This window comes from Erpetoichthys calabaricus, chromosome 15 (assembly GCF_900747795.2).
Source record: "Erpetoichthys calabaricus chromosome 15, fErpCal1.3, whole genome shotgun sequence".
Taxonomy (NCBI): domain Eukaryota; kingdom Metazoa; phylum Chordata; class Cladistia; order Polypteriformes; family Polypteridae; genus Erpetoichthys; species Erpetoichthys calabaricus.
In genome coordinates this window covers 49,829,458-49,901,546 of record NC_041408.2, presented here as the reverse complement: position 1 = coordinate 49,901,546, position 72,089 = coordinate 49,829,458, and the positions used below count along the sequence as shown (strand labels likewise).

The 72,089-nt window shown below is 40.4% G+C and overlaps 1 protein-coding gene across 1 annotated transcript; it reads right to left on the bottom strand.

Moving 5' to 3' along the window:
• Nucleotides 1-18,667: 18,667 nt before the first annotated feature.
• Nucleotides 18,668-51,043, bottom strand: perp (p53 apoptosis effector related to pmp22). Its single transcript, XM_028820923.2, has 3 exons — nt 50,641-51,043; nt 24,402-24,539; nt 18,668-21,048 (listed from the first exon to the last, which is right to left on the bottom strand). The coding sequence occupies exons 1-3, from the start codon at nt 50,834-50,836 to the stop codon at nt 20,840-20,842; spliced, it is 543 nt and encodes a 180-aa protein (XP_028676756.1). The 5' UTR covers nt 50,837-51,043; the 3' UTR covers nt 18,668-20,839.
• Nucleotides 51,044-72,089: the final 21,046 nt, after the last annotated feature.

The following is a 72,089-nucleotide window of genomic DNA, read 5'->3' as shown; positions in this document are numbered from 1 at the left end:
CCTTCTGCATGTCATGGAAGCTTCCTGAAAGCTGATACAAAACAGCTACTCAGAGAGGAGCTTGTTTTAGATCCACTGTCATTCCACTTGGACGCCATGTCAGGGCGCTCGACTTAGGTTCTTTCTCCTTTAAGTTAGCATAGGAGCTTGAAACAAGCAGGGCCATTCAAGAAAAACACTGAGGTGAGAAAGCATTACCACTTTACTTACTGAAGGTACTAAACTCCACATTTAGTACCCCAGGTGCTGTGCAATGTTAATGTAGTACCACTCAGCCACTGATTATCAGCACCCAGTGTACTTCTACCCACAAATGCAGATCCAGGTGCTAACTGCATTTAATGAGATCATTAGGTGAAACCTAATAATGAATGACAGACAATGAGGACAGGTGGAAGGACACTCGTGGACGTCAAGGAAGTGTTGGGGTGCCAGCAGAGTCACCTCTTTACATGGAGCAGAAGGCAATAAAACTAAACAAAAAACGTCATCTTCATGACATTCTCTAGTATTAGCAGCTCAATAGAGCAGGCCTCCTTGGGAGCTTCAATCTGGTGGCAGTACGGGTCCGGCTTGAGACACCCTTCTCTGGGGCATCTGCTCTTTTAAAGGGCTCTGGCTGGAAGGGGTGGAGTCATTTGCACTCGATGGGTGTCTTCTCACCCCTGTGGGTGAAAAAGAGATGACAGTGCTAGCGACAGGGTGTTATAACTCTGCTATAAAACAGACAAATTTTTTAAGTTATCAACAGAAGTTGGGACACCTGTGCAAATTGTTTGCTTTAACTTGCGAGATTTATTTTACGTTAATTGCTGCAGAAAGGTAGGTTGTAATCTATTAATTGTTCCCCGAAATTTCCTTTTTTCAGTTTTTGCTAACCTAAACTTAAAATTTAAACCTCTAGCAGATTACTGCTTTCCTTTTCACCATTTTAGGTCTTTCACTGCATTTTAACTGATTAAATTTGAAGAAAAACTGGAAAACCTGAGATGTTCTAAAACTTTTGTAGTGTGTATATACGTATATTGTGATTGATGGCTGGGGTTCTTACCTGGCCAGGATGCCTTGCTGATGGAAGGACCGGGGGAGAAGTTCAGCCTTGTTGTGGTCCCTTTATTGCAGCACTTCTCCCACACCCAGAAGTGCTGCCGGAAGGAAATCATGGGACACTTGGAGAACTTCCAGGTGCTCTATAAAAGAAGCCATCTCTCTCCTTTCAGGGAGCTAGAGTCGGGAGGCAGAAGGACAGAAAGAAGAAGAAGAAGAAGTAGTGCTGTATTCTTTGTTGTGCTGTGCTTTTGATACTGTATGTTGGTGGAGTACACAGGAAAAGTGTCTCCTCTTGTTAAAAAACATATGTTGTGTTGGACTTGTGCTTGCTTCTGTCTGTGTCGGGTGTTGGGGAGCATATACATATATATATATATATATATATATATATATATATATATATATATATATATATATATATATATATGTATATATATATGTATATACAGTGGTGTGAAAAACTATTTGCCCCCTTCCTGATTTCTTATTCTTTTGCATGTTTGTCACACAAAATGTTTCTGATCATCAAACACATTTAACCATTAGTCAAATATAACACAAGTAAACACAAAATGCAATTTGTAAATGGTGGTTTTTATTATTTAGGGAGAAAAAAAAATCCAAACCTACATGGCCCTGTGTGAAAAAGTAATTGCCCCCTGAACCTAATAACCGGTTGGGCCACCCTTAGCAGCAATAACTGCAATCAAGCGTTTGCGATAACTTGCAATGAGTCTTTTACAGCGCTCTGGAGGAATTTTCGCCCACTCATCTTTGCAAAATTGTTGTAATTCAGCTTTATTTGAGGGTTTTCTAGCATGAACCGCCTTTTTAAGGTCATGCCATAGCATCTCAATTGGATTCAGGTCAGGACTTTGACTAGGCCACTCCAAAGTCTTCATTTTGTTTTTCTTCAGCCATTCAGAGGTGGATTTGCTGGTGTGTTTTGGGTCATTGTCCTGTTGCAGCACCCAAGATCGCTTCAGCTTGAGTTGACGAACAGATGGCCGGACATTCTCCTTCAGGATTTTTTGGTAGACAGTAGAATTCATGGTTCCATCTATCACAGCAAGCCTTCCAGGTCCTGAAGCAGCAAAACAACCCCAGACCATCACACTACCACCACCATATTTTACTGTTGGTATGATGTTCTTTTTCTGAAATGCTGTGTTCCTTTTACGCCAGATGTAACGGGACATTTGCCTTCCAAAAAGTTCAACTTTTGTCTCATCAATCCACAAGGTATTTTCCCAAAAGTCTTGGCAATCATTGAGATGTTTCTTAGCAAAATTGAGACGAGCCCTAATGTTCTTTTTGCTTAACAGTGGTTTGCGTCTTGGACATCTGCCATGCAGGCCGTTTTTGCCCAGTCTCTTTCTTATGGTGGAGTCGTGAACACTGACCTTAATTGAGGCAAGTGAGGCCTGCAGTTCTTTAGACGTTGTCCTGGGGTCTTTTGTGACCTCTCGGATGAGTCGTCTCTGCGCTCTTGGGGTAATTTTGGTCGGCCGGCCACTCCTGGGAAGGTTCACCACTGTTCCATGTTTTTGCCATTTGTGGATAATGGCTCTCACTGTGGTTCGCTGGAGTCCCAAAGCTTTAGAAATGGCTTTATAACCTTTACCAGACTGATAGATCTCAATTACTTCTGTTCTCATTTGTTCCTGAATTTCTTTGGATCTTGGCATGATGTCTAGCTTTTGAGGTGCTTTTGGTCTACTTCTCTGTGTCAGGCAGCTCCTATTTAAGTGATTTCTTGATTGAAACAGGTGTGGCAGTAATCAGGCCTGGGGGTGGCTACGGAAATTGAACTCAGGTGTGATACACCACAGTTAGGTTATTTTTTAACAAGGGGGCAATTACTTTTTCACACAGGGCCATGTAGGTTTGGATTTTTTTTCTCCCTAAATAATAAAAACCATCATTTAAAAACTGCATTTTGTGTTTACTTGTGTTATATTTGACTAATGGTTAAATGTGTTTGATGATCAGAAACATTTTGTGTGACAAACATGCAAAAGAATAAGAAATCAGGAAGGGGGCAAATAGTTTTTCACACCACTGTATGTATATATATATATATATATATATATATATATATATATATATATATATATATATATATATATATATATATATAGAAAGAGAGAGAGAGAGTAAACATCAGAGGGTGGCTCAAACACAAGTAAAAAACAGAAAGTCTTTTATTGTGGGAAACTCTTCCCCAGGTATTTCCCACCACAGCCATATGTAAAAGTATGCACAAGCACAATACAGCACACTTTTCTTCTATTCTTTCTCTGCCTTTCACTGCCTCCTCCTCCACTACTTCTCACAAGCTTCATCCACCTTCCACCTGATTCTGGCTCATACTGTGAGGCAGGCGGCTCCTTTTGTCTGGTGTTCAGTAGACGTGGCCCGAAATCACTTCAGGGTGAGGCAGAAGCCCCATGAAGTAGGGCTCCCCAGTCCCTGCAGCACCCCCTAGTGGCACCCACAGAACCCAACAGGGCAGAGATGAAGAGTCTCATGTCCCAACCTACCCTGTGGGAATCTGAGGCACCGCTTCAACCCAGGTGGGGTGCCGTCTAGTGCTCTGGTGAAGATCACACCCTCTGTACACTTTCTCCCCCGGTCTTTCCATCCCAAGGATGGCCCTCACAATATATATATATATATATGTGTAATATTGTAATATACTATATGTGTGTGTATGAATAAATAAATATATATGGTCCCTTTAATGCTCTACTGCTGGAGCTGTTGATTCTTTAATGACCCCCTGGTCTTTGCTAAAGAAATACATCAGTGATTCATCTTTTTCCATAATGCCATGTTTGAAAGTTGCCCTCTGCCTCACCTTTTTTGCTTTATTTCCAATGAAAATCTGGCAATTTCATGGAATCCCTTGGGTGTCACTTTCAGGCTTGTTTCTGCTTGTACACATGGTCGACATAAATCAGCATAGTTTGCATTTATTGAAGGGTATTATTTACTTCACGCAGTATCCTAGATAAACGGTTAGCATGGTGTGTGGATGGACCCTGCCTAAGGCTTATTCTGACTATTATGAATCCTTCTCCAACTCATGCTTTTCTTGCTTTTTTCCTTGTGTTTAATTATTTTTTCACGTGTATGTTTTATTTTTAAAATTATTGTTTGTCATTCTGGCTAGGAGATGAAATGTTTCTTATACCAAAATTTTAGTTGAAGCTGTAAAGACCAAACCCTAAACATCAAAGCCTAATCGGAAACCAGAAATCCAAATCATAGAGAATGAGTAGAACCAACACCAACAGGTTGAGAAACAATACATATTTCGTTTGGTGGAGTTTTTATTCCAATCACAGATACTGAATGAATCTTTGCAGCAGATTTAAAGGGTCAAGCTGGTGACAGAAGTTGTAGTGTCGTGCCTTGTAACTTCCATGGCAACTGGGCGCTGCTTGCTGGTAAAGGGAATAAAAACCTGATGGCACCCAGTTTATAAACAAAATAATCTCACAGCACTGTGAATAAATAAATGCTACACTCAGGAAACATGTAACTGGGAAGAACCCACAAGTTGCTAGAGAAATTCCCATACAATATATTGTTTTAAAAACATTCTAAGAGAGAAGCAAAAAATTCTCAAAAAGCACAATTCATAGTATTTGTTAATTTTGTTCATTTTGACTCTCCATTACTTTGTGATGCAGCAGCCATCTCAAATATGTGGTTGCCACAGAGAGCAGACATTTTGTGAAATATGAAATATCTTAAAGATCAGCACAACTGGACTGCAATCCATTGTAATCCATTACATGCAAACTTGTGCACATTTTTTTCTAAGAAATACATTCAAAAGATCCCTAGTTTCTGACTTTTGCTTTACGTTCCTCATAAAAGAGAAAGATGGCGCACCCATCACAAATGGCAGCTGTTGTGACTTTGAGTTATGTATTCTCCGTAAGTAATTTATGTAATTTTTTTATCATTATTAAGATGATCATCTGAGTGCTGCCTTGGATTTTTTGTTTAAGGGGACTGTTATTTTGATTTTATTTGGTCATAGTGTTTATGTTGATAATGCCTGTTGCCATCACATGATTTGCCAGCATCAAGACAATTCCTTTAATTAGTGAAAAGAAAGTCAAACAGATCAGAGAATTGGTTTTCCATTCATGGATTTTTACAACTTTTTGTTAGTGTAGCATAACCTTAAAGGAGAGAACCAAGAATGTCCTAGAGTGGTAATTGTCATACCACTCTCCTTAATAGATCATCTTTGATTGGAATTACCAACACTCCACTTGATTGGTTCAGATCCTACCTCTCAGGCCACACTCAGGTCATTCAGCTTAAAACTTTCACATCCCAACCCACTGCTGTTACTTCAGGTGTGCCCCAGAGCTCTGTCCTGGGCCCTCTTCTTTTTATTATTTACCTTCTTCCCCTTGGAAATATCTTTCGTAAATATAACATTAATTTTCACTGTTAGGCTGATGACACTCAGCTCTACCTTGCTAGTAAACCCACCTCTTCTTTTCCACCATCTTCGCTTATTGACTGCATTGCTGTTAGTAAATCCTGGTTTTCTTCAAATTTTCTTAAATTAAACAGTGACAAAACTGAGGTTCTCCTCATTGGTACAAGATCATCATTATCTAAAGCCAATAATCTTTCACTTGCTATTGATAACTCCTTTGTTTCCCCATCACCTCAGGTCAAGAGTCTGGGTGTCATCCTCGACAGTACTCTATCTTTCCAATCTCACATTAATAACATCACCCAGTCTGCTTACTTCCACCTATATAATATTAATCGCATTCGCCCCTCCCTCACTCCTCATACCACTGCCAATCTTGTTCACAGTCTTGTCACTTCTTGTGTGGCCTATTGCAATTCACTCCTCTTTGGTCTCTCTAATAAATCTCTCCATAAGCTTCAGCTAGTCCAGAATTCTGCTGCTTGCATCATTACTCGAACCCCATCTATTCACCATATTATTACGGTTTTGCAGCAGCTTCATTGGCTTCCGATTAGGTTTCGAATTGATTTTAAAATTCTGCTGTTAAAATTTAAGGTCATTCATAACCTCGCCCCTCCATATCTGTCCAACCTTCTTCATGTTGCTATTCATCCATCCATCTCATCGTCCCTCTCGCCCATCTAACCACCATGGGGAGCACAGCATTCAGCCATTCTGCTCCGAAGCTCTGGAACTCACTAGCTACTGAGCTTAAAAATATTGAATCATTCTCAACCTTCAAATGGCTTTTTCTCTATGATTACATTGGCTTTATTTGGCTTTAATTTTTATATTTTTTCTGTATTTTCTGATGTTTTAAGTTGTTTAAAATGTGTTTTTTTTATTTATTGTTTGTTTAGTGTCCTCGAGTTCTTAGAAAGGCACTTTGTATAAATAAAATGTATTATTATTATTATTATTATTATTATTATTATTATTATTATTATTATTATTATTATTATTATTAGGAGCTCCTCATCTGTTTTTCTGACTTTGTGTTTGGTGTAGGATTCACCTTTACATGTACGGTTCCCTCAATCCCTATCAATATCAGACCCCAGGCTTGTCTTCATACTGTGACTCATTTCTACTCCCACCTCCTATCAACAAGAACATGTGGACACAGTTGAAAATTTGGTAAGGATAAATTCTGCAGAAATCTTACAAAACTTTTCTTAATTCAGTGAACCACAGACACTTTAAATAAATTAGTAGTGTGGAAGTCTGGCAGAGCCAGATGTATAAATATATATGTCTGGAGACAACCATGAGTGAATTTTGCTCTTTGAGAGCTAATTATTATTTTTCTTTTGTTTTTGGCGCAGGGCTGAATATTTTTTCCAATAAACAAAATACACAAAAGCAATAGTTTCACACATAAATCAACCTAAAGTAGTTATTTATGACAAATCTCACTCTGTTTTATGTTACATGAGCCTTTATAGTATATGAATTCACATACCTATTACATACCTGTTTGTTTCATCACTCAGAAGCTGAAAGGCACTCTCTTGAATAAACAGCTTGAAGTAGCCGAGTGGCTGGTAATCCGTAGTGTCCACTAGCGCGCCACGTCGTTTGGGGAAGTCCAGAAGCCAGTTTGTCTCTCACAGTTTTATGTCTGGGCAGTCCTCCCAGGTGAATGTTGTCATAGGCACGTCAGCTACATGAGCACCCACTACAATCAGCTATGGACTGATTGGCTGGGGACCAATCAGCTGTTGCAGGTACAGTGGAACCTCGGGTCACGACCATAATTCGTTCCAAAACTCTGGTCACAACCCGATTTGGTTGTGACCTGAACTAATTTCCCCCATAGGAATGTATGTAAATACAATTAATCCGTTCCAGGCCATACGAATTGTATGTAAATATATATTTTTTAAAGATTTTTAAGCACAAAAATAGTTAATTATACCTAGGGAATCCATTCTCGGACGAGTTTATCCATTCCCGGGAATTTGGGAATCCCGCATTTCATTCCCGGGAATCCTGGGCTCCCGGGAATGACACAGTGCATGGGCATCTCACATGTGAATGGTTTTAGAACGAGCAACACTTATTTTTTATGAAACTACTGCAATATGTTGACACGAATAAAAGACTAACCTTAACTACAAGCAGTTCATGCTGTCATATAAGTACATGTATCTAGTTAGTTGCAGTAATAAGAGCATAGAAAGCACAACGTGTCGAGCGTGCGGTCGTCCAGGCGGGAGCACAACTTTGTGCAGAGTACGCCCACTGCTGAGGAAGCACGCTCTGCCTCCACTGAAGTAGACAGCATAGTCATCAGATACTGATACACTTGTTCTAAACAACGCCCGCACTTGCCATTGCTCTGAAACACCGCCATTTCAGTTTTTACTGATGCATCCAGTTTCTTGTCATTATTCTGTGATGGCAAGTTTCTTTGCCCAGATAATGCGGATGCAACAGACTGACGCATTGCAATTTCAAGTTGCTGTTCAAAGCTGTCAACAGCACAGACGTCAACTGAACTCTGCCTCGTCCCGGCATTCGTGAGCTGCAGAGTGCAGACACGTCCCAGTCCACTGTGCTCAGCTGCTGGTCTGTTGTTGACTGAATTAATCGGCAACACACTACACTGTGGGCCAAAAAAACATGCCACTTAATTATTTTCAACTATAACTCTGTTATTTCTTGATCGATTTTTACATTTTTACACGCTATATATGCAAGCTTGGCCATTCCCGTTTTCCCAGGAATTACAGCAGTTTCATGCCCGGGAATGCGGGAATGAAAAATGTCCGGGAATCCTTAATTATACCATAGAATGCACAGTGTAATAGTAAACTAAATGTAAAAACATTGAATAACACTGGGAAAACCTTGAACAGAGAAAACTAACATAGCAAGAGTTCACGCTACAGCCTTATGAACCGCTCGCTGTAAACTATTTTTTTAATGAGGTTTAAACACAGGGAAAAAAAATTTAAATTTGAAAAATCCTTAATTTATACAAAAACTAACAATAAACAACCAAGAAAGCTAACATTGCAAGAGTTCACGCTACAGTCTTACGAACCGCTGTAAAAAACCTTGAACAACAGAGAAAACTAACATGGCAAGAGTTCATGCTACAGCCTTACGAACCGCTCGCTGTAAACACTTTTTTTTTATGAGTTTTAAGCACAGGGAAAAAAAAGAAAATTTGAAAAATCCTTAATTTATACAAAAACTAACCATAAACAACCAAGAAAACTAACCTTGCATGAGTCGAGTTCTGGCATGAAGGAAGTGAGGAGGAAGCTGGGTGGAGAGGAGGTTACAGTTTTGAGGGAGAGTCCCTCTGTGCCATGGAGGGATGTTCTCCTTCAGGTGTTTTCTCTCTTGTGATTTCTTGGATTTCTGGTATTTTAAGCTGTTTAGCTGGTGGATCAGACTTCGCAAAATAGCAGTCTAATGTGATTTGCCTTTTCCTACGCATTAAAATTTTCAGAAATGCGAGACGACATGGTCATTCATCATGTTTATCACTCTGTTCGCAACCACTTTGTCAGGGTGGTTCTTCTCGAAAAAATTCTGGCACTCGTAGATTTTGACTTCTTGTACTCGGCGGCAAGATCAGTAACACGAACCCAACACTCATACTTTTCAATAACTTCATTGTTTAATTCACTTTCAGTTTTCTTCGAACCTTTCTTCTCACCAACACTACCACTCTTCACTTGCTTAGAGGCTATGGTTAATTGCAAAATTAATGCAAAAGCACTCGAAATAGAGCACAAAGAGTTCACAGCGAATGCACGCACATCTGACCGAGAACAATGTATAGGGAGAGACTGAACATGTGCAGAAATCATTGGCGCGTACAAACCAGAAGGGAAACTGGCTTGTTCGTCACCCGAGTGTGTAATCGTGAACAGATGCAAAAGTTTGGCAAACTTTTTGGTCGTAACCCGATTTGTACGTGTTCCGAGACGTTTGTGACCCGAGGTTCCACTGTACCTCACTTTCATTTTCAATTTCCAGATCACTTGCATCCAAGTCATTGTCTGATAAGTCAGTCTGAAATAATAAGCAAATATTGCTTTTCACATTCGCATCGCTCTCTTGCCAGATGCTGATGTCATTTTAAACGTTGTTTGCTCTACGCTACTCACGCATGTGCATGGATTTGTGGTCAAATCAACGAAGCTAACTTTTCTTCTTGCAAAGAGAGTCAACCTGTAAGTGAGTTTTCTTGACGTTTACAGCTGATTACCATCCTCACCTCTAGATGTTGACATTAATTGACATCTGCCTTCACCAGTATGTGTCAACATAAGTACAGTCAGACGGCTCACTGAGTACCACATCTCTAAACCAATCCAATGCCCCATGAAGGCATCGCTCAAAGTAGGGGCAGGGATTTTGAACTACGAAGTGCTTTCATTAACCTGGCCCGACAGAGAGCAAGCTTATCTCAAATGCCCTGTTAAGACCCCTGTTAAGCATTAAAAATGTGTTGCATGTGTGAAGAACACATCAAAAGTGTTAAAAATAAACATAACCTGTTGCAAGGGGAAAACCTTTCTTGTAACATTAGATAGCATGCTGTTGTATCGTGCTAGCCATTATGAATGCAATGAGAAGTCAACCAAAATGACACCTTTTATTGGCTAACTGAACAAATTACAATAGTCGAGGCAGCTCAGGAAGATCTTGACTATACATTGTTCTCCTCTCTTGCTAAATGAATCTTAGCCTGGAGAGGTCTATTAATTTTTTACATTTAATTTGACCCGTTTAAAGGTTTTCCAATGCTGTATCTGTCCTGGTGTCTAAATAAACACAGGGAATTGCCTGAAGAAGAGGCCTGAGCTGCCTTGAAAGCCTGCATATTGTAATCTTTTTACTTAGCCAATGAAAGGTGTCATTTTGCTTGACATCTCATTGTAACATTAGATTATACATTGAAGATATCAATGGACGCGTGGCAAACGTGAACGATATGTTGTTGCAGATGCTGTATACAATCTCTGTTGTTCATTTACAACGTAAGTGTAGAAGTCGATATAAGGTTGAATGAACTGGCAGAGGGCGGCACGGTGGCGCAGTGGGTAGCGCTGCTGCCTCGCAGTTGGGAGATCTGGGGACCTGGGTTCGATTCCCGGGTCCTCCCTGCGTGGAGTTTGTATGTTCTCCCCGTGTCTGCGTGGGTTTCCTCCGGGCGCTCCGGTTTCCTCCCACATTCCGAAGACATGCAGGTTAGGTGGATTGGCGATTCTAAATTGGCCTTAGTGTGTGCTTGGTGTGTGGGTGTGTTTGTGTGTGTCCTGCGGTGGGTTGGCACCCTGCCCAGGATTGTTTCCTGCCTTGTGCCCTGTGTTGGCTGGGATTGGCTCCAGCAGACCCCCGTGACCCTGTGTTCGGATTCAGCGGGTTGGAAAATGGATGGATGGATGGATGAACTGGCAGATATATTCATGAAAATATCGAGTACTGTAAGAGCCATTTCATAGTTATATAAGATTCATAAATATTATATTAAGATGACAATGCATAATCAATGGGAGGTTCCTAAAACCACCATAAGTAGAATTGTATTGGTATATTCTTGCCATTTCTAATAGCTCTAACTAAATATTATTCTTCAGTTAGTGACTAGCCTTGCCATGTGAAAGGCATAGAGGGCAAAAGGTTTTGAACCGTGCCCGTGTTAACGTGCCTAGGGGTCTACAGGCCTTCTGAGTGTGTGAAGTAACATGTAAGAAAATATCACTTATTTAAGTGCAGAACCGTAACTTATAGTGTATAGAAGAAGAAATTAAGAATCTTTAAGTATATAAGAAGTTAAGAATCTTTAAGAAGTAAAGAACCTTTAAGTACAGAAATAACTTAACTTTCTCAAGAAAAGCTAAGTTTAGAGAAGATACATTTTTCCTTTTTTTTTTTGCCTTTTATTCTTCGTGTGTAACTACTTTTTCTTTATTTTTGTGTGGATTATTTGCTTTTAACTTTCACTAAATATTTTTAAAACGAACATTTGGACTGAGAGATTTCTTTCGGCACGCGTTTTACCCATGCTTGATCTTGCTTTATACTTCGGCGGCTACAAGTACAAAATATGAATTTGAAGTAAACAGTGTGTCACACTCTGTCAAAAGGACTGCCACAAAGAGAGCTGATAACGAAGAGCCACAGGAGATGCAGATTTCAGTACTCAAAACACCCGAATCAACAAATCTTTCTAATCATGTGGCTGCACAAAATCCTCTGTCTGGCTAGAATATAAATGTATAAATGAAGAAAGTTAATATTACTGTCTAATTGGAAACGTAAACATGCCATGTCACAGTGTTTTAACGCATTGTACTGTATATCCACAGACCACAATGCTTATCTAAGCTCAACATGCTGTTCTTATGCCATATAGTGATGCAATAGTAACAGAAAGATGTCTTAGCAGACAGAATCAATTCTCAAGCGCATGGGGCCAAGTAACTGTAGTGATCTAAGTGTGTGTGTCTCTTTTGTCACAGCGCTAATTATGATGTACAAATTAATCATTAGGCATAAGTTACTTAATGCTGAATAGATAACAGCTATTTTAACATTTTATTTTTTTCTCAGTGTTATTCAGTTTCTTGTACTTTTTCCTTGAAACCTCGGCAGTTTAAAATGCAGGTGGAATTGGGGGCGGGTTATTAGAAAGAAATCTGTAGGCATAGCTTTTACAATGGAGGATTCCACTGCTATTCAAAACAAACATTTTAACAAATTGTCCCCTGCATCACTGTATGCAATCAGCAGAGCTTGCCATCTTCTGCAGAGTCACCTAGATGAAACATGTCTGTTCAGTAGAATTGACGTACCCTTCTATTTATCAGATAATAGGCATCCTGCTCATAGAGTTGGGTTTGAGAAACAAACTACATAATTATTGTAATGTGGCAATGCCCAAACACAGCTGTTATTGACACTCCATGATCATTTTTCTCAGGAAAAAAAATTGTCTCTGCCCAGAAAAACAATTTCACAACACACCCACGGGGTGTTTATTCTTACTTCTGGTTCACTTGAAAGTTTGTTGTCTAAAACGCAATTGGCAAAACAAGAAAAGAAATAAACGCCTGCTGGAATGGATTATTAGTGTGACAACACCTTAAGACTTTAAAGAAAAGTCTAGTCAAACTCTTTACAACGGAAGATTCCACTGCAATTCACAAGAAATATTTTAACGACTTGTCCCCTGCATCACTGTATGCAATCAGCAGAGCTTGCCATCTTCTGCAGAGTCACCTAGGTGAATCATGAGAAAACTCTCTGAAGAATTTGACATTTCCCACTTTTGATTGTTCCTGAATTAAAGTTTTGGTTTATCCTCTTCATAACAATTGCCTTGATTGTTCAGATCCAAGCCCATTTAATATTCACCAAACAGCATGAAACATGGGTTTCATATATTGACCCATGCCCCAGTACAAGGGATACTTTACCCTTTTCAGGTGATGGATATCAGGATATCCCGAATGAGGCACATTACCTGCATTGTGAGGGAGCATCAGTTACGGCACTACAGCCATGTGGCACTATTGCCTGAAGGCGATCCGGCTTGCAGTACCTTCATTGTTGAGGACCAGGCCAAGGGGACATCCACATAACACCTGGCTGTGTCAGATAGAGGGTAATTTCCAGAGGGTTGGACTGTACTGCATGTCTATCTGGGGGATTGCCAACAGGGATCCCAAGGTGTTTCATCGTGTCGAGGGTGCAGCAACACACTGTACCATTGTGTGCTCCCCAACCTAACCTGATATCTGGCAGTAGACTTTACCTCGTGTTTGTCTAAGCTGAACAGGAGTGGCATGTATTTTGGGAAAGCTGAAAGACAAAGCAAGATTCTGAGTATTTTGCATAGTTAAATGGCATAGCGTTTGATCTCCATAAGACAATAACCTTGAGATTAAGATGATGATTTTGTATGATTTTCTGTGTGTTTTGAGAAACTGTAAAATGTTGGCACTCTCTACTAATGGAGATGAAAGCATTTTGTTCATTTTGATTAAAAGTATTTTATTTACTGTAAAAGAAGGCACTTCATGGGAAAGAATTTTCTCTCAATTGCTGCTATGAACACTTCCAACACTTGCTGCTATGGACACTCTCTCTCTCTCAATAGTTTTTCCAGACACTTTTTCATAGTACTTGAAGTGAAAATAAATAATTGTCTGTACTCTCTGTTTTTGTTGACATCTTAATCCTCTTCACAATGTTTTTCAAATTTTACAAAACTTCTTAATTAGTTGCCTCGGAATTTTAAAATGTCATACGCATTGTGACGGACGAACCAGCATCCCAACCGATATGGACATGGCTGCCTTACCTGGCCAGGAGGCCTTGATAACGGAAGGTCAGGGAGGGAGAAATGATATCTCAGTTCCATGCTAGGACCAAGAGGTAGAAGGATGTTACAGTGAATGCATAGGGAGTGGCATCCTAACAGCACTGAGCGGCGCATGGCATGGACTCAGGAACAGGGAATGTCAACACAGTGGCTGACTGCCTGGTATGGCCGGAGGATCCCCTGTACACTGGGTGGCAGCATCTCTTCTGGCAAGCTCCAGTATGGACGCCTTTAGAACTACTTGGGAGTTGTGGTCCCATGGAACTGCCCTGTCGTGTTGTATGGGGGCCATCAGGGGAAGCTCTTGGAGATTGCTGATACATGCCTGACCCAGACGTGCTTCCCAGGGGCAATAGATTAAGCACCGGAGGTATTAAAAGGTTTGGAGTTAAAAGAGAGTCCACCACTAGATTCAGGGAGAGTCGGAGTCGTGTGAGGAGGAAAGAGTGAAGGTGGAAAAAAAGAAAAGGAAGAAAAAGAAGGTAAAGAGTTGTGCTGTATTTTGAACAAAAGATGCTTTGTATGAAGGTATTGTTTAAATTAAAAGCACTTTAGCTGACTTGGGACTGTTGTGGTGCAAAAGTGTCTGGGAGTTTGGGGCTCACTGGTGGCCCCCCTACAGGCCACAGTATATTATATCAAAGAGTAGGAGGTCAGAGCACACAAAGAACATAACCACTGACTGTCTGTACTCCACCGCTGAAGTGGCCAGAGGCTGGGACACCATATCGTCGTGTACTGGCCCACTTCAAGCTCTAGTTTGAAAAAGACATCAGATCAGCTGCTGGACCCTTTCATGGAGTTCTCAATCATCTGCCATGGACATATTACAAAGATTTCTCTTTTCCGGCAAGAAGCCCTTTCCTTTTCATTTTATGACTGAGGATATACATAATCCATAACTAAACAACTAGACCATTTGGAAAAGTGCCACCAATATTTTGCTATTACTAGTTGAACTATATGCTGATCTTCTTTGTGTCATTTTATTTTTGCTTGTATTGGTTTTGATGCAAGTAAATATAATTTGTAAGTGAAAGCTTTAAAGCTAATGTCTTTATCTGATTGCTACTAGTGGTCTGCAGGGTTAGATTGATCATTCCATGTCTAACTGTGGTCCATTAGGGGCATAACAGGATGCATTTGTGAAGTCTTCTACTGGATGTAAATTTGGATGAATTAAGGGTCCGAAAGTAGAGACAGTCCCAATCAGCAAGTACCCTGTCATTAGAGGTCCCAAGAACGAAACACACAGTGTGTGTGTGTGTGTGTGTGTATAGCACACAGGTTACAGGACAGTTGCAAAGCTGGATTTGAAATTTCTTCCAATCCCCAACAGAGAAAAGAACCAGAAGTGGTCAGTAGGCACTTTTCATGGTAGGTGATTTAATAATGTGATAAAACAGCCCCCTTTTGGTTCTTCAGTTTTTATGCCAACTACCCAAAGATGGCACTTCTTCTCTATTAACTTATATGGGAGTTCTCTTCAAATCTATGAACAGCTTGGCAGTGGTTCTTAAATATGCCGCTGTTATCAGTTGTCATCTTTTTACATTTTTCTTGGGCTTCCTTGAAGCTAGAAACACAATTTGGGTGCCGTTTTAGGGGTTTTTGACACTCAAGGAATCAGAATTTTAATTAGATCTTTAGTTGAGAAGTTCATTATGTTTAAACATCTTTTCTGATGCCATTTTGTTTCATAATAGGCATTGCAGTTTTGCAGGCTTTGTGCCACCTGTCTCCATAGAAATCTTTCTCATGGTGCATGTGGTTGGTGCTGTCTATGATATCATCAGGTGTGCCAATGTAAGGTAACCCAGTATTCAGAATCCAAGATTTAGCAAAATATAGCAAATTTCCTTTCCACAATTTCGATTACAGGTTTTTGGAACAAGTTCTGCTTTCTGACTTTGATTTTCAGTGTGTGATTTGGCTCTGACAATTCCCTCTTTTGACTTACAGTTTCGACCCTCATGTTCCCTTATGACTGTTCTTTCTCCTGACCCTCATTTTCTTTTTTTGAACTGACTGCTTTTCTTTTGTGCTCAGTACAGCTGCTAGGTGTCATATGCCTGCATTCTGGTTAATCAATCAATCGAGTGGCATCATACCGAGTAAACTAAGTGGGTAATTTCTGATATTTATTCTACAAAATTGCATGTGACTTGGGTACATTTTTTAATTCCTTTGTGCCAGATTTTCAAGAGACAATAATGATCATGTCTTTCAACACTGTTATGGACCAGTTTGTAAAGAGTTTGTTCCCTATGGACAGACTGTTAATCAGTGACATTACATTGAACAGCTAAGGTGTCCATGGGGAAGTATCAGGAAAAAACGTTCAGAGAAGTGGCTCACCCGTCACTGAATTTTGCACCCTGAAGACGCATCTCCATACACCACATTGTCAGTCAAAGAGTTTGTAGCAGTGCTACTTTATAAGAACTGCATCTCCCAGCAGTCCTTGCTGGGGCTGCTGGGGTCAAAGGTGGCCACAGGTAGTTAAAAGGAGGGCAGAGGGCAAAAGGAGAGGAGGAAAAATTTTGTTTTGTTTTGGTGCGGTGTGTGTTGTGGTTATCTGTCATTTCTGCCTGCTGTTATTGGAACTCTAATCTTTGTGTCCTGGACTGTATTCGTTTGTTGGGGTCTGAATCGTCTACCTGTGCACTGAGAACTGTGTTGGATTCTGTGGTTTTCCGGAAGAGTGGAGCGCTCCTGAATCAACCATCTGATTTCATCCTCATCATCAGTAACTACCTGTAGGACTGTATTTTTTCCTTCTCCCTTTCAACATACAGATCGCTGGACTTAACTTGGTCACTTTTCATCTTCATCCGGTTTGGTTTATATGGACTTTGCTGTGTGGTGTTTGTGTTTATATGAAATATCGCCAAAGGGGTCAGGGGTGGTATTACTGTTTTCATTAATTATTTTGGGTCATTATATTTGTAATTGTTTGCCTTTCCCAGTGTGCTTTATTGTCTCTGTTGTGAATGTGTGTGGGTCGATCCAAGGCTGGGGACGTTCCTGGGATTTCTTCTATTAAAATAAATAAATCACCGTCATCTTTGACGGTGTGAATCTTAGCGGCCCCTGACCGCTACAAGTTTCTGACAAAAAACAATGTGATTGTTGCTGTACACCCCTACATTCACCAGATCTCAAACCACGTGACTTCTTTTTAATCCCAAAATTAAAACTGAGACTGAAAAGATGATTTGTTACTGTGGAAGTAATCCAAGAAAAAAAATATAGAAATGCTCAAGACATGGATATAAAAGAAAATGTTTCCAGAAATGGGAGAGATGCTGGGACAAGTGTATATCACCAGTATATGACTAGTTGGGGGCACCACTGAGCTCTGAGCCCCAAACACACCAACACAAACATAAATTCCGAGTTCAAATAAAGATTTTATTTTTTCATAACTACTTGTCATTAGCCTTTCTCAAATGTCACACAAGCACAAAATAGAAACAATAAATTTCTTCCCCCCTTGGTCTTTCTTCTCCTTCATCTCCTCCCGGTGAGGTTCAACCTCCACACCCCCATCTCCGACTCCCTGAGGTGAGGCATCAAAGCCCTTTTATGCCAGGCCCGGGAGTACCTCCAGTGTTACAGCGCTACATGTTGGATGCTCCTCTGTGTCAGGTGGAAGTTCCTTAAAAGTAGGGATGGTCTGTCCCTGCAGCTCCCCCTGGCAGCACCCATGGGACCCAACAGGGCTGTCTAATGGAACTTCAATTCCCAACATGCCCTTTGGGTATGTATGCAGGCACTGCAACCCAGAGAGACTGCCACATATTGTTTCAGGGGAGTAAATAGTCCAGGCGAGTGGTCTCTCCCTGTCCTAACATTAAACTGACCTCCCGGCTGGGTAAGGAACCTTGAACCATTACAGCTGGGACGCCAGCCCATGCTTGGTGTCCATGATACATCTCAAGGAGAGTATTTTGAAAGTTTGTAATAAATATTATTTTTAATAATTTCTGGAATATTTCCCAATGCACCACCCATATGTGGCATAGCATAAACTTAATGTGAAACTTCAGACTGCCTCCTTATCTCATCTCACAGCAAAATTTGCATGTCAGCAATAAGATATTTTGGAACATCCAAAACAAATATACACGTACCAGTAACGGTGCACTGCACGAATACACTTGATTTGAGCATTCCCAGTTTTCATCCTCTTTCTTTCTCTGTACATTTAGCTTTCATTTGCTCAGAGGTTGATGCGCTTGCTGCTTCCTGATGAGCTCTTCTTTTCTCCATCATAACGGCCCACTGCTTCTCTTCCTTTGTCGTCATCTTTTCGCGTTAAAACTGATTAAGTCGGTGTTTGTGTTGCAATTACTTAGTATGTTTTTCTTAATTTTTCACTTAAGTCAATCTGCCTCAAGAATGATTTAAGATATGAAGAGGTAGGAGAAGTGACGGTGAAGGTGGTAGGGATGAGAACAGTGTCTGTACGCATGCGCCGCCCTGCTGGCCACTGGCGAGAGTTGATTCTACATTCAAATACAGTAAAAATAAAAAGAGGAAATAACCTTGGATGTCAATCATCACCCTGAAAGCGGACAGTAGTCGTCACGTAGTGTGTGTGTACCAAATTTCAGATCAATAGTTCAAACAGTTTGCGAGCTAAAAGTGATTTAAAATCCTGGGCAGACAAACAGGCAGCCACGGTAGCGTATTACATAAGGAGATTTACATAGAAACCAAACGTTTAATGAGGACAAACAATTTTAGAGTTCATTTTTTCCATATGTATAGTTTATTTCTAGTTAAAAAAAATAATACAAAAAAAAACAGTTAAGCAGGACAAGTTAATCAAAGGGTACATTCTGTTGTTATCATGCCAAACAGCACCAGAACAAAGAAAACAAAATCCTGAAGGAAAGGTTAGTTGCAGAAGCCTGCGATGTTCACGTACACCTGACCAACTTGTTGGCACTTTTTGTGGTCGAGTGCTACCAAAACCAACTAGGTGGCAAGCTCTTCAGCCACTAATAAAAATGAGCAGCTCGCCGAGATCCCAAGGATAATTCTTAAAACATTCTGCCTGCAGCAAAATTATAATATAAACCTTAATCTACATTTTAAAATCAAAATAAAATTGCATGAAAGAGACAGAAGAGTGTAGTAAAACATTCACCCTGGGTTCAAAGACAAAATATAATTCAAAGTTAAGTGCAAGGACAGTGTAACTACAGTGACAGGGAGGTCCCAAAGACCTACTCTCAGCTAATCTTGCTTACATGTTTTATTACCTGGACATAAGGCACTAAAATGATCTTTTTTAGATATATGTACAATTTCCTTTGACAATTACAATGATTAAAAAAAAAGAAAAAAAAAAAAAACACACAAGCGTTGCTTTTTCCATCATGGAGTCTTGGTGAGCCTGGGGTCTACCTAAAAATTTTTAGGTAGAAAATATGAAACAACCCTGGGCAAGACACTAGCCCATTCCAGGGATTGTTCATACTGAACCAATTTAGTGTTTTTTATGCAGCACTGTATTGGTTGAGCCTGGGGGTCCATTTTAGAACCTTTGGGTAGAAAACATAAATCATCCTTTGACAGGACACTAATCAATTGCACAGACCTCTATTACCAACCAATGTATGGTTACCTTAACCAGTGCTTTCTCTCTTACAGGGTCTTGGTGAGCCTGGGGGTCTACACAAGAATCTTTGGTTAGAAAACAAAGAATCAGCCCTGGACAGGACACTAATCCAATACAGGGAATGTTCATACTGAAGCATCTCAGTGTTATCAAGCCAACATCTGTTTGGGATGTGGGGGAAAAGAAACGCAAATATGGAGAGAACGTCTACATCTTGATGGGATACCGGTACACCGTATGGTACATGCAGGGGTTGATTATCCTAACCTGCGTGTCTCTCGGTTGAAATTTCTGGCAGAAATGGTTTTAAAGGATCAGGAGAAGAAAGGTTGTTGAAAGTCAAGCATATTCATTAACCAAAACTCAAAGTCAATTTGTCATTAGAACTACAAATAGGTCCTAATGTCGAAGTCAAAAGGGTCCAAACACATGGTTTTAACTCCTAACAGATAAACTGGTGTTCCCTGGTGCCCAAAGCTGATAGATAGGTTGGCTTGAATGTTAGCACTGCTATCTCAATCTCTAGTCAACCTCTTTATTTTGAAGAGGTGCTTATATTCCACAGTCACCTTACGTCTAGGAATATTTTTAGATGCCTCACTTATACATCTTTACTTCATTTGGTCGCACAAAATTAAACTATAACGTGTAATTATAGGGGATATATAGGCAGGCAGTGGGGTTTATCTGGAATAAAAATTTGGACCCAGTTTTACACACATATTTAACTTCTGCTGCAGTACTCAGGTGGTCCACAACAGGGCACATTTAAAGTGTTAAGAGAACCTTGGTGTCCGTGTGCAGAATGGCGAGGCCACCACTATTTGTGAGCTTGCATGGAGTGACAAAAAACAAAATAGATGCGGTAGGTGGAACCTCGTCACAAATCTTTATAACCAAATACATCGCAGCACTGAAAAACTGCTGATCTTAATAGGCAGAGATATTCTCCGCTTTCCATTTAGAGATGATGCAGCTGCAGACATCTTGTGTGCCACTGCTAGACAGGGTTGCAGATGCACCAGTGGAATAATACAAAAAAAGGGAGCACTTTGGGTAGAGTCCATTCAGCCCCGATCTTAATTTAGACCACATACCGCATGTAAGCCATGAAATTCAAGGTCCCTCTTTTAATATACAATGTTATTTGCTGGCAAAAAGGAAAATAGGAAAAAAAAATCAAATATGTTGGGCTCCCTTTGAATGGTGATGTTAACATTTTAGTGTCTCTTTGATGGTGAGATGTCACTATTAGAAGAGAGCCAAGAAACACTTGGAGGTGGGCTTTGGACCATTACCATGATGTGTAGAAGTATTTGGTTTTTTTATCGCTAAGGTAATCTTCATATCTTGGCAAGCAGCAGTAAAGAAAGATGCAGCCAATCGCGAGGATTGTAGCACCCCAGCCAAAGCCATATGCCCAGGTGAAGTCATAACGGCCTTCGTAGATCAGCTGTTTGAAGCTGACAGCGTAGACAATCAGCCCGATGAACTGGAGAATGACTGGGAAGAGAGAAGAAAAAAGAGCACAATTGAAATGAAACTCTGAAAAGATTAATAATAATAATACATTTTGATATAGCACCTTTACCATGCTCAAGGCACGTTATACTTGTTTCAGTCATTTATTTTTTTCCAAACACACTTTTACCATTACAGTTGTAATGTCAGTAGACTGACAAGATTTGAGAAATGACTGGGAAAACAGATGAGTAATGGAAATGGACCAAAGCAGGGTGCTCAAAGCTAAAAACAAGAGACAAAAATCGTAGTGAAAAACACAGGCTGAAGAAAGTCAGAACCAGGAAAAGATACCAAAAACGTTTAGAAAGAGTGATTCGAAAAACGGGTTTTGAACCCACATTTAAGATAAGGCATTCAATTATCCTGTTGCATCATTATCTGAAGGACACAAACTCCAAGGACGTGCCCCGAGCAATGTGTGAGATGGTCCCGACGACAGAAATCAAAAAAGGAGAAATCATGAGAAATACAAAATAGAGTAAAAAATGATCCACAAAATTAGATAAGCAATTGGAATTTCCAAAAATACAAAAATCATACTCAGGAGCCTCAAAAAACTCCAAAAACATGTGTTTGGTCTCAGAAATCCAAGTGAAAAATCGTATGAAAAATAAACATAGAAACCAAAACCCTAATAAAAGTATTGTAGGGAGCCAGAGTTCATCCAAAAACGTTTAGGAAGAACAATCAGCCTTGGACAAGACACTAATCTAACACAGGGAGTGTTCATACTGAACCATCTCAGTGTTACCAAGCCAACGTCTGTTTGGGATGAGGGGGGAAAGATACGCAAATACACAGAGGACTTCTACTTCTAAATCTCGATAGGATACCAGTACACAATATGGTACATGTAGGGGTTGGTTATCCTAACCTACATGTCTCTGGGTTAAACTTTCTGGCAGAAACGGATTTAAAGGATCAGGAGAAGAAGTGTTGTTGAAAGTCAAGCAAAGTTCATTAACCAAAACTAAAAGTTAATTTGTCATTAGAACTAGAAGTAGGTCCTAAAATCGAAGTCAAAAGGGTCCAAACGCAGGGTTTTGAATGGGAAAAACGATAAACAAAAATGCACTTGTAATCATCAAGATTTTCTATCTGCAATCTTGAACAATCAGGGAGTCATCGAGCTAACCTATATACCCTCTAACCTGTGACATCATGAGTCACGACCAATGATCGTCCTGCATAGCAAAAAACCGAGCAACAGTACATAGCCAAATGTAAAGTGGCAGCGCCCACGGTATTATGTGAAAGATGTTAAAAGTACTTGTCCATTTGTTGTTCGTCACTTAATATTTATACATCTTTACTAGTTGGCCCACTCCGCCACAAATCTTTGTTGGTCTAGCACTTCAGTCTTACTGCAGACATGTCCTCTAATTGAAACAGATTCAATGGAGCCCAACTGCAGTCCGCAATACCTACGACATCACTCACAACACGCTCACTCAAGGGTGTCGTTGGCGACAAGCCATTCTAAGGTGTTCATCACATTACTGAAAATAAATAAAAAAGTTAGTCTCCATTCCAATGGATGGCATGTGTAAATACCCCATTTACCATCACACAGAGGGAAGCAAGTGATGGACTACCAATCACAAATAAGATAAAAGGAGTTTCTGCTGCTAATTAACAGATCACTAATTAAGAAAAAGGTTAGAATGAAAGCCTGCAGCCACCACGGTCCTCTGGGATCGGACTTGGACAACCCTGCACTAGAATATTTGACAGACGTAAATGAGATTAGTGCTCCATCTACAATTCCTTTTTATTTCCTATTAAAAATTTACTTGAAGTTATAGTGTCATTTGTTTGTCTGTTGTCTCAGTTATAGGATTCTCCACGTCAATGCTCCATCTGTTGGAATTGAAAATAATATTGCACTTTATTACTACATGCATTACAAAATAGATGGACCGTCACAAATGTCAACTCTGAATACACTCAGAGTGTAACTTCCGGAAGGACACAAATTTCAGCTTTTTACAGTCTTTTTCAGACAAGACACTCATAATTCAAGCTTTACTGGATTGCTCTAACAAATTGGGTAACAGATGGAATTAAAGAGTAGGATCACAGTGTTATTATATTTCTGGAATCGGCAAATTTTATTGCTCAGTTCATTCATTATTTATTTAATTATTATACCTGTTCCGCACAGTGGTTAGCCTCATGGTCTATGTGGAGTTGTTCAAGTTATGGCCATGTTACATTATGTGACTTTTCTAGCAGTTTTCAGTACCCTTTATTTGCATAATCATAGCGAGTTGGAGGCAGTTGGTCAGTGTGCTCCAGTGAAGCCGGTCTCGTAAAGTGTGGTGCCCGTCAATTCACACCAAGTAGTCTACAACTTGTCCGATAAAAATCAAACAGGTTTAATTTTGTCTTTAGTCATGGAGTTGGGGTCTGTGTGCATGAGAGCTGTCAATGACTGAATGCTCAGCTGGAAGTACAATTCATAGAATGCAGCGACGAGGAATAAGGAACATGGGGGCTTTGGACCTCACAAACAGAATTGATGCTCATCTGTCTTATGCCTTGTGTTTTACACGCCATGACAGAAAAGAAGAAAGAAAAAACAAAAAGGGCAGAGATTGCAGGTGATCTCGCCGTAACCTGTTAATCCTTCATACACCGGGGGCTTCATTAAGCAGAATGCTATTGACCGTCAGAAAAAAAGGGGCGAGCTACAACCATGCCGGAAGGTCATCAAACTATCGCTAACTGCCACTAATTTTTAAGTTGTTTAAAGTGAAACGGTCTGATGCCAAGATCAGCAACTGCAGTCGGCAAATCTGACGCACTCCATGACTAGAAGTCGCAAAATGTGACATTGGCTTTAGGCTGACGTGATTAAATGTGCCATTTGAGTCTTACACCCAATGATGACAAGATAAGCTTTCGCTTCCCAGAACACTGGAGTTGAATGAAAGTTGAGCTGTTACAAATGTTGCTAGCATTAAATTATCTGTACAAAGTCATGAGGAACCAGACGTTTTCTCAGCGAGAATCAACTCTGAGCAGGAAAAAGAGGCAACAAGGAGGAGCAAGAGACTGTAAAGCTGTGATCTTATTACAGTCCCTGTTTTTATTGCTCTCAGTCTTATAAGACTGTTAGCACAAATCACAAACTTGGCCATTACGTCTAGACAGGTGACCTTTGTTCAATGTTTTTCAGCAACAGAAGATGCAAGCTGTAAAAGACACAGCCGATTATGAAGTCCCAGGTCTTGCATCTTCTTGCAATGTGTGAGATTTTAGTTCTGAATCTCTTCAGAAACTGACATTTTCCATCCCATATACCAAAAAAGGTCATAGTTCACACTTACCTACAACAACCAGCAGGAAGCCAATAAGTTGTGAGCAGCTATAATTTCCATAACAGAAGGTGAAGATGGACAAGAGGAAGCAAACGATGAGTACGATTAGGCCAATGATCATCAAGGCTGCAGTTGCTTGGGCCCACCCTAAAGGAAAAAACACAACAGACAGATTATAGGCAAGTCCTTTCTTCCTATTACTTAGGCATTGCACCCTACCAAATGGCACACCATAAGTCAACTGTGACCACTTTAACAGAAACAACCATCTCGAAGAGGCCCATAATAAAGGCTGCTGGGGCAGCTCAGATGCACAGTTGTTAACTCTGCTGCTTCTCAGCACCAGAGTTCTTGACTTCAAAGTTAAAAATCTTCTCTCCATGTTTAAGTAGAGTTTATTTCTCAAGGTATTCTGGTGACCCTCCACATTCATTGCAATGTGGTGTGCATGGTAGATAAATTGGCAACTCCACTCACCTGTTGTCAGTGACTTTGTGCAGTGTAACTTGGCCAGAATTTTTCCCACTTTGCCAAGATGACTACTGTCTTTCCAAACAATTTTCAAGAAAATGGATGAATGTATGGATCAACGTGCCACTTGTGGATTCAAAAAGTAGAAGAATGGAATGATGGATTGATGTAAACAAATTTGGATTTTGAAAATAAAAACGATTTTATTCCTTTTAACACCAAATCTCAAACAACAAACTACATACATATAATATATATATACACACACATATTTATATACACACACACACATACATATACATATATATACATATATATACATATATATATATATATATATATATATATACATATATACACACACATACATATACAGTACATACACATACATATATATACATATACATATGGAAGCGAAGGTCTGTGATACGGGTTGCATATTAGCAGCTGGAGATCCACAAAGGGAAAACAAATGAATCACGTATCATAAAGTAGTTTTTATTCCTGAGCTTTCAGCCCCTACTAGGAACCTTCATCAGAGGATAATGCTTAAGACATACAAGAATCAAAGGCAATATATAGCAAAATTAGGTGGGGTGGGGGGAGCTGGGTCGGGGGGGTCTTTCTATTGGAACACCACTACAGATGTCACTTTATGTGAACAATATAATGGTGCCCAGTGGCAGGATAAGTAACACACATCATAGCTTAAGGCCCGTCTATACTTGATGCTTCTGAATCACTGAAAGGGTCCATTAGGGTGTGTATGACGTTACATCCTGGCATGTGGGCCCTTGTGTTGGTGACTGCATGCCTCCAAAATTTTGTTTATGCACAGCCCTATGTGCGTCAACTGTTCATGTGCTGGACAAGAAAACTTACGCTCATTGGCGGAAGAAGGGGAATGAAGTGTCTTTACCCACACCTACACAATCCAACATTAAAAGCGACAGCCAAATGTCCATAGATTCATTACAGACCCTGAGCTCAAATGAAAGCTTGTGCAGACAGAAATGGAAATCTCATGGATCAACATGTAAAAGCAAAGAAAAAATTTGGGGGGGAAAAGCCAGAGGATTCTGCAACCTTGTCTGGTTTAAGACCCACAGGAAATTTTATGCACCCCACCATCGAAATTCCAGAAGCAGAACAGACACAATGCCCATTAATTGCAGTGACTTGGCATTGATATTCTGCATTTTTTTTATATTTGTGGTCTATAAAGTGAAACAGTTTTAGATTCCGTATTATACCGATACACCTTCCACTCCTATATTATATTTACAACTTCAAAGGGAGACATTCGTCAAAAGTCTAAAAGTTAGCTGCAAGCTTATTCTTCTGTGTTTCCTAAACCTGTCATCTGATTCAAGGCCCACAATGGTATCTAAGTCCCTGCTGTTGGAATTCCACAAGCAGATGAGACATACTGCAAAGAGGCCACAGTGACTAAGCATAGCTGTGCTCCATCTTTGAATTATGACATTTAAAGAAAAACTGTGTTACCTTGAGCTCAACTATAATGATTTTTTTCCCCAAAGAGCAAGCACCGGACCCTCACGCCACTATATCTTCTAAATTATACATTTGGACATACTGGAATTAGTGCAAATGCAACACAATTTTCTTTTTAACATTTTCTTCCTTTTCAGTCGTTTCGGTGTGTGTTCCAACCATAGTGTGTGTGTGTGTGTACATATATTTATAGGGATGCACCGATACCACTTTTTTGGAAAACGAGTACGAGTACGAGTGCTTGCATTTCAGTACTCGCCGATACCGAGTACTTGCCGATACCGAGTACTTAATAAAAACATGATTTAAATTTACAGGTAACAGCTTTAGTCATATAACTTAACAAAAAAAAACAAGAAACTCTCGTCTATCCACTGGGAGGTTAGGCTAATTAGCGACACGGAGCTAACACTGCTTGTCCAAATATCCGTGGTGAAACTAAACGCAGAGGAGGCTTGCAGTAGGCTGTGGATATGTTTTTTCACGGAGTCGTGTAGTTTAGGCAGCTCCGTGTCAGTCATGTAGCGGTGGCTTGGGACATCATATCTGGGCACCAGAACATGGAGGAGACGCAGGAATCCCACATTTTCTACCTCCGAGAGTGGCTGGTCACTCAATGCAATGTACTCGATAATTGCCTGTGTTATTTTCACAGCACGTGGATTGTCTTTGGACATTTCCTCTCGTCTTGCAAGAGTTTGCTGCAGCGTGGGTTGTGTTGGTTTAGAAGCGTGGGTAAACTCTTTGTACTCGTTGTCGTGTTGGGATTTTGGGTGCTTGATTAAATTACTTGTGTTAAATGCGCTACCTTTGAGTCTCCTCTGGACAATTTCGCTGAGCACAATTTGCAGTCCGCCTTTGTTTTGTCGTCTTCATTCACTTTGAAATAGTTCCACACGGCTGACATCTCTCGCCTCGCCTTCTCCCCGCTCTGAGCTGCAGCCGGGGCCTGGGGGCGGGCACTCGGCGCCTGTGATTAACCCCTTACACGCCGCTCAAACATAGACATTTCTCAGACCATGGTATCGGTCCCCGGTATTGGGGGACTTTTAACGAGTACGAGTACTTTAGAAAATGTGGTATCGAGGCCGATACCAGATACCCGTTTCGGTATCGGTGCATCCCTATATATTTATGTATTTGTGTATGTATTTTGTCCACACATGTGCATCCGGGAGATATCCTCAGGGCTTATTTAATAGCTGCTACACTCCCAAGCCAAAGAGTGGCGCTGTTGTCTAACGTCGCTTCTCTTTTCCTTCTGCAGAAAGAATGATTGACAGCTCTCCCATCTCTGACATTGCTTCCGGTTTCCATCCTCCCGTACTTGCCCCTTCTGGCTTGCAGACGTCATAACTGCCTCTAACACCATCGTGGGGCAGTCTGAAGAAGACTTGCACCTGAACAAGACAACTTTGATTACTGCAATCTTTTTTTCTGTTTTGGCCATTACAATATACAGAGATCGCTATAGTACCCTTACTACAGTACTCTTTTTGATGTTTCTTGTGTCTTCTTATAATTTATCTATCTAAAGAGCTTGTGTAAATAGCCATATTTCCCCCTGGGGTCAAATAAAGTTCTGTCTATAATCCATCTATCTATCTATGCAAAGAAGCTACACTAATAATAAATAGCCTAGTGTCACGCATGAGACACGCTGAGACGAGAGGGGGGGCTACCGCCGACTTTGTCCTATTTTACTTCTTCCCTCACAGCTCCAAGAAACCAACCAGTAAGGGCACTTAGCTCTGCAACTTCCGGAAGTTTCTCCATAAAAGATGCGCAGACTAAAAGAATGGCGTATTTTACTGGAAGACCAGAATAAGCCACGCGGCAGAGCATGAGATTAAATGAAATTCCAAAGAAGGAGGAAACCCTGACCAGGAAGCAGCTCATTGGTTTGTTTTTTCTTTTTGTTTATTTCATCGAGCAGTGAATAAAAGGGACAGCCCAGTCGGCATCCCAAAATTTTGCCAGTCTGTCCTTCCACCGCCCGACCACACTAGTCATATACATTGTTTAATTAATATAAAAAGGAAGCTACTGTAACTTTGGAAAAGGCAAACCAAGAAATGAGATATAAAGCAGAGAGACAAGTGACAAATCAGGGGACAGCTGTTTCCAGTACGTGACCCTCTACAGGCACAGTGCCTTTTGTTAACACTCCTGAAATGGCTGAAGGTGCCCTTTACTCTGAAGCTGGGCTAATCTTCCGTCAGTGTGTTGTTAGCTAGCAGCTCTCCTCAAAAAAAAAAAAAAAAAAGGATTCCAGCACTGTCTGAAGATAAAACTGCCAAAATGGCAACTGGAATGTTACACCTCCATGTGCTTAGGGTGGGGGAAGATTTCCTTTATGCCAGCCATTCCCCAGCTGTTGACCTAACCTCTCGCAGCCTGCGCTGTAAACCGAAACCGAGGCTACTGATCGGCATCGCAGTATAAAGGAAAACCATGAAATGGTAGATAGCAACAGGAGTAAAGGCGTATTTATTGTATGGTTAGAAAAAAGCAAAAAATATAATTCCGAGCATGAAACACTGCAAGTGAATGTATCAAATAAATCTTAAAAAAATCTGATGTATCCAAAGCATGACTTCACCTACATGACATATGTCATGTCAATATACTGTTAACTGGAATGAAATGCCACATCATGTCATTTTCTAACCCTCTTAAACCAGACCAGTGTTGCAGGTTGGGAGGGGGGGGGGGGGTTGTGTGTGTGGGGGGGGGGGGGGTCTTTGGAGCCTATCACCGCCAGTGTAGGGTGCAAGGCAAGAACTTAATTAACTAAGTGGGAGATCAGGGTGTTGTGTGTAGATGGGGGCAGAATTAGCTCAGACACAGGAAGCAGAGGGTCATGGTGTCAGGAACTTCATCAGTATTCGCGATGTTAAGAGAGTGGTGTTCCACAGTGGTCAGTGCTAGGGCTGCTGCAATTTCTAATTTTATAGATATTATATATAAATAAAGAAATGGTTTGGATAGGAATAGAAGTCACAAGCTGGTTAAGTCTGCAAATGATACCAAAATAGGGGGGACTGGAAGATAATCGAGAATCTGTTAAATCATTACAGAAGGGACTGGACAGCATATTTATGATAGATGAAAAGTGATGTCAGTAAATGTAAAATATTACAGGTAGGACGTAAAAATGGGAGATTTGAATACACAATGGGAGGTCTGAAAATTGAAAGTTCACCTTATGAGAAGGATTTAGGAGTCGTAGTGGACTCGACACTATCAACTGACAGACAGTGTTCAGAGGCCATTAAGAAGGCTAACAGAATGTCAGGTTATATAGCACATTGATGTGTGGAGTACAAATCCAAGGAGGTTCTGCTCAAGCTTTATAACACACTGGTGAGGCCTCATCTGGAGTCCTGCATGCAGTTTTGGTCTCCAGGCTACAAAAAGGACATAGCAGTGCTGGAAAAGGTCAAGAAAAGAGCAACTAGGCTGATTCCAGGGCTACAGGGGATAGATTATGAGGAAAGATTAAAAGAGCTGAGCCTTTACAGTTTAAGCAAAAGATGATTATGAGGAGACAGGTCTGAAGTGTTTAAAATTTTGAAGGGAACTAATCCAGTGGATCAAGACTGTGACTTTAAAATTAGTTCATCAAGAACATAGTTGGAAACTTGTTAAGGGTAAATTTCGCACAAACATTAGGATTTTTCTCTTCACACAGAGAACCACAGACACATTGAATAAGTGACCAAGTAGTGTGATAGACGGAAGGACTTTAGGGACCATCAAAACTCAACTTGATGTTATTTTAGAAGAAGTAAGTGGACAGGACTGGTGAGCTTTGTTGGATTAAGCACGTCAGCCATGTGCTAAAATCATTTAAATTCACTATCTTCCCACATCAAACAACACTCGATACAACCGAATGGCAAAAGTAAAAACAGCATTTTAGAAATTTTTGCAGATTTATTAAAAATAAAATAATGGAAATAGTCCATTGACACAAGTATTCAGATGCTTTGCTGCGACACTTAATATTTCGTTTAGGTGCATCCCCCATTCTATTGATCATCAATGAGATGTTTCTTCACCTTGTTTGTAGTCCATAGATGGTCAGTTCAATTGAAGGGTCATGACTAGGATAGGCACACACATCTGTCTACAGAAGAAGCCACAGTCATGAGGTCGGAGGAATTGCCTACAAAGCTTAGTGAAAGGATTGTGTCAAGCATCAAATGTTTCCCAGAGCAAAATGGCCTCCATAATTCTTACATAGAAGTTTGGAACAACTACGACTCTTCCTAGAGATGGCTGCCTGGCCAAACTGAACAATCATGGGAGAAGGGCCATGGTAAGAAAGCTGACCAATAACCTGGTCACTCTGGCTGAGCTCCTGACAACCTATGTGGAGATGAGATGGGAGAATTTAAGGCACAGGGCAGAAAGGAACTGCCAACAAGACTCCAGTATGTCAGAAGAGAATAAATTAATAATTGATTAAAGAGAATATGTGCACAATAAAATGACAGAACATGCAAAGTTTTATTATAGAGTATCTACATTACCTGCCAAAAACAGAGAACAGAATAAATCAAAAAAATATCTGATATCTCTTGCCTTACGTATCCCCTCAATGTCCCTTCTATTGCTTCCCTCAGTCTCCTCATGTGTCTCAACCCGTATTGACCAGAGCATCCGCTTTCGACCACATTTCTGAAAACACTGCTCCTCAGACGCTCAGGCATGTCACTCTGAGGCATGTTGTTTGCATCCTGTCAGTCTTTATGACTAGCACCAGTGATTTTGGTGGCTCCTCATTATCTGCTGTGAAAATATATTTTGGATTTTTGTGAAAAATTCCCATCTTTGAATGGTTTCAGCATTTCTTCACTACCTTTCCTTGGTCACCTTATGTTTATTAAATGGTTTGAATGGGCCACCACAGCGAAACTGACCAATCAGAGCAAAGCCAAACTGTCCAATTAGATTGATCATAGGGATCAGACACACACACACACACACACACTAGCATTTTATTACATAGATAGAAATAAATAACTGACAAGAAAAAAACAACATGAACTATCAGAAACAAATGCTAATATTGACATATATTTAGAATTATTGATATCATATGGTATTAATGGATTGCACAAGGCAACAAAAATTGTTTTTGGTAATCATCAGAGACCACAACACACAGTTTTTCAAGCTGACTTCAGATCTGCTTTCAGTCTTTTCCAGTCACGTCAACATTTTCAGTTATGAGTAATGTTACTTTACAGTGTAATTGCATGTAGCTTTTACTAAAATATAAGCACTAATGAAGTAATGTTTCAATATCTTCAGTGTGAAGTCAAATGGGTACACACTGTGGCATAGATATTCTGAACAGTGTCACTGTATCTTCAAAAACACTTAAAGTAGGATTTTCTTGTGTATGCTGCGACTGGATTATCGGGGCCCAGCATCCAGCAGTAGTCAGCCATCATACTCTCATTCCATCCATCCATCCATCCATTATCCAACCCACTATATCCTAACTACAGGGTCACGGGGGTCTGCTGGAGGAAAACCTCGCCAACACAGGGCACAAGGCAGGAAATAAACCCCGGGCAGGGCGCCAGCCCACCGCAGTACTCTCATTCCAGAAACCTTGATAGCAACGCTCCATTAATTGAATGTCCTGGTGAAAACGTTCTCCTTGCCACTGATAATACCAAGATTTTCTGGACAGAACTGTAGACGTGAGTGTAAGACGTGCGACAGCTGAGTTTCTGGTGTGCAGGAGACTTATTGCGACCCAGAAAGTTTTCACAGAGCCACTTGAATGCCTCCCTGAGAGAGACTCTTTAAAACCATCATGCTGCAAAATGGACTTGATCTGTGGACCTTTAAATATCCCTTCCTACAGATGACATGTGGAGCAGAAGATTTATCCTGGTCACCAAGCGGACAGCCAAAGTACAATTTGTATATCTTCTTAAGGTTGGTGGTAATTGGGCAACGTTGTGCTTTGGTCGTGAATGAACCACACACATAACAAACTGTCTGAATGATTAATATAATTTCTAGGCATGATAACAATGGAAATCAAATGCAGTTAATGCCATCTGTAACATACAAATACAGACAACTGTAGATGTAATACACTTAGGCTAATTATAACAAACTAGTAATTTAGCCTGTTACAATAATGGGCGCTAGAACAGTAGTGCATAAACATTAGTAGGAACAGTCTATATTAAATGGCAAGGGACTTTGACCTCATTCTTTTTGTTGGTCGTATTTTTCTTTCTTTCAGCCTTTCTTTTGTTGATGTTTACTTGCTGAGCTGACCATTCTTCGTGGGCTGCCGCCGTGTATTGTGCGTCTTTAATTTTCTGTGACAGTAATACTGTCTTGTACATTCGCTGGCACGTACGTCCGTAATATACCTATAATTTTCTCTGGCGGTAATACAGGCGTGCGTTTCGGTAATATGCCTTTAATCTCCTCTGACAGTAATACTGGCTTGTATGTGGCTGTAATATGCGTCACTGTATTGTGTACCTTGTGGTGGATTGCCGGCTTCTTACTCCGGCCCTCACCCCCAGGCCGCCAGGAGGAGCTCTCCGGACAGCATAAACGTGCCCCGAGTTCCAGCAGGGCCTCATGGACTTTGTAGTTTCTACACACAGCCCTGCTAGATACCTTGGGGGCCACCAGGAGTCGCTGTAGGGGGGCTCGTGGGCTCTTATGTGCCCTATAACCCGGGAGTACGTCATGGTCACGTGACAGGAAGAAACGACGTGCTCCCGGGTTGAAGAAAAGGACTGTTTACCCTGACCCGGAAGGAATAAGGAACTGTGGACTGTTGGGCAGGAACACCTCCGGGTCAGGGTGTATAAAAGGACTGTGGGAAAGCCCAGACATTGAGCTGAGCTGGGAGGTAGGGTGGCTAAGTGTCTGGGCGAGGAGGAGAGAGTATTATTGTGAGTAATTGATAGTTGTGTGAATAGTGTGGAGTGGAGGGTGCTTTGTGCACTGTACAAGAGTAAAATAAAGAAGTCTTGTACTTTCACCTGGTGTCTGGAGTGGTACCTGAGGGTCCAAGAGGTGGACAAAAGCCATAACTGCTACAACCTTTAATTTCCTCTCGCAGTAATACTGGTTTGTATTTCCGTAAAACGCCTTTAACTTTCTCTGACAGTAATATCGCGCATCGCGCGCATCACACCGTGCCCCGCGCATGCGCACTTCACCAGAAGCCCCGCGCATGCGCACTTCACCAGAAGACACACACACACGGACACCTGGACACACAAAGGGATTTTATTAAAGAGGATATCATCCAATACATAATAGCTTCATCACAAAAACTAAACGTGCTAGAGAAAAACTAAATACAGACTTGAAATCAGCATGAAAAACACGACCAAACCTGCCTAAAACTATCTCTGATGAAAATGACCTGTTGACCTGTGCAGTTATTGATGAGAAAACTAGTCAGTCAATCTGCTGACTTCATTGGTTAGTGGTTATATTGTCCTACATTTTCATTGGCTGCCATTCTGTGCAAGATTCTTCTCATTTTATGGCCTACATTGACCCCCAACACACACACCCTTTTCAGATTTGGGTAAAACAAAACCTGCCAGAGGACTTTACACCGTGAAACTGCGAATGGCTCATTACATCAGTTATGGTCCCTTTGATTACTCCGAGTTCAATCAATGCTTTGGTGACAGATAAGGTGCTGTCATGTCAACAGGAGTGGTTTGGTTTTAATTTAAACATGGGAGGGCAAAAGGGGCATTGTAACAAAAAAATGAAATAATAAACGAATAGAAGACACAGGTATGAAAAATCAACATGACCCTATAATTAAATAAGATTGAATATGGTATCTGCCAATGGGCTTAAAATGTTCCCATTCTCAGTGGATGTGTGGGAGTAGGTGAGTGAATGTGCCCAGTGGGTGACTGAAACCCCATCTTGCCAAGCACTCACTGTTGAAGGCAAAGCCTGCAGCTCTATTAGGGATTCATTGTGTCTGAAAGTCCAGCATAGCAGCAAAATATCTGTAAGTGCATCAAAACTGAAAAGCGAAAGTGGGCACAGATGAGAGACTCGCACCTTAAGGGGCTACACACCCTGGCTCAGGAACACCACTGGGCTGCACAGACGCCCATCCCTGGGGCATGCCTGGCAAGTGTTAGAATGTTCTGAATTAGTGGCATCCTCTTCATGCCATAACAACACGGATGTGAAGTTCTTTTTGGGCACTCCTTATCTTGACATGTACTGTTAGAACATACATTGTGTGTGTTTTTAATTACTTGAGAAAAGGTTCTTAAACCACAACATCTTCACAGTTGCATTTTTTTTTATTGATTGTTCCTTCACAAAGCAACACACCCATACCTGGAATTTAGTTTCCCAAAAGTGCTGAAAATGAATTTCTTACTTAACATGTTTTTCTATTTATTAAAAATCAATCAACCAGCCTAATCTAATTTTAGAGGCTACCGGAAGGCGTTGACCTACAGATTGCTGGTCACACTCAAGTTTAAACCTGCACTCAGAAATATAAATGTAATCACGCTGACAGTACTATTTTGGGTAATAGTCGATCTAATAATCAAAAGAAAAGCTTATCTATAGCAGAATATTGATGCAAACGTGCGAGTATCCCTATAATGATATTGGACCTACTTGTACTCAACAACTGAAGGAAATTTTGAGTTACATTTATTTGCATGTCCTTTAAAATTGGAACATCACTCTGACTACTATTGCCACAGACCACCAAGTCCCCCCTGGTGCCTCTTATTGGCCTAACCTAACCCTCAAGTCTTCTGGAAGTAACCATAAAACAGACATAAAAAATCTACTTATCTTGAATCAGGAAAAAATAGTTGTACTTTGTCAGTGGTCAAATAATTAAATTCACGGCAAAAGCAGCACATCAGCACAGTGCACGTGCTTGACCATCCAGTTCTAATAGACCTTTTTTATTGGTCATTTTTGTGGGTTCCGGGGGCAAATGCCCTCCTCGCCCTTCTGCTGGCTCCAACACCGAGTCTTACACTATCAAAAAATATTCTATAAAATATGCCATGTCATTCTCCAACACGCTTAATTAATCCGGACCAGGGTTGCGTTTGTTGGAGGCTGCTGGAGCCTATCCCAGCTAGCATAGGGCACAAAGCAATAACAGACACTGGGCAGGACACCAGTCCACCCATTCTATAACATATACCTTTGCTTACATTTTCATCTGTGTTAAAATGTAGCTACAGTATTAAACACAAGTTTGGTGGTCCACTCTTATGTCCTGATTTACTGGATAGCCCAGAGCTTGTGACTCAGCCTGCTGACACACCAGATGTAAAAATATGCAGACTACTGTACTGTACACACCTGAGCATTATGGGAGGTTATTGATTTATATGGTTAATCTTGTCAAGTGTACGGAGTACAGTGAAATTCTTACATGCATGTGCACGTAACACCAAACCCACTTTCTACAGTGTAATTCAGAAGAGTGCCAGCAGCAGGCACAAACCTAATGTGCAGTGCCAGTCCAGTGTGTTTCCATTCATGGAAATTGGCAGGCCCTCCCATTTGTTTCTTTATCATAAAACAAATCCCATCAGATCTGTCCCCTGTCCTGTGCCATTCTGAAGTCCACTCTGCACCCGCTTGCCATTACAACAGACAGACAAACTGATATGTCTGTATTTACATAAAACAATGGCGGTGGCACATGGTGAAAATCTGTATTTAGATCATATCTGAGAATATTAATTTAATTTGCCTTCATTTAACATTATAATTTCTAAGAATGTAATGAATTATTATTATTATTATTAAGAAAACAATATTGTTGCAATGAGTAAAAAATATTAAAAAAATAAATTATTCCCACTTTTCCATCACCTCCTGTGCTGAACAGTGCCCCTAGCAGTTGCCTATACTGTTTAGGTTACGAGCCAATGGGCACGTATCCTGGGGGGCCGGCAGCGGCCAAGTGCAAGAAAACCAAAGCTTTAAAACAGACATCTTAGAAGAGACGCCCACCGTGTCAGCGAGTGTTATAACAAAATGTGATTTCATCACCTAATAAGAGAGGTTCACTTTGGGACAGCTGCACCTACATGTTACTTAACAAAGAAGTAACTTTAAAGACCTTAGTTTTGAATTCATTTACCAGCATGACTAACTGTATTCCACTTTAATACATGTCTTATTATTCAAAAGTTTAAACCAACAGCAGGTTTAATTTTGTTAACATTTCCTAGATTATTTTTTCTATATTTTATACATACATATGTATGCAATGATAGATAGATAGATAGATAGATAGATAGATAGATAGATAGATAGATAGATAGATAGATAGATAGATAGATAGATAGATAATGCATTATAATAATAATAATTCATTACATTTATAACAGACAACTAGACAGATAGATAATTCAAGTATACAAATACAGCAAGAACCAAGCCTGATATAGGTGCCAGTCCTTTACAGGACCCTCTAACGCCCATGCACACACAATCTAACATCAACTGTGTCTTTTGTAGGTAACAGGAAGGAAGGACAGGAACCTTCGCTGGAATAAAGGAAGGATTCATGCCTGGCCAGGAGGCCATAATGGAAGGAGCAGTTCATTCCCCCCACACAACAAATAGCAGTGTTCCTTATGGCTGTACCACTTTAGGACACCCGCAGGGTGGTATGGGATTTGGAGTCCAGAGACGCAGCCCTTATGGGGTCTTTGTGAATCGCCAGATGGCACGGATGGGAAAAGACTGACCCAGAGGTGTTTCCAAGAACTGACACAGGAAGCCAGAAGCAGTTCCTGGGTCGATTTTAAAAGAGAACCTGCTGTCTCACTTAGATTAAATCAGAGTCAGGAGGTAGCGGGCAACACTCAATTGGAGGCAGAAGGAGAGAAAAAACGTTATCATTTCTATGGTTTTTGGGCTATACTTCATTGTTTTGCTACTTGTTGGATTAAAGAATCCATTATTTGAGCCCGTGACTGTGTTGGGTATTATTGGGTCTGGGATTTGGGGCTCAGTGGTTCCCCCTACTGGTTACACTTTGCAATGTTCTTCTGTTTTGCAAATGTGACTTTCTACACAGATGTCTCATCTCTAAATTTCCCTTATTGTGGTGTTGAGCTCATATTTGGTTGTTATGTAAAACAGACTCTACATTTCAACTGTTTATTTACCAGACTTCTAAAGTTTTAGGAAATGAAATACACGCTTGATATGAATCAAGTATCTTCTTTGGTATTGTACGTGTGAATCGTAGGTTAAATACTGAACATAAATGACTGTCCTACTACAACAACTTTGGTGCAATTCCAGGAGCAGCACAGAAACTGGAGAGAAATCAGAGGGACCATTTTAAACATCACAGGAACTGACAATTTTTCCAGAAAAAGGAGTTACAGGGTACATCGTGCTTAACATCTTTGAGATTTTTTTTTCTCAAACATAAAAATGCTAAAATTAGACTACACACCATACTGCAATGATATCAGATATCTGGGCACTCTGCTCTTAAAATATTCAGCAGGATGTGTGTGAGCAAGTTAATTACGTGGCTTATCTTACTTTGAGCCTCTCAACACAGGAAAGGTGATGAAGGAGCAAAACCAGCAGCACATGTTCACAGCATCTGCACCCTCTGAGTGCACACAACCAAGCAGCCTATGTTGCATTGTTATTGGTTTACTTATTGAAAAATGCATATCGCCACGCACCTCTCTCATCACAATACCACACAGGCTTATTTTGTTTAACTGCAAGAAGCTCAACCCCGCTTTCTATAACTTGGTGGGTAAGTGACCTTCTATATGATCACAAATAAGAAAAAAAAGAAAAAGTTCTCTAAAAGCAATGTCACATTTGCTGACTTTTCCACCGATTATCACTTAGAGCCTTCATTAATATAATTCGAGCTCCAACTAGTCCAAGACTTGCTGAGACAAAGTCAAACTGGTTTGATCTGGAAGTACAATGCATGGAATGCCATGATAAGGAATGCGAATGCTGCTGTTTGGCACCTCACAAACAGAAGAGAAGCTTGTCTGCCTAAAGCCTTGTGTTTTATGTAACACAACAAAATGGAAAATGAAAGAAAAGGGCAGAAACGGTGGCTGAATTCGTCATACCTGTTAGCCCTTCTTCACACGGCACAGGCTGTGTCAGGCAGTACACAACAAAGGGGTGAGCACGACTGTGATGGAAGGTTGCCACAAAGCCAGTAAATGTCAATTAAATCCCATAGTGAGGTGAGGATATTACATCCAAGGAACTACTTCTGGGTCAAGCAGAACCTCCTCAGAATAGGGAAACACATTCTCAGCAGCTATCCAATGGGACTACAATTTCCAGGTTGCCCTGCAGGTGTGCAATGTGTAATCTAGCCAAGGGATGCCAACACCTAGTGCAACTACCACCTGATGGGCAGTCTCCCCCAAGTTCTTCCATTTCACAGTCTCAATGGAGAAATAAACTACCATCCATCTCAGTCAGGACATTCATCAAAAGGTGCCTTCTGATTACTACAGGGGTCCTCAGCCAGGCAAGAAAGCATCCACCCCAGTTCTATCCCTACCTTCCATTAATAGAGATGATTGATAGAGAAGGCACTATATATTAAACAGACAGACAGGTAGGTAGACAGATAGATACCCGTGAAAGTCACTATATTGTAGACAGACAGATATGAAAGTCACTATATAAGACAGGCATGTCAAACTCACTACCATTGGTGGGCCGCTTCGACTGCCATACGTGCGTCAGCGGGCCGCACTATAACAAATACTATTACACTATTATACAAAGTTACTGTAGCTTTCTTTCCAATACTGAAAACTTTAAAAAATGTAACACTTAAAGTTTAAAGTTTAAAGAAAAGCAATTTATTTCCATACAGTCTCCATACAACAGTGTAGAATTAAGAGTCTTAGCCTCTTAGCTAGGTCCTTATTATATTATATTCATTGCTTATATAAGAGCCTTACAGTGTGAGATTTATTTCTTTTGTCCCGACACTTGGCTTCTCATTGTATTTTGCCTTCAGAATAGAATCTGATTGCACTTCAATCAATTCCATTTGGATATTCTCAGGCGCATTCTCAACATTGTAAGAGAACAGCGCAGTGCCCTGTTTGTGTGAACTGAAATCACGAAAATGCTCACTGAATTCATTGCTCAGTAAGTCAAGTTGGAAAAGAAATCCTCCAAAAATCAAATTTTACTTTACTAAGTTTACTTCAAAGTTTATATTGTAAAATAAGCCAATATGCAAAAAGCCACCTGACCTACAATAACTTTACAAACTCAAAATCACAAAAATATGTTAATAAACAACTCACCAACTTCTCGCGTCCACTTCAGATCTTCAGCTGTAGTCTGCATTAACTGTTTGTTACAATACTAGCACAAAATTACATGAAACTAGAGCAAAAAAAACGTGAAAATATGCGGACTATTACTACTTGTGATGGTCAGTTCTGCCCAGAGGCCAGTCTCAGCAGCCCAGTCAGTAGTGTAGCCTTAGCAGGGGTGGCTATAGGCTCGTGGCGGCCTTGGGCAGAGAAAGAATCGGTGGTCCCTTTGCCTGCCAATGTCAATATGGTATCTTATGCACGGCGGATGGCCACATCCGTTGCGGACACTGCATAGCTGCCTCATGCTCATGACACGCTTCTATATGCGCATGTCCGCAACTTGAAAACCAAGTGGCGGCTCATGATATTCTCATTACAGCAGAACGTTATAATACTACATATAGCTTACTGCTCCGACTCTAGCGACATTTGTAAATACAGCGTACTAATTAACAAGAAACACAATGTTTTTCAGCCACATTGCCGTCAGCTGTGTCGTTATTTTCTCTTTCTGTTTTATATTCAATATATATTGGCTTGGCGGCACTGTGCAGGTGCACAGTTTGCACATGCCTAAGGCCGCCCTTGCTGCCTGCTGCTGCAGCCTAGCACTTCAGTTGCGACGTCGCGGCTCATTAACATTGGACAAGGCTCGTGGCTATACTAGCAGATGACGTTTCCGGTACCGTAATGCCATGGGAAAACGCGCTTTTGTCAGAAGGCAGAAGTAAGAAAAGTCAATAAGTAACACCGAAGATGCAGAATGATTCAATCACAAACGACAGTAATCATTTTGTACAAGTTCAGTGCTAACTAGGATCTGTCATGCGGGCCGTGTGTTTGACATGCCTGATGTAAGAGATAAAAGATACATAAATAGACAGATACTACATAATAGATCTATAAACAGAAATAGATATATGAAATTTACTACATAAAATGTATCCATAAATATTAAGGGCACACACAGACAGACAGACACTCAGGACTCAATCCTTGAATAGGTGCCAGTCCATTACACCGTTATAAACCTGACATGGTCCAAAGACAAGATCTGCCCACAATCAACAAGTCTGACATACCCTACAACTAGAAGTCAGATAATGGGACATCAGCTTAAGAGGATATGTCCCAAACTTTTAAAACATGGCAAGAATTCATCAATACAATTTTAGAATAAGCATGCTGGGCCTGCAGTTGGCTCTCTTATGCTATTAATTGTTCTCTTGTATTAAAAAAGGTAGTTTTTTTTCTGCTCGAGTCTTCCTTTCTTCTTTTTCTTTATCTCTTGGATAGGTAAATGAATTGTGTTTTGTTTTGTTCCTTAATTATAAGAAAATTGCTGTATCCATTACCATATGCCGGAGTGGTTAAGGCTTTGGATTTGAAACCTCGAGGTTGTGGGTTTACATCCCACTGCTGACACCATGTGATCATGAGCAAGTCACTTAACCTGCTTGTGCTCCAATTCTGAAAAGAAAATATAACCAATTGTATCTAAAATGTCCAAAGTTACCTCGGATAAAGGCATCAACTAAATAATTATTTTGTTATGTGTTTGATAGAGTAGTGTGCTGTAATAGTTCTGCTTTTTGAAAAATAAAAGTAATACAAAACTAAGCCTAGGCACTGTTTTATGCTTATCAATCAATGCACCTTTACAATTATAGTGTGATGAAGGCCATTCTCAAACGTCATACAGTGCCAAGCGCAATTTGCATGCTGCTGTGAGCACAGACTCGACTCACTGTGCCTGTGTGCTTCTCTTTGTTCCATTTTCAGATGCCTTTTTATGAAAAGGCTTATATGACCTTTGGAACAAAAAAATGGCTTACCAAGCTCAAGCTCCTCCTGTTTCATTAAAGTGTAACCCAGGGATCAATCACAAGTTTAATATTTGCAGGCCACAAAGGGACTGCTGAAGATCAATTAAAGGCCAACGGTTCTGAGTGTTCTTCCGGTGTTTGTATGGGTTTGTGCGAGTTTCCTTTGGTGGCTTGACATTACTGCAACCTTTCGAAGATATGCCATTAGGCCGATTGGCACATGTGTGATGTGTCTATGTCAGAGGATGGACTGAAGAACCCTCCAGGAGGGCTTCCTGCTTATTGCTGTCACAAGGTAGCTTCCACAAAAGGAGTTCCGGAAATGAATGGCAGCATGGAAGGTGACTCATATTACCGTTTTATGTAAATATTTACAATTTAACTGCATATTTACTCCACTCTGCTCCATACAATGAGCACTACTGTTTGAAGTTGTGATTTATTACATAATAAAGTGGTGTGACTGTCCCAAAGGAGGACATCAACGCCACTCCTTACCCAGCTAACAGCAAAGTAAAAATTCATTTCAGAATAATTTGGATTTGCATAATTTCTTTAGAATTCACTAGAAACAACCAAAAAAGCCAGAAATCACGTCCACACCTGCAAAGCTGATGGCTGCTACATGGCCATGATGTCATTTCATTTCTGAAACATTCGTCTTCCAGTGGTTTAACCTGACAGATGTTGGCAGACCAGATTGCAAATCAACATTCTGCGTGATCACAAATATTAGAATATTTTCTTCTCACAACGAACTGTAGGAACATGGAACGAGCTACCAAGCAGGATGCTAGAAAGTAGAACTTTGATGTTATGATGGATAAGTTAGGTGTATAGCACCCACAAGCTTTTGGGGCTGAACTGTCCACTCTTGGCAAAACTGGGTTACTCTCGTTAATGGCCTCTGGAGTCCCATTAAGCACACAACAGCACAACAAAGTGAAAAACATATCATGGGTGGGACGTAAGCAGTGGTCTAAGTCCATTTGAAAATTAGTACCACTTGGCTCCTTGAAGAGCCTGGATTGTGAACTGTTTGCTCTTCATCCCACTGTTAGCTTCTTTTAATCAGTAACTCTTACACAATTCACATTAAGCTGATCCACATAACAGTGCATTATCTTCATCAACAAGGAAAGGGCAAGGTTTACAAACGTATAAGAATAAGGTCAAGGATTATCATCTTCACCAGAGGCACAACTTTCATTTCATAACCAGTCATTTAAGAATTATTATGGATGCCACAATTGTTATTTTTCATATTAGTGGATTAAAGGGGGCAAAGTTAAACAAGGTAACTCAAAAAGACTGAAAAGGAACCAGCAAAGGGCATACACTACCACGTTATTCAATTATGACTGAGCCAGCTTGGCCTCACATTGCACCAACAACCTACCTAGAAGTATCAGACACTGGGCACACTCACTTATTCACGCAGAACTTTTTAAAGTACCAAGTCACTGGCAGACGGGATAGAAAAGTGGAGTATTTGGAGAAAAGCCCATGCAGACACAGGGAGAACACGCACATTAGGCACAGACAGCACCTGGGTGAGGGTTCATATCCAGCCTTCTGAAGTGATGAGGCAGTCGCGTTAAAACACTACTCTACCACACTACCTTGAGTACCTTTAATTAATTCGTTAATTTACATAAACAAGTAGTAGTAATAATAATAATAATAATAATAATAGCAACAACAACTAGAAAATACATAGACCTCCGGTCTTCAAAGGATGTTCATATAGAGGAAGCTGAACTTTTCCAAATGTATTCCATTATGGAGGCCACTGTGCTCTTGGGAGCCTACAACGCTTCAGAATATTTTTGTAGATCTGTGCCATGACACACTGCTGTCTCTGGGTTGTGCAGGCAATTCCTCCGACCTCATGACTTGGTTTTTGTTTGAGTGTGGACCTCCTACAGACAGGTGTGTGTGTGTGTCTTTCCTTGATTGGACTAATTGAATTGACCAGAGGTGAACTCCAAACAAGATGTAGAAACACCACAACGATGATCAACGGAATGAGGTGCTCCTGAGACACATTTCAAGTGTAATAGCATAGGGTGTGAATACTACTACCATCATTGGTAGACAGGTCCCCATTACTCACTCTTCTTGTGGGTTACGTCTCATTAGCATTTAGTGACCCACTTGGTAAGCTATTCAATTTGTTCTTGTTGAAATGCTCCATTTTAACTCCTTTTGGGTAAGACACTGAAATAATTTCACAATCAGGAACTGAACATCACACATCTAAAGTACTGTGTCATCATCCCTACCACTGAGCAACCCAAGTCAAACTGACCAATTGAATTGCTTGGAGGCTCTGGAAACACACACACACACAGACAGTAACATTTTACTATATAGTAGACAATTAATTTATTAGTCTTTAGTGACGTGCTCTTTTTTGCTTCTTATGTGCCAGTATCCTCCACTTTATATGAGGCACACTGTCCTGCATTGTGCAGTTTTCTCTACTGCATGGGATGCTAAATTTGGTTCAACGTCCTTACCATTATTCTGTATTTTAAAATACAAACCCAGCCAGGCTCAAACTTGGAAGGATATCATCAAGGTATCAGCTTTGTGTCTGGCACGTGCCATCGACCTTATTGATCCTTCATTGCCCTGTCCTCAGATTCTCGCTTACAAAGCTCCTACTAAATCCATCAGAGTCTCCATCTACCCTAAAGGTCCACAGACCCTAGAGTTTCTGTGATGGTGACCTTCTCAGTCCCCCAAAAGTCCATGTCACATAAGACCACTTTTCTAGCAATTTTCAGTTCTAGCCTTCACTTACATAATCTTAGCGAGTCTGAGGCAGTCAGTGGCGAGTGCCTATGAAAGCTAGTCAAATAGTCAGACATAACCAGGGACTCACTCCAACTCATCCTTGACTTTTCCCTACAAAATCAAACAACCGTAGGGGGGGGCCGTGTGTTCATGAGAGCCGACAACCAATGAATGCTAACCGGGAAACACAATGCATAGAATGCATCGACAATGAGTAACAAACACAGGTGTTTTGGACTTCACAAACAGTACAGAAACATGTCGGTCTGATGTCTCACTTTTTATGTACTATGAGAGAATTTAAAAAGGGGCAGAGATCACAACTGAACCCACGTTACCCATTAACCCTTTGTATAACACCAGCTCAATCAAGCGGCATGCTACTGGTTTTAAGAAAAGCACAACTGTGATAGAAAGCTGTCACAGACAGGCAGATAGATAATAACCATATCCCCAATGATTTTCAGTTCTGTAAATTGACATGGCCTACAAACAAGATCAACAACCACATTCAGAAAGTCTGACACACCCTACGAGTAGAAGTGACATAATGTGATGTCGGCTTAAGACTTGCTGTGTAACTCTCGACCACCTCACTGGTGGTCCCTCTGCCTCCTTCAGTCCTAACATTCATATGCAGCCAAAGGACTGCGATGCACAAGGCTGCCCATTCAATCTCTGCTTCACTGCATGACCTGAACAAGCCAAAGTTAGAAAAATACAAAGGACTGTGCTGTCCATGTACGGTGATTTTGGGGTGCTGATCACTATTGCAGGCACTATATTAGGTAAAGTTTGTTGATTTGGGATGTCTGTTGTTCTGTATATACAGTATGCATGTGGTAAGAACTCTTCCAGAACATTGCTGAAGCCTGCAAAATTCAAAAATGTAACGTCTATGCTTTGCATGTGACAAACATTTCATTTTGTATTCTTGTCATTTGCTTTTGTGACAGACCTTGTTATGGTTATTGCTATAAAAGGAGACCAGGTGAGGCAGCAAATGAATTGCGCAAGTCCACAGCTTTGAGATTTTGTGGATTTCAGCATTATTTGTCTTTTAGATTACCCAATCCACATGCTTTACTGCAGTTACAGAAACTCATTTATGATTATATAATGTATGAGGAAAGAAAGGATTTCTTTTGGATGTTGAAAATCAGCAGAGACAGAAACACTAGTAGAAATCAAGAACATTAATGGTCACAGAGAGGAGACTGCTCGGGTCCCTGTTACTCTTCATTCCAGGACAGTGGTGAAAAGCCACTTCTCCTCAGCGGTCCAACCGGTCTCATAAATCTCTAGTCTTTCTGTTTCTTTGCTAACCCTGAAGGCTAACTGTTCTTATCGGTCCACCCAGTCACGCCCTGCCAACACAGAGACAGAGCAATGAGAAATAGGGAAAGGCCTTCCTGCTAAGAATTCCTCCACCTCCCAAACACATCCAGACTCGTCTGTCTCATTGCTGAAGCCTGCAAAATTCAAAAACGTAACGTCTGTGGTTTGCAGGTTACAGCAGGAAAAAAGCTTGAATCACAAAGCTCAGATTCAGCCGTGGGAAAGACATCATCATGTCAGATAAGCTGGAGCACAGCCATGCAGCCTGTGTGCCACGTCTGAGTCACTCATCACTACGCAGCCCTCTGCCCACCTTATGTTACCAGAAAAACAGCTAAAAATGGGACCTGGGAAAATGTGGGGATGAAGGTTTAAAGAGCTAAACAATGGGCATGTAGCCTAGGGGGGCTGTCAGCGGCCAAGCGCAACAAAACCAAAGCATTACAACAGACAACTTAGAAGAGACGCCCACCGTGTCAGTGCGAGTAGTTATAAGAAAATGTCACTTCATTACCTAATTGGAGAGGGTCACATTGGGATAGCTGCACCTGCACGTAACTTAACAAAAAAGTAGCTAAAGATTTTTTGTTTTGAATCACTTACCAGTAATACTGTTTTCCACCTTAATGCACTTATCATAATTTAAGTCAACAGCAGGTTCATTTAGTGAACATTTCTTAGATTTTTTAAATATATTTTATACATATACGATAGAGAGAGAGAGATAGATAGATGGAGAGATATTTAGCAAACACTTTTATCCAAAGCAAATTACAAGAGGTTGTTGACATGTGGGTGGTGACATACTCCACATTTTGAATACCTCTGTGACTGCAAATAAATAAATAAAAACAAAATGATATGTGATCATAAATAACTACATGTGTCATCAATTATTTCTTTATACATTGTGGTGGATTGCCGGCTTTCGATTCCGGTTCTCACCCCCAGGCCGCCAGGAGGAGCTCTCCCAACAGCGTGAACGTCCCCCGAGTTCCAGCAGGGCCTCATGGACTATGTAGTTTTTATACACAGCCCTGCTGGATACCTTGGGGGCCACCAGGAGTCGCTGTAGGAGGACTCGGAGGCTCTTATGTGCCCTATAACCCGGGAGTACGTCATGGTCACGTGACAGGAAGATACGATGTGCTCCCGAGTTGAAGAAAGGACTGTTTACTCTGACCCGGAAGGGATAAGGAACTGTGGACGGATTGGACAGGAACACCTCCGGGTCAGGGTGTATAAAAGGACGATGGGAAATCCCAGACACTGAGCTGAGCTGGGAGGAAGGGTAGCAAAGTGTCTGGGAGTGTGGAGGATTATTGTTTATTGATTATTACTGTTTATTATTGAGTATTGTGGAGAGGAGGGTGCTTTGTGCACTTATTTATATTAATAAATATATTATTTGGATTTTTACCTGGTGTCTGACGTCTAGTCTGAGGGTTCAAGGGGTCACGGAGACCTTAATCTGTCACAACATTTACTAGCTGTGCTACCCATCTAACACAGGTTGTAATCGAAGTACTCAATGTAGAGCTCAGTGTTAATGTTTACACTACACCATTTATTTGAAAGTATTTCACAGTATGCATGCAGCAAAAAATGCATTGCCTTTGTCATTCCAACAGATGGCACATCACAAATATTTATACTATTAAAATGCATTACAGTACTGCAAATGTTTGTGACGCACCATCTATTGATCGCTGTTATATGCCATTTGGTATGGGATTTGTAAAAGCAGTGTTAATGTTTGATGCCCCACCTGCTGGAAAGACAAATGCAAGGCATTTTAATTACTGCAAATGTTTGTGATGCGCTGTCTGTTGGAATGACAGTGGCATTGCCACTGGACAGACACATGGATACACAGATTCTTGTCTTTTATTAAGGTGGATTTAATTATTTCTGAATTTATTTATTTCAGTGACACTACATGCAACATGAAATAAGTCTTAAAATGAAAACTGTCATTTTCACCCGTCAAAGTTGAAAGGATGGGCTCTAACTAAAAAACTTTTTTCAACTCTAAATATGGTACTTATATTTGGATTGGAGAATCGTCGGTAGAGTGGACATAAACCTACGGCCATTAGTGCCACATTTGCAGCAAATACTTCCCATGAAGAACCTCTTAAAATAAAGTAGCTGCTTGGCACAGTAATTCATGGTGACTTTTTCTTCCACTCATATCCTCCATTGACACACATGTGGACAAACCAGAAATCTTTAATCTTTAAAGGAGTTCTTACCAGGGTGTTGTGCCGTGTTAGCCATTATGAATGTAGTGAGAAGTCAAGAAAAATGACACATTTTATTGGCCAACTAAAAAGATTATGGGCTACTTAAAATTGTTAAAATGGTGAACCCATTGATATTTTACACATATACAGTATGTTGTCATTTATTCATGTCCATTATGGAACACATTACAGATATAAATAAAAAGGTCTTTCTGGAACCTTCATGTTGAGGATGGTTCTTTTGGGAACCAATAATGGATGCCCTATGGCATTTCTCTGAAGAACCCCTCTGCCAACTTTTTGTATACTCTTAAAAATAAAGGTGCCAGTGTCATTCTTCAGAGCGATGCCTTAGGGGAACCATCCTCAACATGAAGGTGCCTGAAACACCCTTTATTTATTTAGATCTGTAACAGTCTTCACACATTAAAAAACCATAAAAAGATGGGAACAGATTTGTGAAATACCAATAAGTCTTGATTTTAGAAGGACTCTCGCTGCATACAATCACACCAGCTAAGTCTAGGTATTCTTAATCTGTCAGTACCCTACTAGGTAGCCCACCATCCTTTAGATAGATAGATAGATACTTTATTAATCCCTTTAAAGATTTTCTTCTTTTTTCACATATTAGGAAGTTTTTCAAAACACAAAGAACAACCTTTGTATGTAAAGAACCCTTCCCAAATTAAATGGTGCTTGTCAAGGAATAGTTCAAGGAGGAACCCCACAACTCAGTAAAGAATCATAATGTGCTCTGAAAGAACCAGGGTTTTTAACAGTGCAGATGACTTTTCTGTTTTAAACAAACACAGAAACACTAGACACAGAACATGAATTAACTCCAAAGGTTTCTGAGTATAATAAGAGATGACTAAGTTAGATCTACTTGTAAGATCTAAGTTAGATCGATTTGTTTTAAATTAGGGCAACATAGTTAAGCACCTTAAGCATGAGAATGGCACTATTTAAATAGAATGTATTATTATTTTATTATTATTAGGTGTCATAATTTTATTCATTACATCCAAGGTGTTACTTTTTCAGCGTTTATTTATTTTATCTTTTTTCAATAAGTACATTTTACAACTATAAATTGGCATTATTTAGATATAAAAAGTAGTGCTTTTGATTGTGATACGTTGCTACGATTTTTGAGCAAGTCCCTCAAATCATTTTGTATGAAAAGCGTTATGAAATGCTAATGCCTATTGAAAGGCGCTTTGTAAATCACAGCTTGTATATATATATTTTTTATATATAAAACAAGCTGCATTCAACTTTTTTGCAATTCCACCACCGTTTATATAACATGGTCCGAATGTGTTGGACCTTAGTAATGTGATTTTATGCCTGGATTAGTGAGACCCGACTAGAAACGCCCACTTTTGGGTTACGGATCGGCAGATCCTCAAAAACGTTTCTCCCACCTCTTTATCTTTGACCTAACAGACACCGTTGGGAAATTCGCAATCCAGCTGTTCATTTTTTTTTTAACTTAATAAGAAAAAGTTGAAGGTCCCCGGTGGTCCTTTGAGGCGCATTTTTCGGTATGCCGAGGGGTCTTTGTGCTGTATGTTTCCATTATGATACCCCACGACTCTAATAAAAACTCTGCTGGCTGAAATCTTTATTTTTAAATTATGCAAAATGAACCCCGAAGTTCAAACTGGGACTAAACATGCGGGTCTTTAAAGACGGAAAATGAATTCAGCAATTCCCAACGCGGATCGCATTTAAATGTCGGTAGATATTAAGGCTAAACACAGCTCAAAGCCTCGGAGAGCTGTTACGTTGCTCAGAATTAATTCCAGCAAACATTAATTATTCTAAAACTCACCCGAGTAACACAATGCATTCAAATTTAATTGCGCCTACCGGCGAAGAAGTAATGAAATTCTTTTAAATGTGGCCCGACCTGATCTCAGTATGGGGTAGATGAAGAGATTTTGTAAAAGAAAATGTATTAGTTACGATTATTTTGGTTCAAACTTTAAGTTTTGATTCTGAGCCCCATATGGGAAACAAAAATCAGAGAGTTCTACACATGCGCACAAAGGGTGTGCGATTCGCACGGCACTCGAGGACTGTAATGGGGATTTTTCACTACACCGCATTATATATGCACACACACGATCGCTCATTTGCTCTTTTTTGACGGTATTGTGCATTTAAAGTATCATTTTAATTGCATCTAGAAAAGTTTCTCGATTATGTTTTAAAAACGAAAATAACCCGGATGAGTCCATCAAAGCTCTAGAAAACACGATCATTCCCACGGTGCGCGCACTTGTACGTGTCTACTGATCGAAGTCAGTCTCGTTATGACCTCAATAAGGAGGCTCAGATAGGAGCAGTGGTGGTACAAAAGTCTCAAGATCCGTGGAGAGTATCTGCCATGTTCAAGTACCAATGGCCAGATCTACACTATTTTCGAACTATTAACAAGTTAACTTATTTCTTAAAACACTATTCGCTTTTATCTATTGGGAATACCACTTTTCTTTCACAAACATAATAAAAACATTTTGGCCATCCAGTTCCGTAATTCTAAATGCGCAAATTCCAGGGCAAGTGGAGCCATCCTGTGCTACTTGCACTTGTGGACACACCTGTCCCGCCAGAGCTAGCAGACCACTCGTAAACCCCGGCCACGCAGCCGCTTTGAACTCACCATACTCCATAAGAGTCTTGCACTCGTATTCACCCCCCATATCTCTGCAATGCTCCCACATGGACGAGTAGTGTGCCGCCGACTCGACCCATCCGGACGTAGCGGCGATGGCGATGATGTCAAAAATGATTGCGAAAAGCAACAGCAGTGGCAAAATCCATCTGCATCTGGGGTATTTCAATCCGCAGGCGAACATGACTGAAGTTCAGGTGTTGGAAACCGTGAAAAAGACAAAAGGATCAAACTGATCGCACCAACGGCTGGAGTACGCTGTTCACTTTTCTTTCTCCTCAAAAAATATCCAGAGCGGCTCCACCCAAGAATAATGTAGGGGGAGTGAATCAGCTAAGCTAACCTGCCGCCTGCTTCACGGAGAGCGGGGGTGGGGCTCTTGTCAGTATTAGCAGCAAACTGAATCTCCCAGACCGTAAACAAAGCAGGAGCGGCTTCGGGTTTCAGCGCCTCGGGCAGAGCTGCGAGTCTCCGCTAGGCGGGGTGCGCGGCGCAGGCGTTTAGACACCTGTAGAGTTACAGAAAAACACGTTACTTGACACGCCTTCGAATTCAAGGGCACAACGCCAGGAATACGCTGCAACGATTTAGTCATTTTAACTTAATGACAACTGTCCTGAACTATAGTCTTTTTATTGTTCTAATCTATAGTGACAGTCTGAACCTTTTAAAAAACGGAAGGTTATTATTTGTATCGTTTCGAAACTCCATACAATTCGTTGTTTAGTTTGAAGTTTCTCAGACCAGCAGCAGCAGTGCTAGATAGATAGGTGGACAGATAATAAAGAAGGCAGCATATCATAGACAGATGATATGAAAGCACCATATGATAGATAAATGATATGCGGGTGCTATATAATAGACAGATAATATGAAAGCACCATATAATAGGTGACCTAAAGACACCATACAATTGATAGATAGATAGATGACATGAAAGCACCATATAATAAATAGATGGATGATTTGAGGGCACTATATAATAGACTGATAGATGATATGAAAGCATCATATAATAGATACATAGATTTGATGGCACTACATAATAAATAGATTGATCACTTTCATAATTGAACAAATCATGGCGTGAATTTATCATGAAATTTTGACATCCACATAAGGAAGCCATCCATCTAATCCTTTCTTAGCCCGATTTGGATCGCAGTGGCAGCTAGCACTGGGCACAAGACAGGAACAATTTATGGATAGCTTGCCAGTCTTTTGCAAGGTAATCCTATGCCACACAAACACACACAAGGGGCAATTTAGCATCCCCTTTACCTGCAAGTGTATGAGAGGAAATCAGAGCAGCCGAAGGGAATTACCTACATGGACTTGAAAAACCTTTGTTGTGTGCCCTGGTCTCCTCATGGTGATCATTTACTGAATAAGAGATCTATGTTCTTTTCTGCACATTTTTGTTTTTCAAAGAATTGAAATTCAGTGTTTGTTATTCTCTCCCACTCATCTGCTTTGTCTTATTCTCTAGCCACGCTACCTCCCTACTACCAAACTGAACCCTCGTTCATCTCTCATCCTGTCTCTAAGATCAAAGAGCCACTGATAAGCCAATGTCACGTTACATGACTTCTAGTCGTTGGGCATGTCAGTCTTGTTGACTGAAAGTTGCTGATCTAGTCACTGGATAATGTCAGTTACACAACTGAAAATCACAGGGCATGTCAAACTTAACAACTGGTTGATGACTTTCCAGCACAGTTTTGCTTGCCTCTTCTTGTGACAGCCAATAGTGTGCTGCCTGATGAAGCCGGTATTGTAATGGTTAACAGATACAGTAAGTTCAGCAACAATCTCTGCCTTTTTTTTCCATTCTGTTATGGTACTTAAAATATAAGACATCAGACAGACCAGCTTCCTTATTCCTTGACACCGCATTAAGTGCATTGTCCTTCTTGAGGAGCATTGATTGGTTGTCTGCTGTCAAGCACACAAAGCCCACCCCTACAACAAAAGACAGGATGAATTGTAAACTAGTAGGAGTGAATCGCTGGGAATGTCTGACACATCAAGATTATGCAAATGAAAGCAATAACTGGAAATTGTTGGAAAAGTTCTCTAAAGCCAATGTCAATTATGCAATGTTCAGTCGTAGGGAATGCCAAATATGCTGACTACAGTTGCTGATCTCATCACTGGACCATGTCAGTTTACGTGACTGAAAATTGTTGGGCATGTCAAATTCTTCTGACTGTCTGCAGACTTTCCAGCACAGTTGTGCTCGTCCCTTTTTGTGACAGCCATTAACATGCTGCCTGACGGAGCCGGTGCTGTACGAAGGGTTAAATCAGCCTTTTTTTTTCTTTTTCCATTCTGTCGTGGTACATAAAACATGAGACATCAGACAGACATGCTTCTCTTCTGTTTGTGAGGTCCCAAACACTTGCATTCCTTATTCCTTGTTGCTTCATTTTATGTATTGTACTTCCGGAGGTGCAGTGATTGGTTGCCAGCACTCATGATCACACAGCCCACCGCTACCATTAAAGACAAAATCAAACCTGCACCATTTTGTTGGAGCAAATTGTAGATTAGTAGGAGTGCATCTTTGGGTATGTCAGACTAAATGAATGCCCTTCTCGGGAGCATGCCACCGACTGCCTCCAACTTGCTAAGATTAGAACAATCACAAAAAACAGGCCATTCAGCCCAACAAACCTCAACAGTCCTATCCACGTAATTCTTCTAAAAGAACATCAAATTAAGTTTTAAAGGTCCCTAAAGTCCTACTGTCTACCAAATTACTTGAAGTGTAAATTGCTGGAAAAGTAATCTAAAACCGATATCACATTAAGCAAGCCTTTAGTCATGGGATATATCAGACTTACTGACTACAGTTACTGACCAGTTTAACATCACTGGGTATGTCAAATTTAGTGACAGTTTGTCAACTTTAGAGCATAGTTGTGTCCGCCCCTTTTTCTGCCAACCAATAGCATGCTGCCTGATGGAGCCAGTGCAGTAGGAAGGGTTAGCAGGTACAACAAGTTCAGCCACAATCTTGGCCCTTTTATTTCTTTTTTCCATTCTCTTGTGGTATGTAAAACATGAAATTTCAGACAGACAAGCTTCTGTTCTGTTTGCGAGGTCCAAAACTCAAGCGTTCCTTGTCAATTTATTCTATGCCTTGTAGTTCTGGATGACCATTCATTGGTTGTCAGCTCTCATGCACACAGAGCCCACCATTAAGATAAAATCAAACCTGATTAACTTGTCAGACCGAGTTGTGGACTAGTTGGAGTGAGTCACTGGGTATGTTACATTAGGTGACTGCATTTATGGATGCACACCATCTACTGCCTCCAACTCACTAATATTATGTAAATCGAGGCTACACTGGAAAAGTAATTAAGGAGACATGACCATTAGGAGTTCACCTTTAAATACCACCAAATTAATTGAAGAGTAAAGAAACAACCTCTGAAGTTTCGAGGCCTCACTGTTAGAGCTTCCCCTGGTGTCCTATGCCTTCCTGCATTACTTTTTTAATGGTATACCTACCCAAAAAATATTTATTTTTTGATGTTACATAACTACATGTAGTTTGTAGCGATGGCCAAGAAAAAAAAAATCTCACGTTTTCATGCTGAATGGAGATATTATGTGATAGATTTGACCTCCATGGTGACCAACACTGGGCACACTATGGTCTTGGATTTTCAAAAATGTACTGTGAAGATTCTAGCAGGGTTTTTGGTTATTTATGCACCGATTATAGTGTTTTTACACACAAGTTTACTTTTGTATTTCTTTGCACCTTAACAAAGTTTAGAAATTATTTACATTTTACTGCAACAACATTTAATGGATCCCATTGCTAAGCTGCGTCATTCCATTTGCTGGAACCGTGTTCATAGAGGTCGTCACCCTGGCCTAGTTAGGTCAAGAAGCCATGTTTCTTGGCATTTTAACAGATATACCTTGAATCGCTGCCTTAAGAGAAGCAAAAAATATTAAGACTTTTTTAATATTCCAAAACTTATGAGAATTCTGTCCATTCATGTTCCAAACTTACTTTTCCCATCACAGAGTTGTGAGCAGCAGGCTATCCTGGTTACATCAGGTGTATCTCAAGAGCCTGCTTTGGGGCCTCATTTATAAAGCTTCTAAACACTCAAAAAAGAGGATCAAAATGTGCATACACAACTTTTGACGCAACTTGGTCGAGGAATATTCAGATGGCAACTCTGACCCATGCATATGCTACATTTCATAGAAGCTGGGAAACAATGACACTCTTCATCAAACCAGCTAAATGGCGACTCTCATGTGTAATGATTCATATCAGCAAGCTGTTATTATTATAATGTGTGTTGATGCGACAAACAGATTACACCCCAAAAGTCTTGAATGTGATGTACAGACTGTATGTTAGTTCACTTTTAAGAGGGCCAATGCTGAAAATTTACACTGAGGATCTTTTTTTTTTTTTTCATTGCTACATGTTGCCACTTCTCTGGCAACTGGCCAACAGGTCAGGATTATCTCAGCAAAGCTCCATTATACTCTTTGTGCTGGAAGCCAATAACCAACTGACAAGGCACTACATCCAGTTTTTGTATTTTTGCCAACATAAAATGTCAATTTGTAGTAGTGCCCAGTTCTGCTAATGTAATCAGATCACAATACTGCACTCAGATTGCAAAAAGGGCACTTAGCACAAATGAAGCTGCTCTTGTTAACTGTAAGCTGTTACATTATATTAATGCACAAGTCATATGTGATACCAAGATGAGACTGACAAATATCATGTCTAAGTGGCCCAGGTCAACTCGTGATTCATTTATTTTGAGGCATAGAAGCTTTGGCAGATATGATGGTACTGTATGTGGTGGCTGGCTTGTTGGTAAGATGACTGGCTGAGTCCTCAGTGTTTCATATGGCCTGTATCATTCATTGTAATAGCCATCATGTCATTCATTGCATGTTCCAGGTGATAGTGTCTACCTGCTCAGATGCTGGCACCTTATGCTTTTCCCTGACCCCTAGAATGCAGAGGAGAGGCACTATAACACTGTGCAGGATGTTGAGCTTTCAGTTGTAGAGCACAGTCAGCTGCTCTTGAATGCAGTAGGTAGGATCTCAATACATCTGCTCTAATAGCCAGTAAAGTTCTTCAGCATAGCATATGCATAAAGTTTACTGTATTAGCACACTCCATACATTGCCAAATTTCTCCCCATCTATCTATCTATCTATCTATCTATCTATCTATCTATCTATCTATCTATCTATCTATCTATCTATCTATCATTTAGTGCCTTTCCCACTTTTCTCTATCTACTGAATATGGAAGTTTCAGGGTGGCGTTCAAGGTGTGTTATCAAATGCACATTTACCAGTTGATTGTAGCTTATATAAATTGTGTTGAAATATGCGTAAACCAGTTGTTGTTTTAGTCATATGCATTTTCCTGTTATTTTGGTGTAAACATATTTTCACACTGGAATAAACACAAAGTTTTATGAATGAGACCCCTGGACAGGACACAAGTCTATCGCAGGACACTCACCTGTATTCCCTTGTATTGGGCCATTTTGGAGGTGCTGATCAACTGGATCTGTAAGTCTTTGTGATTTGAAAGGAAAACCAAAAGACTGGGAGGAAAAAAAAAACATGGGAAATGGGGAAAACTTAATAGGACAACAAACAACTGGAACACAGCTGTGAGGCAGCAGTACTAACTACTGCAACACCAATATATTACTGGAAAGTCTACTTTTGAACAGTGGGAGAGGCATTAAGTCAGGAATGCAACAAGGAATATTAAATTTCCCATTGGGATTAATAAAGTTTCTATCTATCTATCTATCTATCTATCTATCTATCTATCTATCTATCTATCTATCTATCTATCTATCTATCTATCTATCTATCTATCTATCTATCTATCTATCTAAAGATAGGATTTGTAATAAAGCCAGCAGGAAATGGTTAATAGTTCTACCAATGCAGTAACCGTAAAGGGCCATTAGAGGGGACTGCTGCGTAATGTATAAGGGTGCTGCTTTGAAAATAAACTCAATCTGTGAAACTGCAGGGAGTCTCCAGTAGAGGACGCTGTTACTTAATGTAGGAGACAGCTGCTTTTGTGCAGTCGATTAGTTCATCTTGGGGAAAAATGCGAGGGAGTCAACATTCCGTACGTATCAGACAGACAGAAGGGTCTTAAGTGGATCTGCCTTAATGTCTAAAAGTATTTGTCTTTTTTTGCCTCTCAGGGGGAAAACATTGGTAGAGAACACCCTGTTTGATTAAAGATACGATGATCATAATGCTTGAGCGTAGGTCTCTCTTTAAAATGAAATAATTGATATAAAAAGATTCAATTAAATTTGTATAAAGGTGAACCTCATAACTGAGCTTTAAAGACATTTATGACTTTCACAGCACTCTCCTGTAATCTCAGTAATGTATGATAAACCTTCCAGCCGTGTAAATCAGTTCATTTGAAAAGTGTCTAATGTATTATGCACAGTTTACAGAGGAGCAAAGAAAGAAAGAAAGAAAGAAAGAAAGAAAGAAAGAAAGAAAGAAAGAAAGAAAATGAATTTAGAATGCTAGTGGAAAGCATGTAAACCTTATGAAAATCTTTGACAAATACTTTTAAACATGCCAAAATTTAACATTGATAACCTGATTGAATATATTTCAGATTTATGACTTGAATTTGTGTTTAATAGAAACATAATATACAAAGTTTTTAAATCATCACAAGACTTTTAGTCATAGGGGACTTCTAACTTAGGAACTGCATTTGCTGGAAATTGACGCATTGAGGATGTCAGACTACGTGACTAGAAATTGTGGAGGATGACAAATCACACGACTCTGTGATTACTTAACAATAATAATAATAATAATAATAATAATAATAATAATAATAATAATAATAATAATAATAATAATATTTATACAGCACCTTGCCCATGCTAAGTTTTCAACACAGTTTTCAGATTATTTTATGAAAGCCTGTGATCCAAAAGGAAGTCAAAAAAAGCTTTTCCTATGTAAAGATACAATTTGAGCAGAAAAATATTTCCTGTGGTATAAGAAAATAAAAGATATTTGTTACTGGAAAAAAAAATCATATTCCTCAAATGTATTGCACTTGCATACAGGAAACTCAAATCTCCAGAAAAAAAAAATATTCCAGAGTAATTCATTTTTCTTAAAATCAGTAAGTGTTATATTAAATGAATAAGATATATTAAATGTTATATTAAGCTACACTCATTGGCCACTTAATTAGGTACATTTTTCTAGTACCACATTGGACCCCCATTTGCTGTAATTCACAACAAGGTGCTGGAAACATTCTTCAGAGACTTTGGTCCATATTGGCATGATAGCATCACACTGTAGCTGCAGATCTGTCAGCTGCACATCCATAATGTAAATCTCCTGCTCCACCGTATCCCAATCTCTACTGGATTGAGATCTGGTGACTGTGGAGGCCATTTGAGTACAGTGAGCTCATTGTCATGTTCAAGAAACCAATTTGAGATGATCTGAGCTTTGTGACATGGCACGTTATCCTGCTGGAAGGAGCCATCAGAAGATGGGCACACTGTGGTCAAGAAGGGATGGACTTGGTCAGCAATAATACTCAGGTAGGCTGTGGCATTTAAATGATGCTTAGTTAGTACTAAGGGTGCTTAGTTAGTACTAAGGGGCCCAAAGTGTACCAGGAGAATATCCCCCACAACATTTGCCCCCCAGACACCTGCCACTCACTGGATATTTTCCCTTTTTCGGACCATTCTCTGTAAACCCTAGGGATGGTTGTGTGTGAAAATCCCAGAGGATCAGCATTTAGCTTGTCTGGCACCAACAACCACACCACATTCAGTGTCACTCAAATCACCTATCTTCCCCATTCTGATGTTCAGTTTGAACTTGACAATGTCTACAGGCCGAAATGCACTCTCTGTGAGTGGGCAATCAGGCGGGCTGCCACCCTGTCTATGACTGTTTCCTCCCTTGCACCCAGTGCTACCCAAATAGGCCCTGACTCCCTTGCTTCTTTGAGCTGGACAATGTGGTTTTTAAAATGGGATGTTAAGCTGCTATGTAACAGAGAAACAATTAGGAAAGGCACTATACTGTATAAGAGATACATATAAAAGGGTAATAAATGACAGATAAAGGAGTTTACACTGAACGTTTGGTGGGAAGAACTAATAACATCTATTACAATTCAGCCATTGTGGTTCACCATCACAATTTAAATAGCTTTGTAATTATGATTTTAATTATTTTGACAACTAAATGATTAGCTTTGTCCATTTCGGCATGTCATGCTCACGTACTGTAATGGCTGAAGCAGCATTTGAAGATTGCCGCTGAAATGAGAATAGCAAACCTGCAGATTGAACTCGATCCTCTTAATGCTGACCAGTCCCTGTATTTTCGTGAGACAGAACAGACTAAAAGTGCTGGCTCACTCATCCTGGTGACTGAGTTCAAATCCTGACCTGTGTACTGTGGGTCCACTAGGGTTCCTCACTTTTCTTATTTTAAAGATTTGCAGGTTAAGTTGACATAAGACTCTGAAGCTGGTCCAGTATGTGTGGCAGCCCAACTGGGATTTGGTTCTCTTTTGCTCTTCCTGAAGCCACAATAGGCATGAACCACTACTTGTATAACTGCACAGTAAAGAAAGTGGGTCAGAAAACGAGTGACAGAATGAAAGACCCTTCATTTCCACCTTTCTTGAATTTATATCTTCTACTTTCTGCCTCTTACAAACCTGCCTCTCCAGTTTTTAGTGAAACTCGTCAAACCAGTTGATTGAACCTCTTTGGTCTGAATGTACTTTTGGATTGCCTGCAATAACCCTGGTGGGTGTGGTGGTGGTGGGTTTGGGGGGTGTTTTCGGGGTCAATAGGGATGTTTTTGCACTTCTCTATTTTTTTAAGGTGGATGGCAATTCAATTTTAGTTCAATTCAGTTTATTTGTTATAGCGCTCTTCACTGAGAGCACGCGACAAGTTCTCATGTAAAATTAAGTACAAATTTTTGCAAATTACTTAATACACAATTAGCACACGTGAAGACGCAGATCCGTTTAAATAATAACAGAAAAGCTAAGAAGTTTAAAATTCTAGGCGTACACGTGTCACAGATGTGCTACGTCAAATACAGTAGGCCCACTTTGAAGGGGCGTTTGTTTTATTCTCCATAAAAAAGACCAACAGTTTGAAATTACCAGTGACATTGCAATTGGAAAATCGTGGCGATGTGTATTTGGTGTCTGAAATAAACTCTCCCTTTATAAACAATTTCTTTTTGACGTGTACAGCCTTCGGTCAGAATGAATTGGGCTCAGTTTGTTACCATATTACGACTCAAATCTGCCGCTTCTTCTCCAACAAGTCACTCGGTCTCACAATAAGGTGTCCCAACTTTGTGATCACTATACATGGCGCTATATTCACTCCCTGATGGATCAAAACCTTTAATACATATCAAAGTAGGAGACCTTTGAATGAGACACCTTTCGCCTTTTAATTTAATTTGACATCCCCGTGCCATACCCCAGCTCAATAGGAAATTGTTATAATAAACGTATTTAAAATGCCACACATCAACGAATCGGTCGCTTTTAAAGCCCCAGAGTGAAACTTCAGAAGCCCCCTAGAGACGTGACGATCTCATTGATGCTGTCTGATCCGAAGTCGCTTCTTTTCTGGCTCCTTGTACCCAAAAAAGTCGCTCGCGCGGACCTCACCGAGATGGTAGACCCGGCGCACCTCTCGTCTGGGTGGAGACTCGCGTGTCTTAACTGCTTCATGACGTGCGGAGGCCGTTCCTGCTCCGGCTGAGGCCGCCGCCTCCCAGTGGCAAAGCTTCAGCTGGGAAGGAGACTGGAAGAAGCGAAAGGGAAAAGCGTGGATGGAGTGGAGTGGAGCGGCGAGGGGCGGAGAGAAAAGAAAGGCACTTCGCAATCGAATACTTAAAGCCCACTTCCCATAAAAAACACAAAGTAGAGCTTTGATCACAAAGAAAATAAAGAAGCACAAAGAAAATATAAAATAAATATAAACAAAAAACAAACAAATACATAAGCACAAAGTAGAACCGTAAAGAATCCGCATCTAAACAAAGTGCGGAAGCGAATAAAGAAAAGGAATAAAATGTTAGGTGGAAGCTTATTCGTGCCAGAATTACATGCAATCCAACATGTGATAAAATGCAATACAAATTAAAGTTTTATCGTTTCATTGATAAAAACCTATCAACAAGCGATCGATTGCTTTTCAATATGGGACGCAATTTGATTGTCAATTTAAAAAGTTGACGCCCCTTGCCCAGCATTTTGATGGTGACTGGTCGTTTGATTACATTTAGTTTTGGCACCTTTAAAGCAGGGTCTCTGCAATCGATGCACTCGGAGCTGAAGTATTTCTTTTATGATCAATTGACATAAATTGGCCTTTGTATTGGATTTTAAACTGACACGAAAAATGTGTGGCATAGTGATCGTTTGGTTCGTGCGTTTTTAAATAAAACCAAGGCAGGTACCACCATTAAGGCGAATTAGGTATTCGCCTAGGGCGCAGATCATAAGTGTAGGGAAAACTCAGCGGAAAGGGTTAGCTACCGAACAGTCGGGTATAACCTAGCCCTGTACCAAAACCGTACCAAAATTAAATAGCCCATTTGCATATACACTCATCCGCCACTTTTTTAGGTACACTTTGCTAGGAATGGGTTGGACCCCTTTGTGTTTTCAGAACTGTCATAATTCTTATTGGTGTAGATTCAACAATGTGCTGGAAAGTTTCTTCAGGGATTTTGGTCCATATTGACATAATAGCATCATCTGGTTGCTGCGGGTTTGTCCGCTACACATCCATGATGCAAATCTGCCGAAAGGTGCTCTGCTGGATTGAGATCTGCTAACTGTGGAGGCCATTTGAGTACAGTGAGGTCATTGTCATGTTCAACAAACCAGATTGAGATGATCTGAGTTTTGTGACATAATGTGTTATCCTGCTGGAAGGAGCCATCAGATTACATTTACTTATTTGGCTGATGCCTTTATCCAAGGTGTCTTAAAACATTTATGATACAATTGGATGTACAGTATTTCTGTATCAGTGTGGTCTCCTGCTGTTGTGACACATCTGTTTCAAGGTTCAACATGCTGAGAGATACTCTTCAGAGATGCTCTTCTGCAGACCTCAGTTACTGTTGCTTTTCTATCAGCTCAAACCAGTCCAGCCATTCTCCTCTGACCTCTGGCATCAACAAGACATTTTTCGCACAGAGAACTACCACTCAACTGGATATTTTCCCTTTTTTGGACCATTCTCTGAAAAACCCAGAGAAGGTTGTGTGTGAAAATCCCAGAATATCAGCAGTTTCTTAAATACTCAGACACCAAGAACTGTGTCACATTCAAAGTCACTTGAATCACCTTTTTTCCCCATTCTGATGCTTGGTTTGAACTTCAGCAAGTCATCTTGTTAATGTCTATAGGCCGAAATGCATTGAGTTGCAGCTATGCGTTTGACTGATTAGATTTTTGCATTAAGATGCAGTTTTACCTAGTAAAGTGGCCAGTGAGTGTATATTGCATTTCACACGATGGACTCCATTTAATTCTGTCACGAATAATCTTACATACAGTAGATTATATCATAGAAACTTTCGAATATAAAGTGAGGGACGTTATGCTTAAACTGTATAACACACTAGTGAGACCACATCTGGAGTCAGGACTGATGTACCAGCTTAAGGGTTTGGCGAGCCCCTTGCAAGCACCCAAAAAGAGACAATCTGAAATAGAGTCCCACTATTAGATCTGTGTGGTTGGATCTGTAAATGAAATCCACAAGGAGGAGATCTGGGCCTTCTTGTTCACATATGAAATTGATGAGTGTTCCCCTTTTGATATCAGTGCATTCATAATCCCATGTGAAATGAGTTTTTGGCATCCCTAGGCTGGTGCCTACTCGGGTTACACCTAGAGCTGGTCTGGTCTGGAGTATTCTGAGCCATTCTGGTCTCCACACTACAATGAAGACATAGCAGCCCTTGAAGTTGTTCAGAGGAGAGTAACCAGGTGCACCTCAGGACTTAAGGACATGGCCTACTGTGACACACTCAGAGACTTAAACCTGTTTAGTCTTGAGCAGAGGAAACTGCATGTGGAACTCATCCAGGTATTTACAATCCTCAAAGGCACTGATAAAGTGACATTCTTTCAGCTTAAGGGTGAATCACATATTCAAGAACATCAGTGGAAATTAAGGAGAAATGCATTTATGACTGAAGAAAGGGAGAACTTCATTACAAAAAGAGTTGTGGGACTCTGGATCAAACTACAGAGATGTGGAGTTGAAGCAGAAGCCTTGACAACCTTAAAAAGAAATCTGATGTAAGGACTGCTTAGCTTAGCTTGATGGACTGAATGGTCTCCTCTCCTTTGTTAAATTTCTTATGTCATAATGAAAGGTCTGAAGGACCTCGTTCTTCTGTCTAACATTAATCAGGCACATGCAAGTGTGCAAAAACATTTTAAAACAAGTTGGATTTAATTTCTTCAAATTTTAAAACTGACATCCTGCTGATTTTTGCTTTGCATACATTGTTGCTGGTGTCTTAAACGAAACGGACGATGTCATTGAACACAGTGACTCGAAGTGACAAAAATGGGCTTTAATATCAGCAGCTTGCATAGATGCTTCAAAATGACACACACCTGCACACTTTTTTCTTTTACCCCAATAACAAAACGCAAGATGCAGCTGTGGTAGGCCTGATATCTAACAACAATGAGCAGGCTTACCTGGATGAAGAGAAGAGTCTTTCACTCTGCACTGTGAAAAATAAAAATCCCCACTCAGCTTCAAATTTCTTAGTAATTATTTACAATAAGACTTTAGAGCTGAACCAACTTTTGGGGAAAAAGTTATATAAGCCAGAGATTTCCAGATGACATGATAAGCAACCATGTTACTTTAAAGTGTAGTCTTCTGAAGGAACACACACAGGGACGGGCATCTCGACTGGGATTGGTTCCAATCCCTTAACCAGCCTGGGGGCCATTATGAAGGAGGGAGGCTCAGTTCCAGAAATAGATGCCTCCTCATAGCACTAGATGGCAGCATGTCTGGAGGCAGGTACACCCATGGACAACCACAGGGCATGCTGGGACTTGTAGTGCCATGAGACAACCCCGTGGGTGCCACCAGAGGGGCACTAATGGGAGTTACACTCCCTGCTTTAACTGACTTCCCATTGACCTGGAAGTACTTCCATCGGGCTATGTCATGGCATAGCTTGACCTCATATGATGACATCGGAGTAGGGAGAAAGAGGGCAACACTTGTGGAAGGAAGAGGAGTCTGAAGAAGAAGTGAAAGAGAAGAGAAATCCTTGTGGGTATTTGTGATTGTCTTTGTGAAGAGAGGTATTGAGGGTAATAAAATATTCTTTATTTGAACCATGGGTGTCAGTTGTGTCTGGGGTTTGGGGCTCAGTTGTGCCCCTGTCTTCCACAGTCTATTTGAGGGAACAAATAATTTGAAGTTCACGTTATATTTAAAAGTTATTGTTATGATTTTAACTTGACTAGCTTTGCTGGCAAAATAAATTATGCCCCTAGATGAGCTACCGAAAAGGCATGCCTTGAACTGGTTATAATCCATAAAAAGCCATGTATGGACTGCATATCCTAAACAGTAAAACTGGGGGAAAGAATGTTAGAGAAATAAACTGAGTCATGTCTCCTCACTTTCATCCACCATGAAAACGCCATAAATGAAAATCAGTGTAAGGAAGTTTACAGTCGTGGCCAAAAGGTTTGGGAATGACACAAGTATTGGTTTTCACAAAGTTTGCTGCTTCAGTTTTTAGAGACGTTTGTATGGTATACTGAAGTATAATTATAAGCATTTCATAATTTTCTAAGACTTTTATTGACAATTACATTACATTAAGTTTATGCAAAGAGTCCATATTTGAAGTGTTGGCCCTTCTTTTTCAAGACCTCTGTGATTCACCCTGGCATGCTGTCAATCAACTTCTGGGCCAAATCCTAACTGATGGCAGCACATTCTTACATAATAAATGTTTGGAGTTTGTCAGAATTTGTGGGTTTTTGTTTGTCTACCCACCTCTTGAGTACTGACCACAAGTTCTCAATGGGGTTAAGGTCTGGGGAGTTTCCTGGCCATGGACCCAAAATTTCAATGTTTTGTTCCCGAAGCCACTTAGTTATCACTTTTGCCTTATGGCACGGTGCTCCATCATGCTAGAAAAGACATTGTTGGCCACCAAGCTGTTCTTGGATGGTTGGGAGAAGTTGCTCTTGGAGGATGTTTTGGTACCATTCTTTATCCATGGCTTGGGATTGGGGCACCACCAGTACAGAGCCTGCTCAGGAATGGCAGCAGGCAGGTATGAGTGCATCTGCATACACAGTGAGGCGAAGACGTTTGGAGGATGGCCTGGTGTCAAGAACGGCAGCAAAGAAGCCAAGAAACACATCAGGGACAGACTGATATTCTGCAAAAGGTATAGGAATTGGACTGCTGAGGACTGCTGGGGTAAAGTAATTTTCTCTGATTAATCCCCTTTCCGATTGTCTGGAAAAAAAAGATTGTCTGGAGAAGAAAAGGCGAGTGCTACCATCAGTCCCGTGTCATGCCAACAGTAAAGCATTCTGAGACCATTCATGTGTGGGCTTGCTTCTCAGCTAAATGAGTGGGCTCACTCACAATTTTGCCTAAGAACACAGCCACAAATATATACAGTATATATATATATATATATACGAGGGGGGACCCAAAAATAACCGGAAATATTTTTAAAACGTGTTTAATTTAATTTTCTGTACAAACTACAATTAGACTCCTTCAAAGTACTCTCCATTGTGGCAATATATATATATTGTGAGATATGGCCGGCAGTTCATCCCGGCCAATACCCCCAGAACGCCAGTTGGAGCCCTCCCTGCAGCATGGAGGTGCCCCGAATGCCAGCAGGGAATTATGGACATTGGAGTTTTCCTTTACAACCCTGCTGGATACCACGGGGGCCACTAGAAGGCGCTGGAGGGAGGAGCAGTGACTATTTTCCCTACACCCCGGAAGTACGTCCCAGTCACATGGACAGAAGGAATGACGTGCTTCCGGGATGGAAAAGAAGAGTTTTGATCTGACCCGGGTCACGGACTATAAAGGATTCTGGGAAATCCCAGACAGACGAACTGAGTTGGGAGGCAGGGTGGCTAAGCATCTGGGAGAGTGGAGGATTGTATTGATTAGTGTTATTGTGGATTTATTGAGTATTGTGGAGAGGAGGGTGTCTTGTGCACTTATTTATAATAATAAATATTATTATTGGACTTTTATCTGGTGTCTGACGTCTGGTCTGAGGGTTCAAGGGGTCAACAGTGCCTCTATCTGTCACTATATATATATATATATATATATATATATATATATATATATATATATATATATATATATATATATACTGTTCGCCTAGTAACCAAGAAAAAAGAAGGCATTTGGTTTATGAGCTGGGCCTTTGATAAAATTGCTATGATGTCTTCCCCACTACATTTTTGAAAACTGAGAACTTTTCCTTGATAGCCTTCTCCCCATGCTTTTTTGTAATTTCCAGAGGCTGAATTCTACTCAAAATCACAAACGCATGGGAGGAAACCCTTCTGGGTCAAAAAAGTCAGCTAGAAATGTTTAAAAAATGTTATCAACAGATCATCCAGTAAAGCTCACAAAATGTGATACACGGGAACATGTTAATTACGTTTTCTTAAACACTTACTATTAGCACAACTAATAATAAAAAATGCAATGCATGATGTAGCTATTACAAGGTTAAGGTTTCAGATCTGACATTGAAATATCAGACTGTGAAATTTGTGGAACTGATAACAATACAGTAGACACTGACATGACATATCAAAAAACATTTATTAACAATTACAGGTATACTGATCAAGTATAATAAAAGAACAAAAAAAGTTAAAGATAATAAAATTTGTTATCATCACTTCAGAAAAATGTCTCTTGTGCTCCAAACGATGCTCCGTATTGGTCGAAGATGTCAAAGACGCTTGCACAGGACCGTGTGCGTGGCTAACTATACTTTTTATTCTCATACGGAGAGTAACTTCTAGTTTGTTCAAGAGTTTATAAATGAAATTTGTGCCACATAATGAAACAAGCTGGTTGGCTATTTTACAGGGTATTATCACTTAGTTAATTTTTTTTACAGTTTAGTATAAGGATAACAGTCTACTTATGAATGTCAGCAAGGCTCAAAAGAGCTGATTATAGACTTTGGGAAAGAACAGCATAGGCACTGCTGCCCCCTCAGTGTTAACAGAACGCAGATCCAGAGGGCAGACAGTTTCAGACATCTCAATGTCCACATCACAGAGGACCTGACCTGGTCCAAATACATTGATGATATTGTGAAGAACCTATGGCAAAGTCTTTACCACCTCAGACTCTTTAGGGATTTCAGAATGCTTTCCCAATTACTGAAAAACTAGTACATATCCACCATCAAAAGCATCCTGACAAGAACTATTACAGTCTGGTGTTGTGAACTAGGAGTTCCAAAGTACATAATTCCCAAAAGTACATCCAAAAATTACCTCTAGAGGGGAAATCCCATCAAAAACCCCAACAAGACACTCAAGAACCCTGAACAGCCTTGACAAGATTTATTCTTCACAAAAAATGTTTTTCAATCACAGCAAATCTTTGTGGCACACAAGGGCAAAATGGAATTGCCTGTAACATGAAGGCAACCCAAATCAAACAAGTTCCAATACAGATTCCAATATCGAGGTCAAAACACAGAGCAGAAAAGCAGAAATCCCAAAATCCAATAAACACAGAAGACCAATAAGCACAAGTAAACTCAATGACTCCCAAATGTATTCATAATGAACTGCCCGGAACTCTGGAACGATTTATAGGGCCGAGTACAGTTCCCCTAATTAATTGGCAGGTGGCCCCTCCTCTTAGGGGACCACCCACAAAAAACATGGAACATAACACAGGCTTAGATACAAATGCATATGACACCTGGTTTGGAAACAGCATGTAGCAGGACAGTAAAGAATGGTGTAGTCAGTCACATGCTCACCAGGTGTCAGACCGGGGCCAAGAAAGTTATTGGTGATGCCAGCCATCCCAGCCTCTCCTCTGTGCCAGGGTCAGGAAAGCAATAGTGAGAGAGGCTGAGGAGGAGTTTCTGACCACAATCCATCTGCATCTTGAAAGAGGACAGTGCCCAGTGCTACACAATGCCCTATTGGTAACTCTCTTACATTAAGTTATTGAATTTATTTATTTTGCTATTAAGTTTTATTTATCACATGATGTATAGTAGGAATATGCCAAGCTAATACAGTGGAGCACTGTATTAAAACTGCTGAAAACACATTACTTTAACATGGCCTTCTCCTAACTTCACTGTAATTTAAATCCTGATACTCTGTATATCCAATTCATTATAATAACTATTCATGGTGGCTCTAAAATCTGTACTAACCCCTACTCTCTCTTCTGTTTCCTTTTCCGGTGTCCTTTTGGTGGTGGCGCATCTACCCAAAGCACCATGATGTTACAACAATGATGGATGGATTAAAAGCCAGAAGTCTGTATGACCATCAGCATCAAGTGACTCCGTGAGAACCCTAACTACAAAGAGGACTATTTCATTTATATTAGGTAGAATGCCCAGAGGGGACTGGGCGGTCTCGTGGCCTGGAACCCTACAGATTTTATTTTTTTCTCCAGCAGTCTGGAGTTTTTTTTTTTGTTTTTTCTGTCCACCCTGGCCATCGGACCTTACTCCTTTCTATGTTAACTAATGTTGTCTTATTTTAATTTCTTATTTTGTCTTTAATTTTTCTTTTCTTCATTATGTAAAGCACTTTGAGCTACTTTTTGTATGAAAATGTGCTATATAAATAAATGTTGTTGTTGTTATATGGTGGCACAGTAACCAGGGTTAACCCCAAGACACCCATCAGGGCTGAACATTGGAACTATAATTCCCATGTCTCCCAGCAGTTGTGAGTCATTTTTCAGACCCACTTAGTCCTGATGAGGATCATGGGGGCTGCTGGAGCCTATCCCAGGGAGCCAGCAGGGCAGAAACAAACCCTGGACAGGGTGCCAGTCCATCGTGCAGAGGACACACACACACACAACCTAACCACACACTAGGACCAGGTTATTATCTCAAATTCACCTAACTTGCATGTGTTTGAACAGTGGGAGGAAACTGGATTACCCAGAAAAAACACATGCAGACATGGGGAGAACATGCAAGCTGCATATATGGGAGTCCCGGGATTTGAAGCCAGGTCTCCTTACTACAAGGAAGTAGTACTACCACTACGCCACCATGCCACCCACCTCCCTGTTGTGTGTACACTTGGAAAATCCACCTAAGGGATGCTGCCATCTAGCATACTGAGGAAGGTATTGTTCTGGATAGACAATCTCTCCTTTGTTCATCCATTATGGCCTCCTGGCCAGGAAAGGCACTAGTAACCAACCTGGCTGGGATGCCTGTTCATCATCGTCCTCCCATTATGGCCTCTTGTTCAGGTAAGGAACCACACTCACTCCTGGCTGGGATGTCAGTCCATCCAGCTTGGTTCCTACAGTATATGTATATATATATGTAGTCTGTGTCACAATCTGATTGTATGGGTGGTTACCTACCAGGTAACGCTTGTGGTTGGTCAGCAAGTCAGCTAACATCCGCCATGGTGCCCTCATTTCAGTTGCGAGAAGCAGATCATAGAATGGTTGAAATAGTTTACTGTCAAATAATGCAAAGAGTACGCGACATGTGTTTCACCCTAATTCTGGACTCATCAGGCGTACACACTCACTGCACCCCCCTCTCGGGGAATTGAACCTCGGACGTCAGCCAGAGGCGAAGCCTCTAACGTTGCACCACGGCGTGTGGTTCATTCATTTGACAGCATGTAGATCGGGGTAATTACATTCATTGCATTCGTAGTCTGTGTCACAATCTGATTATATGGGTGGTTACCTACCAGGTAACAGTGAGTGTGTACGCCTGATGAGCCCAGAATTAGGGCGAAACACGTGTCGCATACTCTTTGCATTATTTGACAGTAAACTATTTCAACCATATATATATATATATATATATATATATATATATATATATATATATATATATATATATATATAATATTTATTTATTTATTTATCCATGTATTTACATATTAATTTATTTAAAAAGATTCTTTAAAAAGCCAAATGTCCCCCTGGGGACAAATAAAGTTCTATGTAACAAGTAAACTGTACATTAAACTTCCATCAACATACTACTTAGACATGTAAGTGTTCTGTATTGTATTGGTATTGTCTTGCACTTGTTTTGTCATATTGTTTATGGGTGACTAGTATTTGTTTCAAGACTGGAAAGATCAAGTAAGATTTCCTATGTACATCTGTGCAAAATGCATATAATGAACCTCTGTCTCCATCTCTGACTTGCACTGCATAGACATGGCTAAGGAAAGCTCATACTGGAACGGCCATTACAAAAAAAGGCGACCATCACTGCCTTCAAGTGCCATCACAAAACTGTAAAGTTCATTTTGCACATTTTGCCCCTACATCCCTGAGTTAACTGAGAACACTAAAGAAGATTAGGGGAATTTTGTTTAAATAAAACTTTAATTTTATAAAGGTTCTTCTGGGCCCTTTTAGTATCTAGTTGGAGTTTGAAAATTACAGTATGTCTTCCTCTAGAGGGCAACTTTTGAAAGTAGTTTTACGTCTTCTGTGCTTTTGGGACTCCTGAGTCTTGACAAAAATGAAGTTCAGATAAAATATTTATAAGTGTGGGTGATATATTCATATGGTCATTTTTTAAAATTGCTATTCGGCTTCATTCAGGGAGGACCCAGAACTCTTCTTACTGCGAGGCAGAAGCGCTACCACTGCACCAATGTGCCATCCTAGTAGTTTTAATATTTTATAAAACAAGGGGGCATTGCTCCCTGCTCGCTTTGCTCGCCAACCCCCGTGTTTGGTTTTCCAGATACACACTTTTTAAGATTTTTTTTTTCTTTGAATTGTTGCTATTTCATTAGTCTCACTTTTATTTCAGAACTTCTTTAAAAACAATATTTGGTATCTTTAGAGTCCCAACATACTGAATCTTTTAAATGAGGTCCGTGAGACATGTGTTTAATGAGTTTGTACCATAATTCAGGATGGGTTTCTCTGTTTGAAATTTCAGCACAGACAAAGCGATCAACATCATCAGCAGTTAATAATTTTTTTTTTTGCAAAGTAACCAATAAATGCATGTGAGGTAAACCCCGTTTTTGAAATTCTCTGACTTAAACTTCAAAGCCTTACAATATTTACATACTTACAGACATATCACCTATGTCAATATATTCGATCTCTTTTCGCCTTTTCGTTAACCCAGGGCATCAATCAATACCCCACTGTCAGTCTTCCGTGCTGTACTCCGCCCTCTCTCAATCGAACCTAACAGTCACTCCAAAAAAAGGCTTCAACCTGGAAGGGATGCTACAATATTTTCGAATTTTCCTGCTTTCATAATCTCTAACCTGCTCTGCATGTGTATAGCGCCAATGTTTTTGAATGTCTTTATGAAGTTATACTTTGTCTTTTAATTCTGAGCCCAAATTGGACATGCTTTTTTTTCAATTCCACTTGTTCCGGACTGATTATTACTTTCCTTATTTTCTGAATTTGCCCCTAGATTATTATATGCGCTGAGAGCCCTGGATCTGTGTGTGCTCAAAGCCTTGACACGACTGAGTGTTTTGCTGCCCGTGGTCTTATGTGATATTGGTTATAAGTAGGGCGTGTCTTGCAAGAATCTCAAGTTCTACGTCCCCGTGAGACGGTCCTGGGTCAATCTCTTGGCACAAAGTCTCATGTTTAAGGTACCCGCGAGACGCTCCGTGGCCAATCTCTTTCGTCTCGCGGGTCTTTTAAGTGTTACCCGTGATCTTAAGATCACGTCTCGTCTCCCTAGTCATTCTCTCTCCCAGGATTTTTTTTATAATAGAGAGATTTAGTGTGTGCTTGGTGTGTGGGTGTGTTTGTGTGTGTCCTGCGGTGGGTTGGCACCCTGCCCGGGATTGGTTCCCTGCCTTGTGCCCTGTGTTGGCTGGGATTGGCTCCAGCAGACCCCCGTGACCCTGTGTTCGGATTCAGCGGGTTGGAAAATGGATGGATGGATGGAGAGATTGCGTTATTGATCGACTCTGCCTATTTACTGTATTAGGTACCTTTATATAAGCATGTTCAGAAGCAGTCATTTTTATTATTAGTAGTAGTAGTATTTTTTTTATGTATTATTATTATTAGTTTTGGTCATGTCATTTT

Bases quoted from the DNA above. Each gene is read 5' to 3' on its own strand.
- perp (XM_028820923.2), bottom strand. From the start codon at position 50,836: ATGTTCGCCTGCGGATTGAAATACCCCAGATGCAGATGGATTTTGCCA. The intron at 24,540-50,640 runs GTGAGTTCAAAG...TTTTTCCTTTAG, and splicing joins CAAGACTCTTATGGAGTATG to GGTGGGCCCAAGCAACTGCA. The intron at 21,049-24,401 runs GTAAGTGTGAAC...CTCTCTTCCCAG, and splicing joins CTTCCTGCTGGTTGTTGTAG to TCATTCTCCAGTTCATCGGG.